At 40.0% G+C, this 72089-nt stretch overlaps 1 protein-coding gene across 1 annotated transcript; it reads right to left on the bottom strand.

Moving 5' to 3' along the window:
• Positions 24905 to 71150, bottom strand: PRRC1 (proline rich coiled-coil 1). The gene is made up of 9 exons (XM_018050703.1): positions 70996 to 71150; positions 61026 to 61146; positions 59553 to 59942; positions 56906 to 57066; positions 53988 to 54090; positions 51637 to 51800; positions 43774 to 43877; positions 38448 to 38550; positions 24905 to 28308 (listed from the first exon to the last, which is right to left on the bottom strand). Exons 2-9 carry the CDS (start codon positions 61126 to 61128, stop codon positions 28099 to 28101), a joined length of 1338 nt encoding a protein of 445 aa, XP_017906192.1. The 5' UTR covers positions 61129 to 61146; positions 70996 to 71150; the 3' UTR covers positions 24905 to 28098.

The raw sequence follows: 72089 nt of genomic DNA, 5'->3' as shown, positions 1-72089 counted from the left end.
ATCTCCTGACACTTACTCTAAAATGCACCAGGCTCATCTTGTATTTTTCCTGTCTCCACCCTGAAATCAGCCATTTCTCTGGGTAGTCCTGGTTTCTATTGTTAGCGTATGGTAATAAGAAACAAAAATCTGGATACAGTTTTGTCATGGAGACATTTTGGGAGAAGGAAGATATCTATGACTTATGTTTTTAAAGGATCAGTCTTATGGCTGGGCTCAAAATAGCTACGTGGAGGTGGTTGTTGCATTGATCCAGACTCCTTGACAGTCATCTAGAAAAGCTGTAGAGTGAAGTAATCCAGTCCCCCGGGCCCCTTCTATGATGCCACACACAGACCGCAGCTGTTCTTCATTTATGAAGCTTTTCTTGAGCCCCACTGTTCCCCAGGCATAGTGCATCATCTGTTGATGATACTGTGATGAGAAAGAGCGTTCCTTTTCCTTGGGGCATTCACAGTCTGGTACAGTAGGTGCAGCCCTATGATAAGTGGGAAAGTAAAGATCTGAAAAGGTGAAGTGTTAGCATGAAAGAGGGACTCCCATATTATCAGAAGAGAATCACAGAAAGCAGCACACAAGAAGAAAAGTGTGGCTCTGGAGTCAGATTTGCAAGGTTGGAATTGGGGTTCCCTGTTATTAGCTGTTGACTCTGAATCTTTGAGCCCCATCTTCCTTATGTGGAGGGGTTGACAGCACCCACTTGTGGAAGAGACCATGATGCATCCTTCATGCAGGTTCACCTTCACCCTGCATTTATTGGTTCCCCTGAAGTTAGGAGGGACCATATATCAGACTTGTGGATGATGGGGGAGGGGGAAGTGATCAGATACCACTCGGTGGCCTCCCTAAAACATTCTTGTGACCCTCCACATCCTCTCTGCCTTCCACTCTTAAGCTCCAGGATGGGGAAGGTGCATCATGAAAAGGGTGGAGAAGCTAGTGCTTGAAGCTTAAAGGTGAGCCCCAGGAGATGCTGCCAGTGAGGACACATGCTCCAAACTCTGCATGAAAGCAAGAAACAAACTCTTAGCACAATGCTGGGACTGCTTATTGCAACCACCGGCCTATCCTGATGAACACAGCTCCTCAGAGGTGGCTGGAACACCTACAGCAAGATAGAAAGCACACGATAAACCCTCAGTAACCGATAGCCATTACTAGTATTATGGTGGCTCAGGCAGTAAAGGATCTGCCTGCAATGCGGGAGACCCAGGTTCAATCCCTGGGTCGGGAAGATGCCCTAGAGAAGGAAATGGCTACCTACTCCAGTATTCCTGCCTGGGGAATTACGTGGACAGAGAAGCCTGGCAGGCTACAGTCCATGGGGTTGCAAAGAGAAGGACACGACTGAGCAACACACACACACACACACACACGTGTTATATGCTATAGAGAAGGGGTCACGCCATAGGAGGGATCTGCTAAGTGGACAGAAGATGACTGGAGTTGAGAGTTGAACAGAGGGTGAACACTGACAGGTCGAGAAAGGAAAGGGGGTCGGTGAGAGTATAAAAAAGGAGGGAGGGGGAAAAACTGACATGAGATGAAAGGAAGGGGGAACTGTCCAAACTGTGGGCAGAGCCGCTGCTGGGAGGTGCCCCGGCCCCCGGGTCCTGGCTCCCTCATGCACCGGGGAGGAGCCCACCCCCTGCGCCCACCCTGCTGACGGCTGCTGGAGCTCAGTGACATTTCCTCCCCAGCTGCTCCACATCCAGGTGGAGAGACCAGAGGCCTGGCTTTTCATTTGTCTCAACCTAATGACAAGATCCTTCCTGGACACTTGTTTTTACTATCTGAAGTGTGTTTCTTTTATCACCTTCCCGTCACAGGAAGAGTCCTAATGGAGTTCGAAAAGCAGAGGGAGCGGAGAGCTCCACAGAGGGCAGGCCAACCAAACAAAGGACAGAGGAGCCTTTGTCTCTCCGGGTTGTCAGGGAACAAAGAAAGGACAAATGTGCAGAATGGGGATAGAAACGCTGAGACGCTTTTCTTTAAGGTCCCCACTGAAAAAGGCGGACATTTCCCCAGGCTTAGGGGTGCAGCCTGTGGGCAAGCAAAATCCGTCGTCTGTGCAGCTTGTCTAGCCAACTTGGAGACAGCCTCCCTGGACCTTCCTGCACTGTGGTCAAAGCGGCCGAGTGGCCACCTAGCACAGGAGAGTCCTGATGCTCAAAAGGACCCTATTTTCCTCCCTGCTTAAACTTGCCAACATTCACTTATCCAAAAAACTCATTGTTCTGGGACCCCTGGAAATGTTGTTGAGCTTTGGGGATGGTTAAGTCAGAGCTTTCACTTATGACACCTGAAGGAACCATGCGGACAACTAGAAACTTGGCACCAAGCTGACAGGACCAGGTCGACTTCATCTTAATAGAAATCTTCAAAAGCAAAAAAACTACACAGCAGAAAAGATATAGCTGTTGGTATTTCCTGGTGAAAGGACCACCGTGCCTGACAAACAGGAAATAACTAAAAGGAAACCAGACTCAGAGAAAGAAAATTTGGATGCGTGTGAAATTTAGGAAACCTTTACAGTGAGCTGTTTAGGTTCCTGCCCACCAAATTCTTCCTCTGTCAGTCTTCCCCTCCCACCTCCTTGCCTCCATGTCTTTCCAAACTGACAGTCTACCAGGGAGCATTTGGAAGCAATGCTTCTTGCTGAAGGACCCACTTTAACCAAGCCTCAACTGCAGAACAGCCTTTTAAAAGAGCCCCGTGTGTATAAATTAAAGCATATTGGCCATTGTGCCCTTTTCCTGGAAAGGAAATCAGGTCTACTTATGTATATCTGTAAATCAAAACCTACTTGTCTGTGTCATACTAGTGACTATGCCAAAACAAAACCTAGGCTGGCCTGGCTTGGAGGAGGGCTGAGCACACAAAGAGATCTATTCACGCCTTTCGGACTTCAAGAGAATAATACAGTCCAGCTAAGGTCAACAAAATGATCATAGCCAGATTTCAAAGGTTAGATTTTAAAGGTACAGTTCACAACTGCTTCTAAGAAACAAAGAAAACTTTTTTTTCTTCTGTAAGAGAAACACACAGAGATAAGACACAAGCATAGGAGGAACCGTCTGATGGCTGGTGGTCATGTCTCTTTAAGAAGTGCCATTGGTGTTATATAGTGAACTGGCTGTAAGGTCTAATTTTTAAAGAGCACCCTATACTATGGTATTTACTCACAGGATGCACTGTAGGAAACTGCCTGAAATGTCCACAGATATCATCACTATTTAAAGACACAAATTTCTTCCATGTCTTGGCAGGTAGAATCTTCAGGGAAGGTTTTCTCCCTTTCTTTCTTAACTTCTCTCCTTCCTTCTCTCTTTCCTCTCTTTCCCTATTTTTTTCCTCCTTCCTACCTGCTTTCAAAAAGAAAAAAAAAATAGGAAGGAGAAAGATAGTAATATTTATTGAGCACTTCTTTGATACAAGTGTTTCCATGTATATTCAACAAACATCAAGATGCAATCACTTGGCTTAAACTGAAAAAACCTGTCTTGCTTCCCTTGAGTTCACTTCAGTGGACATTTTTTTTTTTTTGGAAAGCAATTTACTAAGTGCCGCATTTTAAGATGTCAAAATCTCATCAATGGCTTATGTCTAATCTTCGAAGTTGCTGCTCTCCCCTGTGATTTGCAGAGCGTACCTTTTCTGTTTTTGATGTAAAGACACACAACACAAATATACACAGATATGCACAGACACATGTTCCTTTGCTCTATTCTGTAATGTGTATGCTGTTTTCTTGGCTGTGGGTTCCCTCTCCCTCGTAGGACTTAATCAGCCTCTGGGAAGAACGTGTGGCGTAAGCAGCCTTGACAAAAGAAGCCTGTCCTTCTGAATAACATTCTCTGACTTTGCCCAGCCTTCCCTTCCTCTGCCCGTACCTTGCCTCACCCTCAGTCAGCTTTCCCTGGCTCAGCGCCTACAAGCCCACGTGCTCCATCTTACACGGGGTGGAGCCAAGCGTGGAAGGAAGGATCTCTGATCTTCTGTAATTTTCCAGAGAAATACCTATTATTCCTTCCGATTAGACATCTATGGAATGAGACAGCTACTCACATGGAAACAGGTTGTGTTTATTTAAAGGATTATGTGGAATCATGAGAGATGAATAGACAGTGTCCCTTGCAGGCACCCACGTTCACCTTGCCTCCCCGCCTGCACTCGGCTGTGCCACCGCACACCTTCCTGAGCTGCCTCCCTGCAGAGGAGGTCTGAGACCGCTTCTCAGACTCTCCGGCAAAGGGGAGAGAGTGGTCTGCAGCCTTTCCCAGGAGTTTCCTTCACTCTTCTCCAAACGTTTTTCCATTCCGTGAATTCTTTCCTTTACTGCCACTTCATCAGAATTTCTCTCTAGAAGGAATGAGATTAACCTTCAAATATTCTTTGGGCCAAATAAATGTTAAAATGAAGAACTTTTCCAGTTTCTCACAGTGGCATCTAAGCTGTACCTGGAGAAGTTCAGTTTCTCCTGGGTTGCATCAGAGCCTCGAGTTTGACAAGTGTGGTCCCTTGACCTTCTAATGATAACAACCCACACCTGTTGAGCTCTTTGCTTCCTTAATCTCCACAAAAAGTAGCAGGAAGAGACTATTTATTCCTCCTCTTTGCTTCCTTAATCTCCACAAAAAGTAGCAGGAAGAGATTATTTATTCCTCATCTTATGACACAGACACAGAGAGGCTGAGCAGACTGCCAGCCGTGACTGTCTGCTTGAAAATCCCAACCTTTCCCCAAGCACCTTTTCGCTTGTGTCAAGGGTGCCCTGGAGGATGGGCCCACACCTTTGATGAGACCCCCAGTGCATCTGCCATATGCTCCAGGAGCTTTGTTTCCAGTGGAGATGATGGTAGCAATAATCGCCCTGCTTATACAGAACTTGCTCTCTGTGCTCTTCTGTGTATTAGTTCATTCCACAGGGAGGAGGCTGAGGTTCAAGGGCATGTGGTTGAAGCACAGGGGCTTTGTGCAAATGAAAAGAACTTTCTTGTCCTCAAGAACATTTCTTCCATTTTCCCAGATCTCATGTGGTAGATGAGTTTAGGAGCCTCTGAGAAAGAAGGAAAGCATGTCGTATCCTAAGTATGTTGGCCATGGAACCCTTGGAATGGCCAGAAGCACAGGGCTGGATACCTGGGAGATGCTGGTCTTGGTGACCTGATTTTAATTATATTTCCAGGGCATGCATACAGATTCACTGATCAGGATTTTTTTTTTTAATTCTAGAACAAAGCAGTAAATCTGCACACATGGGTTAGCTGAGGATACCTGAAGAGTGATGACAGGGCTGAGAGAATCGGAAGGAGGTGAAGGTGGAGATACACGCAGGTAAGCGATTTAAGCTCTTGCAGCCTTGAGTTTCTCATCTACAAAATAGTTGTGATGCCTTTGTTGAAGTGTCTTAAGGGTCAGAGCAGAGAATGCCAATCGGTACGGGGTATGTATGTGGTCAATGGTGGCTGTTATTTATTCTCCTGTGACATCTTATAATGAGTACTGTCATCTTGGGTAAGTTTTTAAAATAAGTGTAAGCCCCATTTCTTCTTCTATAAGGCTGAAACAAATGTCATTAAGGCTGAACTGGTATAAGGCCTCAGTGGCTTCTCGGTATGTGACCGAACATGACCTCCAGCCAGCCCTGCCTTCACACAGGGTGACCCCCTACAACCCACTTGCCTCAGTCCTGGAGAATATGTAGATTTCCCAAGGGCATGGAAGCCTCTCGGTTCTTCACCTTTTTCCTACATTCTACTTGGTCTAATTCCTTTACCCTGGGTTCATTAAGCTCATCCATCAAGCCTCACAGTCTGGTGAGGATCTGATGGTTTAATTTCCATTTTTAGAGTGCACAGCACAAAGCACGCTGTGATTGAAGGTCCTGCCTGACAGCACTCAGAAAACGCATGGCAACTGCTGTCACAGGGCCCCTAATGCACTTGCTCCCACAGCCTGAGTTTCGTGACCTCTCACCAGGTGCCAATTATAGCTGACCTGATACTGGGTCTGCCTGGGGTAGGCAGAGTCCCTGTAGTTCTACTCAGTACAGAGTACCTGTCAACATGCCACAGAATCAAATAGCTCCGTGGTGAATACTCACTTTCCCTTTTTTTTGTTTGAAGCACAAGATTATGGATTAGGAAACACACAGCAGATAAGGGAGGATCAGCCCAGTTTTGTTTGTACAAACATCAGCCAGGTCTTGGCACAGGGGATCAGGCTTCTGAGCAAAGCAGTGGACACTGGACAGTTGGCACATTCTTTGTGGTTCTGTTTCTGTGCAATCCCATGCAGGGTTACAGCCTCTGAGCAGTTTATCTTAATTTTCAACAGAACATAAGAAGTAGGTCTTATGGAAAAACTATATGCTTCGGGGTATAATTTTATCTTGCAGTTATGCTGTCTGGGGTGGACATTCCGCCCATACCAACCATTTTCACCCCTTTGCAGAATCAAAAATTCAATCATGTGCAAAGTTCATATCAGGTTTTACACACAAACCAACACATGATACGAGCCAGAAAAGCGGCAGCAAAGATGATGCAGTCACGTGTCTCCAACTCACTGATCGATTCCGGAATCAAAGTGAGCGTGTTTGTTTTACTCAGTAGCAGAAATGGAGTTAATAAGGAGGAAGTAGTGGGGAAGTTACCTTATTGCAATCCATATCGGTGAGATTTTGCTATAAGTTTATGGGCGGTCATGTCTGGACATTTTACGTTCAACTGGTGCCCTCTAGTGACGGGGGAGCAGCCTCTGGCTATGTGTTGTCTCATTTGAAAGTCAAAGAATTCCACTCTTGGTAAGGTATCCTTAGCCAGATTTACAGGGAAGAGAGAAAGGAGAAGCTAGGAAGCAAGGTGCTTGGGAGGCAAGTCCCAGCAGCCATCTGTGGTTCACAAAATAGGGGTCTTACTTGCCTGGAGATAACACGATTCTTCCATAGGTGAGGACATTCTTTAATCAGGTATCTCTGAGAACTTCCCTAATATGGGACCTGAGTTTTTCCAGACTGCCTCAGATGATTCTGGTATGATCCCAAAATTACACAATTCCTCTTGGCTCTGAAACTGGAGTAATGAGGGCAGGACACAAATATTCCACAGTCCGTAGCCAGAACAGAACATGGACCTCTCGTGAGCTGAAATCCTTTAGAGCCAGTGAGGCCCATAAATACATCCTACATATGTATTCACTGCCAGAAGCCCTTCTTGCTGTCACAACAGATTCTTGGCCTGGAAAACCGTCTTCAGGGATGGTACTAACATAATCTGGAGGCAGACGATACTTTTTCTGAGCTGGCATTATCACCCAGCTGTGAGACATCTTGCTTTCATCTGTCCTGGACACCACTGCCTTAATCCAGGTCCTGATCTGTTCCCACTGAAACTGCTTTTATATCTTCCAACTTGGCTTCTCTCTCCCTTGCTAATTTATACGTATTTTACACTGCTACTAGCTGTTTCTGTAAAAATATACATATATATATATATGTATGTATTATACACATATGTTTATTATCTGGTGATCTTATGGGAAAATACAATAACATAAAACGACCACAGCCCACTTCTCCAGCCCCTTCTTCCATTTCCCCTGCCACAGGGCATGCTGTCCTTCACTCTACACACCACATGCTCATGTTCTTGCTTTGCCCTCTATGTAGAACACTCTACTCGCTGGCCATCCGTCCTGACCTGTGTCATCTCCCCTAGGAAGCCTCCCCCACATCTGCTTTGACAGAAGTGCTGCTCCTGGAGTCATGGTATCACTTGTTTATGCCTTTGTCTCTGCTTTGACCTCCCCCGGAACAAAACTCGAGGCTTATTCTTTTATTTCATTTTTTAAAATATTTTTTCTTTTATACTATATAGTACTCTACACAAAAATTTGCCAAGACTAGAGTGATAACCTACATGCATGTTTATATTTTTATTGGGATGTAATTGACAAATAGCACTAGTTTCCAATACATAACATAATGACTGGGTATTTGCATATCTTGCAAATTAATCAAAATAAGTCTAGTTAAATCTCTGTAAACAATTTTCACATATACAAGCACATGGTTATGTAATATATATATTGGGTTGGCCAAGAGTTTTGTTCAGGTTTTTCCTTAACACCTTACAGAAAAACCCAAACAAGTTTTTTTTGCCAACCCAGTATGTTACATATATATAAGTATACAATTAAGAACTACAGCAATCTGCTATACATTCTATTCTCAAGGCTTATTTTATAGCAGGAAGTTTGTACATTTTGATAACCTTGACCCATTTCATCCACTTCCCCACCGACCAATCTGTTCTCTGTATCTATGAATTCTTTTCTTCTTTTTAAAGATTCCACATATAAGTGAAATTATATGGTATTTGTCTTTCTCTGACTTATCACTTGGCATAATCAGGAGCCTTTATTTCATATGCCCCCACAGTTGCCTGGCATACAGCAGCATGCACACGAGACAGATCCAACTTTATACAACTTTGAAAGTCAGCCTCATTTTCTCTATATCTCTCTGGTTACAATGGAAAGAACATGAAATTCAGCCCCTACAGGACAGGGTTCAAGTTTTCCTGCCACCTCTTACTAGCTGTGTTGCCTTAGGCAAGTAATGAACCTCACTTACAGGATGGAGATAATCGTGCCTTCCATGCAAGTGAATGCTAAATTAGGTAATGCGTGTGCGCTTAGGAGACCTGGAAATAGGCACTCATCGGGCGAAACGTAACCTGTTACGCAGCATACATGTGTATATGACTAAGTGGACTTGTTCTTCCTGTGACAGCCGAAACTCAGAAAACCTACTTAACTGTCTCTCTGATTTCATACTGAACATTTCTATCCTTTCCACGGTGAGTCCATGCACATTTTCACTCGAACTTGAATTTGGCAGACTGTCTTTTTTTTTATAATATATACTAATGGAAGCTTGTTCAAGGGGACGTTATTACTTCATGGAAATACTCATCTACCGTTCCTTAGTCTCACACTAAGAAGCAGGGAAAGGTATGTTTTTACTACTAGGCAGTTTAATCATTTTTTTCTCTCTCTCACCTCCTATATATCCAGTAGGGCCAAGTCAGCTGAAAAAACAAAATCATATAAGCAAACCTCTACTTCATCATCTTGTCTCAGAAACTCCTGCTGGCAACACACATTTCACATACCCGAAGTGGGGTGTTCTGAAAGAGACAGACAGACTCCAGGTCCCTAATTTACTGCCCTCTTTTTCATAGCATCAGATTCCTAAAACCTTGCCTGGGTGGCTGGCTGTCTCACTGTCAGGAGGCTGAAGCAAGGAATGGGGGGCGTGCAGGAAGGAGACATTAATGCCAGGTACTAATGCCAGGTTCCTGCTGACAAGAACACTTGACGACACCCTTTTAAAGCATTAGAGAGAGGCAAAGAAACAGGGGAAAAACACCCGGCCTGCCAAAAGCCATTACGCAAACCTCAAAGTGTGGTACTGAGTTTTGCTTTATAAGTGTTCTTTCCATGACAAGCCAGGCTAATTGGTGCTTCAGCTTCAAAAGTATTTCAGGGTTTTTTTTTTTTTTTTATGTTACAGAAGAGATTTCAGAATCTAATTAGGTATGTTTGTTAGACACACTTGATTTTTTTTTCTCCCTTTTGTTTTCATATTAAATAAAGAAGTGAAGATAAAAAAAAATTGGAGGAAGAGTTTTAGGCTAATGCATTAGGTCCTAATTTTTCACAAAGGGTTGGGATTTATCCTGGATACGGCAACTCTGCAAAGGTGGGAAAGAAAGACTCTCATCTTGACACTGTTTGGAGGAAAGTGTGGATGAAACAGCCCAATAGAAGAGGATAGGTGATCTAAGTGAGAGATAACTGAATGTAACTCTGATCTCAATATCTATAATATGCATGTAGCATCTTGCGTTGCTCTAGCAAAAACCAGCTCTTGAGATCAGTTGGTACAAACCCACACTTTGGGGGCCCATCAGTCACACACCAGTCACAGAGCTCTCCCCATTTAAAACATCTCAGGGGAACTGACATGTAGATTTGTACAGTTAGATTCCAGCAGGTCACAACTGGGAGCCCAGAGACTGGATCTCAATCCTTTGTCATAAATTCTTTGGTCAGGGCTTTAAGAACTGGACAAATTCGTAAAAACGTCCTGACATCTGGATCCTTTTGGGGGGAAAAAGTCAAATCTTGCCACACCAAGCCCCATAGCTCCCCAGGGCAGCAATTATCTGAAGCTGAGAACTCCTGTCCCTGATGCGTGGGTTATGCGTCTGCCAGGGCAGCCCCTTCACATTTCCCACCTCTGTTGCCTCCCTGAGCCCTCCTGGCATTTGACTTTGCCTGAGACAGTTTTTTAAGTGCTTTTCAATATAGTGGTGATTCATGTCTCACAGTTCTTTGGGCTCGAAATTCAAGGGGCCAGCAGGGTATGCTGTCTTCTGAAGCCTCTCTCCTTGGCTTGGAAATGGCTTTCTTCACGCTGAGTCTTCACATGGTCTTTTCTCCACTGACCTGTATTCTAGTCCCTTCTTTTAAGGTCACCAGTCATACTGGCTTAGGACCCACCCTATAGGTCCAGTCTTACCTTAGTTACCTTTACAGATCTTATTTCCAATGCTTCTAAAATACCGGGTTTAGGAATTCAACGTAAGAATTTTGGAAGGGCACAATTAATTCAGCCCATAAAATTTCTAAAGATAACAAAGCAAATAACAAGTTTAGTCTATTCTGCTACAATCCACATTTCAGTAGCAATTAGCTTAAACAAAATGGTAACTGGGTAGATACTGTCTTTGTAAACTAGAAGTCGTATCGGTTTGTCCAACTTACCGATAGCAACAAAATGCAAAATCACAAATACAGATGAGAACAGCAATCTCTGGAGTATACCGCACTGGTTTCCAGTTCAGCAAATGTTTTTCTCTTCGACTTGAATGAGCCACCTGCTCTGCCTTGGAAGAGCTCATTGTAACATTCTCCTGACCATTCTGAGTTTTGTTCTTTATCCGGAACTCAGCCTCCTCAACTCTTCGTTAGTCCTCTCCCTGTCCGTAAAGCTATCTCCACCATTTTTTAAATTAGGATAAAATTGACATATATATAAAATATATAATTGACACTATAATAAACATTACATTGTTTCAAGAGTACAACATAATGATGTAGAACTTGTGTATACTGTGAAATGATTACCACAATAAGTCTAGTTAATATACATCACCACACAGTTAAATTTTTTCTTAGAGAACAAAAAAATCTGTTCTCTGCGTAATTTTAGCATATGCAATATAGTGTTAAGAACTAAGTCATATGACTAAGAACATAGTTGTCATGCTACATATTACTTACATAATAAAGGTGCCCATTAATTGCATATTTAATAACTGTAAGTTTTAATTTTTGAACATTACCCCTTATCATCTGCTTACCACATTCCAACACTGGAAACCACTAATAGGTTCTCTACAAGTTTGATTTTCTTAGCATTTTTCTTTTAATCAGATTCCACACGTAAATGAGATCTCAATATATTTGTCTTTCTATTTGTCTTCCACTTAGCATAATACCCTCAAGGTCCATTCATGTTGTTTTAAGAGAAAATATTTCATTTTTATGACTGAATAATACTCCATTATGTATATATACCACTTCTTCTTAGTCAGTGGGGCCTTAGTTTACTTCCATGTCTTGGCAATTTTAAATAATTAGGCAAAGACTATGAGGGTGCAGATAACTTTTTAAGTTAGTGTTTTTGTTTCCTTTGGATAAATGCCCAGAAGCAGAAGTGAGGGATCCATGAAATAGTTCAATTTTAAATTTTGAGGGGAACCTCCATACTGTTTGCCACAATGGCTACAGAAATTTGCATTCCTATCAACAGGAGACAAGTGTTCCCTTCTCTCCATGTCCTTGCCAACCCTTGATAATTATTTTCCAGTTGTACTGAGGTATAATTAACATACAACACTGTACACATTTAAGGTATAAACCATTACAATGGTTTGACTTATCTGTATTGTGAAATGAACAGTATGTTTAGTTAGCACTCCTCATATCACTAAGAAAACAATAAAAAGAGGAAGCCAGAGAGAAAAAAAAAAGCTCCTTTTTTTTTTTCTATAACTCTTAAGGATATACTTTCTTAACTTTTATGTGTATCATACATCAGTGTTAGTTATAGTCACCCTCCTGTACACTTTTTCCCTAGTACATATATCTTATAAGTAGAAGTTTGTCCCTTTTGACACTTGATTGAATTCCTCCTTTCCCCAATGCCCTGTCTTTGGTAACCACAAATCTGATCTCTATTTCTATGAGAAGTTTGGTGGTTACTATCGTTGTGGTGGTGATGGTGGTTTTGTGGCTCCATATATGGATGGTATTTGTCTTTCTCTGACTTTTATTATTTAGCTTAATGCCTTCAAGGTCCATGTTGTTGTAAATGGCAAGATTTTCCTTCTTTTTAAATGGAATAATATTCCATTGCATATATGCATCACATCTTCTTTATCCATTCATCCAGCAGTAGATGCTTAGATACTTCCATGTTTTGGCTATTATAAGTAATACTGCTATGAACATGGTGAGTGAGTGAAGTCGCTCAGTCGTGTCCAGCTTTTTGCGACCCCATGGGCTGTAGCCTACCAGGCTTCTCCATCCACGGGATTTTTCAGGCAAGAGTACTGGAGTGGGTTGCCATTGCCTTCTCCAGGGCATCTTCCCGACCCAGGGGGTCACACCTGGATCTCCCACACTGCAGCAGACGCTTTACCCTCTAATCCACCAGAGGGTACATGAACATGGTAGTGCTGCTATAAATGGAATCGTTTTCTTCTTTTTCAGATAGTCATCATTAATGTGTGGGTGCATTACTGATTTTTGTATGTTAATTTTTTGTCCTGCAACTTTACTCATGTGGATGGTTAGATCAAGATTTTTTTTTTTTGATTTTCCATATATAGAATAATGTCATCTGCAAATAGAGACAGTTGTCCTTCTTCTTTTCCAACTCTGAGGACTTTTATTTCTTCCTGTAGCCTGTATTATTTGGTAGGCCTTCCAATACTATGTTAAATACAAATACTGAGGGAGCATCCTTATCTTGTTCCTGATTTTAAAGGAACGCTTTCAGTCTTTCACCACCGAGTATCATGTTACATGTGGACTTGTTATGACCTTTAGTTGAGGTCTGTTCCTTCTATATTTAATTTATTCAGTCTTTACCTTGAGCAGATGTTGAATTTCATCAGTTTTTTAGATGTTCATATGTTCCTCCAACCCTACCATTCTATCAATGATATATATCACATTGATTTTTGTGTATGCTGAACCATCCTTGCATCCCAGGGATAAATCGCAATGGATCAAGGTGAATGATCCTTTTAATGTGGTGCCAAATTCAGTTAGCTAGTATTTAAGTAAGCATCTTTGCGTCTATATTCATCAGGGATATCAGCCTGTACGTTTCTGGTAGCATCCTTTTCTTGCTTTGGTGTCAGGGCAACAGAGTCTCACAACATGAGTTTAGTAGTGTTCCTTCTAAGAATTTTTGAAACAATTTGAGAATCAGGATTGAGTCTTCTTTAAATGTTAGCTAACATTCACCCATGAGGACATCTGGTCCTGGGTTTTTCTTCATTGGGAGGTTTTCAGGTGCTTAATTCAGCCTCCTTACAGGTCTTTACCAATGTTCTGTTCTTTCTGATTCCATCGTGGTATGTTGTATTTGTCTATGAACTTCTCCTCTTTAAGACTGCCAGCTTGTTGGCATATAGTGGCTGTTACCAATTGATAGTGGTATCAATTATGATGCCTCATTTCTCACTTATAATTTCATTGATTTGGATCCTCTTTTTTTTCTTGTTTAGTCTAGCTAAGGCTTATCAATTTTATCTTTTCAATGATCCAGCTCTTAGATTTATCTTTTCTATTGTTTTCTTGTTCTCTTATTATTTCACTTATTTCTGCCCTAGTCTTATTTCCTACCTTGTACCAATTTTGAATTCAGTTTGTACTACTTTTTATAGTCCCTTAATGCATTAAGTTAGGTTAGTTTTTTTTTAATAACTTTTGTGTTTAAAGTAGGCATATATTGCTATGGACTTCTCAGTTAGAACTGCTTTTGCTTTATCTCAGTTTTGGTATGCTGTTTCTATTTCCATTGTCTCTAGGAATTTCTTTATATCTCCTTTAATTTCTTCTTTGATCCATTGGTTGCTCGGAAGAGTCTTCATATCCGTGCATTTATGAATTTTCCCGTTTTTCTCCAGCTATTGATCTCTAGTTTCATGCCATGGTGGTCAGAGAGGATACCTCACCCTTCTTGAGTTTGCTAAGGCTTGTTTTGTGGCCTAACACATGATGTAGCCTAAAAAATGGCTCATGAGCACTGGAGAAGAATGTGTAAACTGATGGTGTCAGATAGAATGTTCTATACACGTCTCTTAGATTTCTTTGGTCTCTAGTGTTGTTCAAATCCTCTCTTTGTTTATGAATTCTCTGGATGACCTAAATATTATTGAGAATGGAGTATTAATGTCCCATTTATGATTATTTTTAATTGGCATATAGTTAATTTATAATGTGTGTTTCTGCTGCACAGGAAAGTGATTCAGTTCAGTTCAGTTCAGTCGCTCAGTCATGTCTGACTCTTTGCGACCCCATGAATTGCAGCATACCAGGCCTCCCTGTCCATCACCAACTCCTGGAGTTCACTCAAACTCACGTCCATCGAGTTGGTAATGCCCTCCAGCCATCTCATCCTCTGTCGTCCCCTTCTCCTCCTGCCCCCAATCCCTCCCAGCATCAGTCTTTTCCAATGAGTCAACTCTTCGCATGAGGTGGACAAAGTACTGGAGCTTCAGCTTTAGCATCATTCCTTCCAAAGAAATCACAGGGTTGATCTCCTTCAGAATGGACTTGTTGGATCTCCTTGCAGTCCAGGAGACTCTCAAGAGTCTTCTCCAACACCACAGTTCTAAAGCATCAATTCTTCGGCACTCAGCCTTCTTCACAGTCCAACTCTCACATCCATACTTGACCACTGGAAAAACCTTGACTAGACTTGTCTAGCCGTGTCTAGCCTTGACTAGACAGACCTTAGTCAGCAAAGTAATGTCTCTGCTTTTGAATATGCTATCTAGGTTGGTCATAACTTTTCTTCCAAGGAGTAAGCGTCTTTTAATTTCATGGCTGCAGTCACCATCTGCAGTGATTTTGGAGCCCCCCAAAATAAAGTCTGCCACTGTTTCCACTGTTTCCCCATTTATTTGCCATGAAGTGGTGGGACCAGATGCCATGATCTTCGTTTTCTGAATGTTGAGCTTTAAGCCAACTTTTTCACTCTCCTCTTTCACTTTCACCAAGAGGCTTTTTAGCTCCTCTTCACTTTCTGCCATAAGGGTGGTGTCATCTGCATATCTGCGGTTATTGATATTTCTCCCAGCAATCTTAATTCCAGCTTGTGTTTCTTCCAGTCTAGCGTTTCTCATGATGTACTCTGCAGAGAAGTTAAATAAGCAGGGTGACAATATACAGCCTTGACGTACTCCTTTTCCTATTTGAAACCAGTCTGTTGTTCCATGTCCAGTTCTAACGGTTGCTTCCTTATCTGCATACAAATTTCTCAAGAGGCAGGTCAGGTGGTCTGGTATTCCTATCTCTTTCAGAATTTTCCACAGTTTATTGTAATCCACACAGTCAAAGGCTTGGCATAGTCAAGAAAGCAGAAATAATATTTTTCTGGAACTCTCTTGCTTTTTCCATGATCCAGCGAATGTTGGCAACTGATCTCTGGTTCCTCTGCCTTTTCTAAAACCAGCTTGAACATCAGGAAGATCATGGTTCACATACTGCTGAAGCCTGGCTTGGAGAATTTTGAGCATTACTTTACTAGCATGTGAGATGAGTGCAATTGTGTGGTAGTTTGAGCATTCTTTGGCATTGCCTTTCTTTGGGATTGGAATGAAAACTGACCTTTTCCAGTCCTGTGGCCACTGCTGACTTTTCCAAATTTGCTGGCATATTGAGTGATTCAGTGATGCATATGTACACATTCTTTTTATATATTTTTCCATTATGCTTTATCACAGGATATTGAATGTAGCTCCCTGTTCCATACAGGAGGACCTTGTTGTTTATCCATTCTGTGTACAATAGTTGCATCTGCTAACCTCAAATTCCCATTCCATCTTTCCTCCCCCTGCTTCATTCATCACAAATCTGTTCTGTCTGTGAGTTTTTTTGTAGATAGGCTCATGTGTGGCATCATTCAGTGATGTCATATGGTGTTTGTCTTCTTTGACTTATTTCACTTAGTATGATCATCACTAAGTCCATCCTTGTTGCTCCAAATGTTATTATTTCAGGCTTTTATATTGCTGCATAGTATTTCATTATATATATGTACCACAGTTTCTTTAAAATAAATTTTTTTTCCGGCTGTGCTGGTCTTCATTGCTGCATGAGCTTTTCTCTAGCTGCGGTGAGCAGCAGCTACTCTTTAGCTGAGGTGTGCAGGCTTCTCATTTTGGTGGCTAGTCTTGTTGTGGAGCAAGGGCTCTAGGCACATGGACTTCAGCAGTTGTGATATGTGGGCTCAGCAGTTGCAATTCCCAGGCTTAGAGCACAGGTTCAGTAGTCATGGGGCCTGTGCCTAGTTGTTTCAAGGCATGTGGAATTTTCCCAAATCAGGGATTGAACCTGTGTCTCCTGCATTAGCAGATGGATTCTTCACCACTGAGCCACCAGGGAAACCCAGCACTACAACTTCTTTATCCGTTCGTCTGTCAAATCAAATGGACATGCAGGTTGCTCCCATGTCTTGGGTATTCTGAGCCAGGCTGCAATGAACATGAGGGTGCAGATAGCTTTTCAAGCTATTGTTGTTATTTACTTTGGATAAATGCCCAGAAGTAGAACTGAGGGATCCATGCAATAGTTCTATTTTTAACTTTGGGGGGAACCTCCATACTGTTTAATAGCAATTTGCATTCCCATCAACAGTGCACAAGTGTTCCCTTCTCTCCACATCCTTGCCGACACTTGTTAATTTTTTTTCCAGTTTTATTGAGGTATAACTGGCATACACCACTGTATACATTTAAGATATAAACCATTACAATGGTTTGACTTACTGTGAAATGAACCCTGCAGTAAGTTTACTAAGCATCCCTCATCTCACCAAGGAAACATTAAAAAGAGGAAGCCAAAAAGAAAATAAAAATTTTTTTTAATGATAGCTTTTTAGGATGTACTTTCTTTACAGCTTTTATATATATCATACTGCAGTATTAAGTACAGTCACTCTCTTATACAATATCCCTAGTACATCCTAGTCCCTAGTCCCTTTTGATCATCTTGATTCAGTTGTCCCTTCCCCCAACCCCGTCTCTGGTAACCGCAAATCTGATCTCTTTTTCTATGAGGAGTTCGTGGTTGCTATTATTGTGCTGGTGGTTGTTTTGTGGTAGCGACATCATTTAGTATTTGTCTTTCTGTGGCCTGTATTATTTAGCCTGATGCCCTCAAGGTCCATCCATGTTGTTGTAAATGGCAAGATTCTCCTTCTTTTTAAATGGAATAATATTCTATTTCCTATATGCATCACATCTATATTCATTCATGCATCAGGGATACTTAGGTAGTTCCACGTTTTGGCTATTATAAATAATGTTGCAAGGAATATGAGGGTACAGATAACTTTTTGAGTTAGTGTTTTCTTTCTGTCTTCTTTCATTTGGATAAATACCCAGAGTGGAACTGGTAGATCATGAAGTAATTCTATTTTTAATTTTGGGAGGAAATTCCATACTGCTCTCTGGTGGCCATGTGTGTGTCTTATTTGGAAAAATGTCTACTTAGGTCTTTTGCCTGTTTTGTTTATGGTTTCCTTTGCTGTACAGAAGCTTGTAAGTTTGACTAGCTCCCATTTTTTAATTTTTGTGTTTTTTCTACGCCCTTGGGAGACTGACCTAAGAATTGTTACAGCTGTTACAATGTCAATTGTTACAATTGACATAAATTGTTACAATCTATGTCAGAGAGTGTTTTACCTATTTTTTTTCCTAGAGATTTATGGTTTCATCTTATATTTGAATCTAAATGACTTTGATTTAATCTTTGTGTATGGTCTTAAGAGTGTGTTCTGTCTTCATTGATTTTCATGGGGCTCTCCAGCTTTTCCAACACCATTTGTTAAAAGAGATTGTCTTTTTCACATTGTCTATTCTTGCTATATTGGTCAAAGATAGATTCTAGGTGTTTGTGTTTATTTCAGGGCTCTCTATTCTGTTCCATTAATCCACATGCCTGTTTTTGTGCCAACACCATGCTAGTTTCCCTGGTGGCTCAGACGGTAAAGCATCTGCTTACAATGCAGGAGACCCAGGTTCAATCCCTGGGTCGGGAAGATCCTCTGGAGAAGGAAATGGCAACCCACTCCAGTACTCTTGCCTGGAAAATCCCATGGATGGAGAAGCACGGTAGGCTACAGTCCATGGGGTCACAAAGAGTCGGACACAACTGAGCGACTTCACTTCAGTTCACATGCTAGTTTGACTTTGCAGTATTGTCTGAAGTCTAGGAGCCTTTTGCCTTCCGCTTTGACTTTTTCCTTCTGTATTGCTTTGGCATTTCTGAGTCTTTCATGGTTCTATATATATTGGGGGGAGGGGGTGCTATTTGTTCTAATTCTATGAGTAAGTGCCATGGGTAATTTAATTGAAATCACATTAAATCTGTACATTGCTTTGGGGACTAGGGCCATTTTGTAAGAACACTAATCCTTCCAACCCATGAGAATAGGATGTATTTCCATTATTATTACATTGCTATTTATTTCTTTTTAACTCTGTTAGCAGTCTCTTTTAAAAAAAATCTCTTTTGGGCAGCAAATCATTGGATCTTATTTCTTAATGCACTCATTTAATGCCTTTTGATCAGAGAATTTAATCCATGTATGTCTGAAGTCATTGTTGATAGGTAAGGACTTACTTATTGTCATTTCCTTAATTTTTTATGGCTGTTGTGTAGAATCATTCCTGGTTTCTTATCCTGCTGACTTCATTTTGGTTTCTTTTGGTATCCATATGCTTGATCTCTTTATCGTGTGGTTTTGTGTAATTACTGTAGGTTTCTCCCTTTTGGTTACAGTGAGACTTACAAAAAATATTTTAAAATTATAACACCTTATTTGAAACTGATAACTTTTGACAGCATTCCTAAACTTGACCCCTTCTCCTTCCCTGCACACTTTAGATTACTGATGTTACCAATAACACCATTATTAGTGTTATTTTATTAATAATAAAATATTTTATGTTAATAGCCATTAATATTTTATATAAACAAATTATTATAGTAATCATTATTTGAGTTATGGTTACTTTCACTATTTTTTAAACTTTTATACTAGAATTTAAGTGCATTAAGCACCACCTTTTCCATATTACAAAATCTAACTCTGACAATATACTTACCATTACCAGTTAGTTTTACACTACCTCCTTATATTTTTTAAACATGTTAATTGGCATCTATACTTCCATTCAGAGAACTCCCTTTAGCATTTCTTGTAAGCAGGTCTAGTGGAGATGAACTCCCTTCCACTTATGTTTATTTGGGAAAGTCTTTTATCTTCTTCATTTCTGAAAAACAGTTTTATCAGATAAAGAATTTTAGGTTGACCAGGTGTTTTATTTCAGTATTTTGAACATAACATCCCATTCTGTCTTGGCCTGAAATTTTTCTGTTGAGAAATCTGCCTGTAACCTTATGGGGATTCCCTTGTATGTAACGTCTCTCTCTCGCTTACTGTTTTCAAAATTTCCTTCAACTTCTAACAATTTAATGATAATGTGTCACAGTCGAGCCCTACTCAGGTTCAACCTCTTTGGGGTCCTTTGTGGCTCACAGATTTGGATGTCCATTTCTCTCCCCAGGTTTGGGAAGTTTTCAACCATTGCAACTTTAAATGCAATTTCTGTCCTTTATCTTTTCCTTCTGAAATCGTCATAATGCAGATAGTTTCTTTTGATGGCATCCCATAATTCCTGAAGGTGTTTTCATTCCATTTCCGCCCTCTGACTCAATAATTTCAGTGCCCTGTCTTCTAGATCATTGATTACTCTGCACAGCCAAGTCTGCATTTGAGTTTCTGAATTTAAATCTTCAGTTTAGTTATTGTGCTTTTCTGTTCTAAGATTTCTGGATTATTTATTTTCAGTTCAGTTCAGTTCAGTTCAGTCGCTCAGTCGTGTCCGACTCTTTGCAACCCCATGAATCGCAGCACGCCAGGCCTCCCTGGTCATCACCATCTCCCGGAGTTCACTCAGACTCACATCCATCAAGTCTGTGATGCCATCCAGCCATCTCATCCTCGGTTGTCCCCTTCTCCTCCTGCCCCCAATCCCTCCCAGCATCAGAGTCTTTTCCAATGAGTCAACTCTTCACATGAGGTGGCCAAAGTACTGGAGTTTCAGCTTTAGCATCATTCCTTCCAAAGAAATCCCAGGGCTGATCTCCTTCAGAATGGACTGGTTGGATCTCCTTGCAGTCCAAGGGACTCTCAAGAGTCTTCTCCAACACCACAGTTCAAAAGCATCAGTTCTTCGGTGCTCATCCTTCTTCACAGTTCAACTCTCACATCCATACATGACCACAGGAAAAACCATAGCCTTGACTAGACGGACCTTAGTCGGCAAAGTAACGTCTCTGCTTTTGAATATGCTATCTAGGTTGGTCATAACTTTTCTTCCAAGGAGTAAGCATCTTTTAATTTCATGGCTGCAGTCACCATCTGCAGTGATTCTGGAGCCCCCAAAAATAAAGTCTAACACCGTTTCCACTGTTTCCCCATCTATTTGCCATGAAGTGGTGGGACCAGATGCCATGATCTTCGTTTTCTGAATGTTGAGCTTTAAGCCAACTTTTTCACTCTCCTCTTTCACTTTCATCAAGAGGCTTTTTAGCTCCTCTTCACTTTCTGCCATAAGGGTGGTGTCATCTGCATATCTGAGGTTATTGATATTTATCCCAGCAATCTTGATTCCAGCTTATTTATTTTAGTGATTTCCATTTTTTTGAACTTCTCATTTGTTCAAGCTTTGTTTTCCTAACTTGGTTTAGTTGTCATTGTTTCTACAGTTCACTGAACTTCTTCGAGGATTATTCGTAATTATGTCTGATGGTTCATAATCTCCATTTCTTTATGGTTACCATTTAGGTATGTATGTTTCCTTTGGTGGTGTTATGTTTACCTCCATTTATGTGATCCTTGATTCCTTGCATTGGAATCTGTGCCTTTGAGTAAGCCGTCTTCTTTTCCAGAATTTACAGGTCCACATTGGCAGAGAAAGTTAATCACTGGTCAGCTCATTTGAGTGTCTGGCCATGTCTGCTGGTAACATCCTTGGGCAGGCGGTACTTGCTATCAAGGTATATTTTGGGGTGAAGTCACTGCCAAGTTGTAAGGCTCACTATGAGGGTGCCACTGGCTGAAAACAGTTGGATAAAACTTCTGGCTTGATATTCTGTCCAAGTGAGGCTACAGGATGGGCTCTGCAGCTATCTGGATTCTCTGGTCAGGCTTACTAGGCAGTCAGGGTTGGATATATACTCAGCAAAGATGGAGCAATGAGTTAGCTTCCTTGCTATGGCAGGACAGCAGAACAGATCCCAGGGCCTGTACAGCTTGTTTTCTGGAGACCCAAATCAAGCAAGACTAACTGAATTCCCTGGTCAGGTGGGGCCAGTGCCTTTGCTTGCAGATGGGGAAAACCATGGGCTGTGTTCTGTGTGTCAAGTTGCACTGTAAGCATGGCTGTTGGATGGACTACACAGCTTCCTGTGTGTTCTGGTTAGGGTCCCTTTGAGTAGGCTGATGGTTGTATCCAGGAATTGGCGGTGCTTCAAATTTGTTTCCCTGTCGGGACACAGTGGGAAACCAAACCTCAAGGCCAGTAAGGCTCTTAGTTTGTGATCATGACTCAGGTCGTCCTGTGCCCAAAATCCTCTGGCTGAACAGAACCACTTGGCTTGCTCTACACTCTAAACTCTGCCGGCCAATCCTCTGCTCAAGTATTGCTGGGCTGTTCAGTTTCTAGGCATTCATGCCAGCCTTTCTGGTCAGGCAGGCCTTGTCTCCTGGCCTGTGGCTAAACCCCTTTGTCTGGACTGGGGCAGAGCAGGTTCCACGACTGATTGGGCTTTTCATGTGAGGACCTGAATTGCACTTGTGGGCTCCCTGGTCAGATTGCTCCACTGACTTGGTTCTGTAGATAAGCAAAGCTGCTCTTACCACTTGAGTACTTTAGGTATGAACTCGGTCTCCCAAGATCTAAGATCTGGTTCTTGCTTCTCCCTTCTCCATCACAGTCAGATTCCCAGTGGGTCACGCCCTTAAGATTCTCCTGCACCCTCCAGTGGAGACCAGAGTAGCAGCTTCCACAAAACCACCCACAATACTGGGTGTCACTCCTAGGCGTTTTTCCTACCACCGGCCCACAGCATGGTGCTGTTCCAGCCTAGGAGAGAAGCAGTGCAGTTGGTGTGTAGCCATTCCTTTTTACCATCTAATGTGGTGTTTTGGTCTCTGTGGCACTGGGAAGTGTTCAAGCCTCATCTCCATGACTTGGGATTCTCTTAATGGTAGCTTGTCCATGAATAATTCTTAGCTGGTCTTCTTGTGAGAGGAGGCAAAGTCAAAAACAACCTGTGTTGCCATCTTGGTGACATGGCTCTCTGAAATATCTTAGTAAATGCAGAATGAGTCAGGATTTATACTATAGCAGTGATTCTCAAAAAGATATTTCTAAAGCACCTGTAAGTCTTTTTATAATGTTTAATAATATATGTGGTCATTATCTTTCTTGAAAACTAGTTTAACAATGACATTTCTGGCATTTATCCTAAAAATGATACTCAAAGGTAAACCTAGTTTACGGTTTCCTAATTTGGGGAGTTAGAATAATCAGACATCAGAAATATATTTTCCTACCAGCAGCAAAGCCCAAAATAGCCCTCTCAAACGAAAAATAAAGGCATAGTTTTCCTTAAACATAATATTGTAAAATTAAAAGTACACTACCACTCCCTGGTGGCTCAGAGGTTAAAGCATCTGCCTGGAATGCGGAAGACCCAGGTTTGATCCCTGGGTCAGGAAGATCCCCTGAAGAAGGAAATGGCAACCCACTCCAGTACTGTTGCCTGGAGAATCCCATGGAGGGAGGAGCCTGGTAGGCTCCAGTCCCTGGGGTCGCAAAGAGTCAGACACGACTGAACGACTTCACTTTATCACTTTACTTTATCAAAAGTACACTAGGGCAAAGTCCTCATGCCACTATTTGAATTCAGTTAGATTCAACAAGTAATTGTAAGTGATTTACCCATTAATTTCCTGAAGCAAATATTCAGGCTGTCTTGGAAGAAAATGTTTTAGCAAGTCCATTTGACTCCTCCATTTGACTTCTATCTTTGTAACTTGTTTATTGTGATGATACTGGAAAAGCAGCTTAGTATGATTCAGTTATGTCATCTATACAAGTTAAGTGTCTACTCCATTGTCTAACTGTAGGTACTTATCTCGTAAACGTTAGCTCCTCTTTCCTTTCTGACTGCTTTAAATCCTTAAAATGAGTTGACTTTATGGATTGTTCCAAAGATTTCCTTCATCCTTAAATTATTAAATTTCCTTAATAATGACTTTGCCAATTTTGTTTCTGCTGCCAAATATTTTTTCCCCCTCTTCCAGTTCCAAAGTATGAATTTAACAGGGCTTTTCCTGGGCTCCAAACTGCTTTTTTCTTGTCTACTGAAAACAATACTTTGTTGTTATTCAGTCCCTAAGTGCGTTGGAACTCTGCCACCCCATGACTGTAGCACACCAGGCTGCACCGGAGTTTGAAAGTGAAAATTGCTCAGTTGTGTCTGACTCTTTGCAACCCCATGGACTATACAGTCCATGGAATTCTCCATGCCAGAATGCTGGAGTGTGTAGCCATTCCCTTCTCCAGGAGATCTTCCCACCCCAGGGATTGAACCCAAGTCTCCCACACTGCAGGTGGATTCTTTACCAGCTGAGCCTCCAGGGAAGCCCAGGAATACTGGAGTGGGTAGCTGTTCCCTTCTCCAGGGGATCTTCCTGACCCAGGAATTGAACTGGGGTCTCCTGCACTGCAGGCAGATTCTTTACCAGCTGAGCTACCAGGGAAGCCCCGGAGTTTGCCTTTTGGCAAATAAACAAAGCCCTCAAATCAATATCCTATTGTGTTTGGCATGTATCCCCTCCCCACCAAAACAAAAGAAAAATCTCTTATCTTGGGATCACAGACTCAGAATAGCAAACAGAGTAAGAAATAAACTTTTTTTTTTTTTTTTTAAGGAGGATACTCCTGGAGGTCACGGGTAAATTAAACTCATGACCAGAGAGGGTTCCTCATGAAAACAGCCTTAACTTCTTGCCTTCTACCTCCAATGTATCCTTTTCCCCCAAATATCCTGATTTCTTTAACCTTGAAGTTAGAAACTCTGGCACACAGTTGTCCCTTGAACAACATGGGTTTGCACTGTGCAGGTCCACTTATACACAGTTTTTTCAATAAATATGCAGAACAGTACTACACAATCAGTGGTTGGTTGATCTCTGATGTGGAATTATGGCTATGGAGAGCTAACTATAAAGTATGTGGACTTGATGTGGACTTGTATGTTTAGGGGTCAGCTCCCCAAAGCCTTCATTGTTCAAGGGTCAGCTGTATTTGAATGTTACCGTTCCACTTGAAAGATGGGCAAAGTTGCTATTCCGTAATTCTTGGCAGCCAGTAGCAAGTCGAGACAAAAAGGAAAATGGGCCCTTCTAATATAACATGAATATGATTAACATTTGAAAAATCACTTGGGATATAAGTTGAGGTATTATTTATTTATGACATATTTACATATGTACAAAATTGGCTTTATCCAATACATTATCCTGCATCAGTTCAGTTCAGTCGCTCAGTCATGTCTGACTCTTTGTGACCTCATGGACTGCAGCATGCCAGGCTTCCCTGTCCATTACCAACTCCCAGAGCTTATTCTCCATATTCTGGGAGTAAAAATCCAAGTTTCTTAATTTATGTATAACCCAACATCTTTTAGAACATAGAATGTTACCAGTTTGGCTTCACAGAACACAAATTCCTGTTTAAAAATTTTTCTAGCCAAGGAACAAAGTAAATTTCAACAGCATCTTAAACTAATTTAGCTGGCCCTGAGTGTATTAGTAACTTGCATGATTTTGAATTAATGTATACAATACACTTTCATCTGTTATCTACTTATATTTACTATCATACTACCATTTTGTCTATATCCATTCATCTCAATTTTCTACCTCATTAATCTTTGAGAGAAAGCACATAGAAAGGGGAAGTAATAATCAGAGACTCAGAGGAGAAAACTACTGATTCTGGCTCAATCTTTTCTACTCAGAATCTGGGGCCCAGCTCTAGGTTACCCAATATACTTAGTAACAAGATGCTATTAATATGAGTAATCTGAGTACCTTCTGTCAATTGAGGTTGATGTAAAATTACTCGTCCTGCATTTTTTTCCTATTCTCTTTCACACTTCTTAACTAAAAAGTATACAAACTTCCCAAATTCAGTAAGTAGTTCTGGGAGCACTTCAAAAGAAAAAAACAAAACACACACACACAAACATGACCAAAACAGTAGTGGCAAAGAACTGTGTTAAAGATAAGTAGTCCCAACGTGCTTGAGGGTAAAATGAAAGAAATAGTCTCAGCTCAACTCACCCTGAAAAATGCTACTGGGGGACTTATGAGGAAGCAAGCAGGAACAGAACAGGATGGCTGGATAACTGGTGAAGGGATCTGGGGCCTTAGGCTGATGAGCAGCATGTCTTGTGCCATTATCAACAGTAAAAGACTGCCTGGGCCAGGATGCCGTGGTGTGTGAGAGATTACTTTTCTTGTACCTTGTACGACAAGGAAATCCAAACGTGAAAAAATAAACAAGAAGCTGGGAAAGTTGACTGTGTGGAATCAGTCATGAGCATCAGCCTTTCAAAGGTAACTCTGGGCCAAAAAAGGAATAAGTGGCCAGAATGAGATTATGTATTCATCTTTTCCATCTGTCCTTCCCTAGTCCTTACCCACTCACAAAGAGCAGAAGGTGCGAATTACCATCTACCGGGAAATCAGCTGCACCCAAACCACAGGATAACTCGCATTGCTATCTGATGACCTGAAGACTCTCCTCTAATGGGATGTCAATGTTAGTTATTTTATGAAAACAATCCCCAAAAACATCAATTAAGATAGCTGACATTTGGTAAAATCAAAGGAAAACTCGGATTATTTTTAGGATCTGTAAAATTTCCCTATAATAGAAGGGAAAAAAGCAGAAATATGAAGTATAGGCATATGTTCCTTCATGCCTAACAGTGATGTGTCATTAGTCTGACACCACGATTAAGGGCAGCTTCTTAAAATAAATATTAGAGAAAGGCTTCCCTTAATCATGGAAGATGGAGAAAACACAGATGAAGTGTTCCATAAATACCAGTAAAAAGGGAAACTAAGTATTCTGTTCCTGTTATGCTATAGCAACTGGCCACATCTTTCTTCTCTCTCTCTCATTAATTTTAGTGACATAGATATCTGAATTGCACTCAACAGTCATTATACAGGGCATGGAAATTAACACATAACATAGGTGGGAAATTAATATGTAATCTTATCACCCTCAGGTTAAAAAAAAACAGAAGTCAAATAAGTACTTGAAATGATATTAAAACAAAGCAAACATGACACATAACGACAGTACAGGATAACAGCTTCAACACCTTAAAAGATTTTATAAGATTGTGCTAATTTTTTTACCTCTAAAGAATTATATAGAAGAGTAAATAAAATTTAAATTACATTTATATAAGAAACAATCTTCAAAAGTTATTTAAACTTTCATATATAGAGTTCAAAAGTATATGACAAAGTATTTATTTTTGATTTGTATAAATCCAAAATTGGTAAAATATATTATTTGGGGGGAAAAAAGCTTTCATTAAATACAAACATAATACACTGAATAAACCAGGTTCACTATAAAATCGTTTCTTTGAAAACTTGCATAAAAAGTAAAGGCAGAAGGGCACAAAGTTAGAAAAGCAGTGTTTAAGGCAAACTAAATAAGAAGTATCCTTAAAGTAAGTCGTATAATCTCATAAACAATAACTTCCTCTCAAAAATTTATCCATTACAGCTGGAGAAATAAGTTAAAGCAGAAATAATGGCTGCTGTCAAGAGTTTACTTGGAAGTGCTGAAGAGTATTATGCAAAAAATACCCAATGCTTCTAATTTAAATAGACTGGAATCCTTTGCCACTTAGTTGTCACAGATCAATGAAAAAATCAAATGTATCATCCCAATGTTTAGCATATAGTATGAATGTGAAATGCTGAAACTTACTTGAAAAAAAAAAAAGAATTTTTCAGACCATATGTGTATAGTATGATAACCAAAAAGAAAATATCAATTCTGCTATTGTGGCCCATGTTAAAAATATGCATAGAAAAGCGCACCATCTCCCTACAAGTAGGTGTCATACAGTCTGTTGGTGAGCCCACAGCTTATCAGACCTGATCACATGCACACACGAAAAGCTTCAAAGACTGGCAGGGAAGATATTAATCATGAGTTAAAAGAAACAATGCCTTTAAACAATATGCAGTAAACATGTTCTTTAGTCAACTATTTCTTAAAAAACAAAATAATAATCAAGTATGCATCATTAAGTTAAATACCTCAGCACATGAATTTGCACCTTATAAATCTGGTATATCAAACTGTCCTATAAAAATATTTATGCATTTTTTGAGAACTATGGTACGTGAAATTATATAATCATAAAAAGGACCTGTTTCTTTGCATCTACTGGAATGATACCACACCTTTCTAGAAAAGAAAAACTGCAGCCTACAGGAAATGATCAGAACAGCTGGACTGATTAAAGTTGTCCAGTTTAAGGGTCTGTCCCTTCTCTACCAGTAGCTCCAAGTAAGCAAGTGTCAGTAGCCCGGGGCCAGGCTTCTCACACGGTCCTGGGGGGCAGGCGCTGTTTATACATGCCCGCTATCGCTCTGGCCGCGCCGTAGATCATCTGCCGACGAGACATGCCCGTGAAAGCCATGTGCCAATCAGTCCGGCTGACGTTGAGTAAACTCTTCTCCAGGACTTCACCCACTGTCACCAAAAGGCCAGACCACCTCAGACTGTAGTCCTGGGGAGTCAGACTTTGAGCCTCAAGAAAAAAGAAATTGAGATTTTGTTAAGACATTAAAAATAAAATCACTGGAACTAGCTCTAAGTGACATTTCAAAGTCCCTGAAGTTACTTTTAGTAGAGATTATGACAAACCATGAGAAACACAGCTATGCTGCCAAATGTATGAAACTATAAGGCAGCAAAAAAAAAAAAAAAAAAAAAAAAAAAAATTGCACGCATGTACTTGATTTAAAATGCCCACACTAACAAACTAAACTCGTGGTTAAAATACAATCTAAATCTTTTAAAAATTTTTAAAGATGTTTCTTTGGGGCTGTGCTGGGCCTTCACTGGTGCGGAGGCTTTTCTGTAGTTGCATGTGCAGGCTTCTCTTTGCAGTGACTTCTCTTGCTGTGGAACATGGGCTCCAGGGTACGCGGGCTTCAGCAGCCATGGCACATTTGCAGTTCCCGGGCTCTAGAGCACAGGCTCAACAGTTGTGGTGCCTGTTGGCCATCTGTACGTCTTCTTTGGAGAAATGTCTATTTAGGTCTTCTGTCCCTTTTTGATTGGGTTGTTTTCTTTGATACTGAGCTTCAAAAGCTGTTTGTTTATTTTGGAGATTAATCCCTTGTCAGTTTGTCATTTGTAAATATTTTCTCCTATTCTGAGGATTGTTTTTTCATCCTATTTATGATTTCCTTTGCAGTGCAAAAGCTTTTAAGTTTCATTAGGTTCCATTTGTTTATTTTCATTACTCTAGAAGGTGGATCCAAAAAGATACTGCTGCAATTTATGTCAAAGACTCTTCTGCCTATGTTTTCCTCTAAGAGTTTTATAGTGTCCAGTCTCACATTTAGGTCTTTAATCCATTTTGAGCTGACTTTTGTGTAAGGTGTTAGGGCATATTCTAACTTCGTTCTTTCACATGCCGTTGTCCAGTTTTCCCACCACCACTTACTGAAGAGACTGTCCTTTCTCCATTTTATATTCTTGCCTCCTTTGTCATAGCTTAGGTAACCATAGGTGTGTGTGTGTATCTCTGGACTGTCTATCCTGTTCCACTGACCTGTGTGTCTGTTTTTGTGCCAATACCATACTGTTTTGATTACTATGAAGTCAGGGAGCCCAATTCCTCCAGTTGATTTTATTTTCTCAAGATTGCTTTGGTTATTTGTGGTCTTTTGTGTTTCCATACAAATTGTAAAATTCTTTGTTCTAATTCTGTGAAAAATGCCATTGATAATCTGATATGTATTGCACTGAATCTGTAGACTGTTTTGGGTACTACAGCCGTTTTCACAACATTGATTCTTCCGATCTAAGAACGTGGTATATCTCTGCATCTGTTTGTGTTGTCTTTGAGAACTGTAAGATATTGATTGAAGAACAGAGTATAAGTCTCTGTCTCCTTAGGCAGGTTTACTCCTAGGTATTCTTTTTGATTCGATGGTAACTGGGATTGTTTCCTTGATTTCTCTGATATTTCATTGCTAATGTATAGGAATGCAACAGATTTCTATGTATTAATTTTGTATCCTATATTTTGACTGAATTCATGGATAAGCTCTAGTAGTTTTCTGATAGCATCTTTAGGATATTCTATATATAGTATCATGTCATCTGCAAACTGTGACAGTTTTACTCTTTTCCAATTTGGATTTATTTCTTTTATCTTCTCTGGTTTCAGTGGCTAGGAATTCCAAAATGTAGTTGACTAAAAGTGCTGAGTGGACATACTTGTCTCGTTCCTGACTTTAGAGGAAATGCTTTCCATTTTTTACCACTGAGAATGACTGCCGTGGGTTTATCATATATAGCCTTCATTATGTTGGGGTAGGTGCTCTCTGTGCTCACTTTCTGGAGAGTTTCTATCATAAATGGGTATTGAACTTTGTCAAAAGCTTTTTCTGCATCTACTGATATGATCGTATGGTTTTTATTCTTCAATTTGTTAATATAGTGTATCACACTGGTTAGTTTGCAGATATTGAACAATTCTTGCATCCCTGGGATAAATCCCATTTGATCATGGTCTATGATCCTGTTAAGGTATTGCTGGATTCAGTTTGCTAGTATTTTGTCAAGGAGTTTTGTGTGTATGTTCATCAGTGATACTGGTTTGTAATTTTCTTTTTTTGTGATATTTTTGTCTGGTTTTGGTATCAGGGTAATGGTAGCCTCACAGAACATGCCTGAGTGTTCCTTCCCCTGGGATTTTTTGGAAGATTTTAAGAAAGATGAGTGATAACTCTTCTCTAAATGTTTGATAGAATTTGCCTGTGAAGCCATCCAGTTGTGAAGTTGTTTAATTATTATTATTGGAAGATTTAAAATCATAGTTTCAGTTTTAGTACTTGTGACTGAACTGGTCGTATCTTCTACTTCTTCCTGGTTCAGTCTATAAAGGTTGTACCTTTCTAAGAATTTGCCTGCTTCTTCTGGGTTATCCATTTTATTGGCATACAGTGGCTTATAGCAGTCTTTCATGATCTTTTTATTTCTGCTGTGTCAGTTGTAAACTTCCCCTTTTTCATTTATAATTTGATGGATTTGAGTCCTTTTTCTTGACGGCTAAAGCTTTGTCAATTTTGTTTAGTTTTTCAAAGAACTGGCTTATGGCTTCATTGATCTTTCCTATTGCTTTCTTTGTCTCTATTTCTGCTCTGATCTTTATGATTTCTTTTGTCTGCTAACTTTGTGTTTTTTTCTCCTTCTTTATCTAGTCCCTTTAGGTGTAAGGTTAGGTTGTTTATTTGAGGTTTTTCTTATTTCTTGAGGTAAGACTGTATTTCTATAAACTTCTCAGAACTGTTTTTGCTGAATCCCACAGGCTTTGGATTGTGGTTTTGCTGTCATTTCTCTAGTCCTTTTTAATTTCCTCAGTGATACACTGGTTATTTAGTAACACTGTAACACTGTTAATCCTTCTGTGTTTGTGCTTTTTTATATAGTTTTTAACCCCTTAACTAATTTCTAACCTCATAGTGTTGTGATTATAAAAGATGTCTGCTATGGTTTCAATTTCCTTAAATTTACAGATGCTTGATTTGTGACCCAAGATGTGACCCATCCTGGAGAAATGTCCCGTTTGCACTTTGAGAGGAAAGTATATTCTGCTACTTTCAGATGGAATGTCCTATAAATATCAATTAAGTTTATCTGGTCTAATGGGTCAATTAAGGCATGTGTTTATTAATTTTCTATCTGGATGATCTAACCAGCAGTGGGTTGTTAAAAATCCCCCCTACTATTGTTATCTTTTTCAATTTCTCTTTCTATGGCTGTTAATATTTACACTATATATCGAGGTGCTCCTATGCTATGTGTATACATGTTTACAACTCTTGTATCTTTTTCTTGGACTGATCCCTTGACCATTATATAGCATCCCTCCTTGTCTCTTGTAACAGGTTCTATTTTAAAGTCTCTTGTGTCTGATAGGAGTACTGCTACTCCAGCTTTCTTTGGTTTCCAAGCATGGCTGTTACCTCTAGCAAATTCCAACTACTGAAATCCTTTTTCTCCCTTAATCTGTTCATATATTCACCCCCATAAATTGATTCACTGGCATTTGAGCCAATTGGCCAATTTGGGACAAATCCTTGGTCAGAATATAATGTTTGGAATTCTGTGACTTATAATTTAAGAAATGCATATTTGGTCTTTGTCCCCAGTTTCTGACAACAAGCTGCCTTGGACTTTCTAAGCAATAAAGGCCATACAAAGGTTATCTTTTGTTGTGTTGAGGGGATATTTGAAAAGCTCTCAGGTAACCTAAGGACAGAAGTTTGTAGCCAAGGGAACCAACCCTGTGACAAGAGTTGGAACTTTCATTCCTGTTCACAACCTGCATCCCACCCAACCTCTGGGGAGGGGACAGAGGCTTGAGGTTCAATCAGTCATAAAGCCTCCATAAAAACTCAAAAGCAGAGGATTTGCTGATTCTAGGTTGCTGAACATGTGAAGATTTGAAAAGAATGGGGGTCAGAGACGGCTAAGAAACTGTATGTCTTTATCCCATACCTTGTCCTGTCCATCTCTTCCATCTGGCTGCTCCTGAGTTATATTCTTTTGAAGAAATTGGTGATTTAGTGAGTAAATGGACTTCCTAAGGAGGAGGTTGGAGAAGGAAATGGCAACCCACTCTAGTGTTCTTGCCTGTAGAATCCCAGGGATGGGGAGCCTGGTGGGCTGCCGTCTATGGGGTTGCACAGAGTCGAAGACAACTGAAGTGACTTAGCAAGGAGGAGGTAACTGCAACCCTCAGTCTATATATAGTATGCCAGTGAGAATTCCAGGTGATAGCCTAGGCTTGCTACTGGCATCTGGGAACTGGGGACAGTCTTATGAGACAGAACCCTCGGCTTCTGGTGCTATCTCTTGGTAGACAATGTCAATACTGAACTATAGTACACTTAGCTATATCCTAGAATGGCTTGGTAGTGTGGGGGATAAAATCCTCCCAAACATTAGAATTGGATTTAAAACCTACATAACTGCTATCAGAAGTAGTACTTTCAAGAATGATCCTGGCTCACAGAACTGTGTGGTTTGAGAAGAAAGGATGAAAGACTGGGGGATGAGGAACCTGATTTCTGGGTGGTATGGAGCAGCAGCTGTGCAGCAATCAATTATTCAAGGTAAAAAAGTTGATAATGGCGTGTAGAGATGCATCCAACTCCTGGGGAGCAGGCTCACTGAATGCATAAAGAAATGAGAACTAATTTTTTAAAAAAGGTAACTATTCAATCCTTGGTTACTATTATGTACAACAGCAAAACTAAAAGAAAAAAATGCTGGTTTGGGCCTTGGAAAACAGACCAAGCTCAGATTTTGATTAGTCTGAGCTTTGGTCACTTGTCTAAAAGTCATCTCCTCCCCAGGGAAAAGTTGCCCAGGGACAACAGAAAGATCTCTAAGACCTCTGGTCACTAAACAGATAGTCACTAGGGAGGGGAGTCAAAATCAGGAAACTCATGAAACCAGGGGTACATAACCTTTGCTAAAATAGATCATGAAAATAACTAATTTAGGGGCTAGTCTTTGGTTTTTAATGCTGCAGAACAGAATAGCATGTTTGCATTGACGCAGGACCCACAGTTTGTTGAAGAACCATTAGAGACAATTATATATAATCCAGACACACAGGATACTACTTCTGAAGGAAAAGCCAGTCTGGTCAACTAGATAAAAGCACTGTAACGTTTATTTACCCTGAGAGAGGTCTGTCCATCATGCCATTATAAAAGTCAAGCGGAACACCCAGATGAAGCAGCCAGTATACCTCCTATGCAGGCCATGTGCGACCAGCTTTGTGATGACCGAGCTATTCACCTGCTCAATATGCCTGTTACTCAGGTCATGGTGGCACATCCCTGGTGGCAAAGATGGTAAAGAATCTGCTTGCAATGCAGGAGACCTGGATTCGATAATCCCTGTGTCAGGAATGGCAACCACTCCAGTATTCTTGCCCGGAGAATTTCATGGACAGAGGAGCCTGGTGGGCTACAGTCACTGGGGTTGCAAAGAGTCAGACACAATTGAGTGACTAACACTTTCACTTTCATAATGTGCTTATACGTGAAAGAGCTAAATTGTGCAGGATAACTAAGTAGGAAATCAGTATGTACAAGAGCGGAGAACATAAGTTTCCAGGACTTGACACGGGAGTCCCTTGAGTTGTGTTACCAAAGTCCACTGGTGAAGGTCTGAAATGTGCTACAGTTAGACTGAAGATAAAAATGTAATTGTTGACGTGATTATGAAGTTGAATATTTAAGCAGGTATAACAAAGTTGGGTCTCTTTTACACAGCTGGACGGATATCATGTCTGGCTGGGGAACATGTCCCCTATCTAGTATTACAAAACCAAACCTGTTGATGAAGTCTCAGTGGTCAGTGCAGTGAGGAACATAATAATGATGGAATCACAATATGTGTAAGTTTGTAGAATTGGTGTTTGAGCAGGTTTTGTTAAGTGACTGTGTTTTGTCTCTTTTTAACCTGATTGTACTTTGAGGATGGAGACTCTCTCTCATTGGAGATTGGTTCCTCTCTAGCTATTGTTGTAAAACAGAAGGGATGGAAAGCCATGCTTCAAGCATTTTTAACTGAACATGCTATTCGGAACCAGTGATGCTGTCTGAGCCCGCAGCGTAGAATAGAAGCTGCAGTGCTGGTAGGGACAAAATTCTCTGTGCCATAGTCCTATGTGAAGGGCAGACTGAGGCTTATGGCAAAAATCTGAGTGCCTCCCAGCAAAGACGTCTTGGACTTCAAACGAGAGAGTTTCTACTTAAAGGGTGTTTACTGCTAGTCTAGGATATTATTAATTAAAGCCACTCATAAACTAAAGGACATAAAGTGATCTTGAAACCTGAAATACCCATAACATCCGGGATGATGGAGAAACACCCAAATAGGGAAGGCAGTGCCTAGAAGTGTTCCGTAATAACATGGAAATGGTTTATAAAGAATCATGCTCTCTGGGGAATATTAGGAGGAAACACTCACAGCTCCAGTATTGCTGTTCCTCAAGGACAGACTTTGGAATCAACAGAGGACCTGCTGGAACCAACTGCCAGGCAGACAGCACACTATGAACAGCTCTAAAGTGAACAACCAAGAGCTGCTGGGATTACGGATGGCAGCTCCAGGGTGAATAGATGACATCCTATTTGGAAGTCCACCACTCTGACTGGGGAAGTTAAAAACAGATCAGTTGGATCAGTAAGGTTGAAATGCATGCTGTTTTCCCAGCAGTGATGAAAGAACTGAATGGTGATAAACATCCCTTATCTTTGACTTTTACTGACTCATGGGCAGTGGCCAATGGCCTGGCCATATGGTCAGACAGGAGGGCAGTGTCAACCTGGCCTATAAAAGGGATGTCCATACGGGACACACAGCCCTGTGGAAATCTGTGGGAATTAGAGGGATGCATTAAAGTAGGACATGTTGATGCCCATCAGAAGAACTCCTTTCCAGGCTTGGAAGGTGAATGGAATCACAGGCAGATATCCCCCTGTGCTCTCCTGAGACAGCCACCTGCATCCAAGAAGTAAGTGGATACGGGGTTAGTGCAGCAATGTGAGACTGGCTTAACCTAGACACACTCTTCTTGTACACTCTGATGCACAAAATGCCAAGAAGAACTGTTCTGTCTGCCAGCAAAAAAAGGACAGAGGCTGCAGATGGCTGTGTGGCAGCTTCCTGGGAACATATTCCCAGATACGTTCCCAGCCCTGAACATATCTGGCAAGTTATCGGGTAGCCCTGGGTGACTTTGCTGACTCCAGGCCAGGCTTTTCTCACCCAGTGGTAGAGGCAAGTGTTCAGAGTGTTGTAAGAGAACTGGAACAGAAGACAGTGCACCAATTTAGATGGCTGAGCTCCATTTCTTCAGAATAAGGAGAACACTTGTACAGCCCATAATGTCCAGTGGGTAAAGGCAGCCCCTGAGAGAGAGTCTGATAGAGAACTGAACAGGTAACCGAAACCCTGGTCGTCTAAATGGGGAGAGAAAGGTGTGAGAGGCTGGCCTGCAGGACAAGAAGAGCTAGACGAGGGTCTGCACGGGGTAGAGTGCAGCGCTGTTCTGGGAGGGAGGAGGTGGCGGAGGGTGCTAGTGTGATCAGGCACTTCTTACCAAGGGCAGAGGACACTGCGATAAGAACTTTTTTTTCTTTCTCAGATCACCTCAACCTTTTTCTCCCTCTGAGGTAGCAGTGAGATGACCAAAGTGGCAAGTGCAAGAAACAGAGGTGATTTCTAAGCCAGAAACTGTAAATATGTGTCTTAATCTTTGTTACAGTTCCTAAGGGCCTGGATGAACCTTCACTCCATCGAGCAAAACCAGGGCTGACAGTGATTGCCACTATATGGCCTGGTGGTAAAGACAGCCCACCCACTCTGCACCCCTGTAACTTTACCTTGTTTGAGAAGTGGATGAGGGGGAGGCACTTGCCAGACTAAGTACTGCTGTCTGTAATCTAGACTGGCCCAGAGGCTGAACCTAAGTCACTTCGAAAGGTAGAAAAATTTGAGTACGAATGAAGGAAAAAAGGGGGGCGGAAAAAAAAGACTCAGAGCATTATACCATATGTTTGAAAGGGTGAAGCCATATCTTACTTCTGAAAGCACTCCTGCTTGTTTTCTAATTGAGGCATTGTTGATTTATAATGTTGTATTAGTTTCAGGTATACAGCGAAGTAGTCCAATTATATGTACATATGTATATATGTTATTTTCTAGATTCATTTTCACTATAGGTTACTACAAGACACTGAGTAGTTTCCTGTACAGTCTATATTGTTATCTATTTTATACACAGTAGTGTACAGCTACTAACCCCAAACTCCTAGTTTATCCCTGCCCCCAACTCCTTCCCTTTTGGCAACCATAAATTTATTTTTCATGTCTGTGAGTCTATTTCTGTTTTCTAAATAAGTTCATTTGTATCTTTCTCTTTTTTTAACATGTACATGAGATCATATGCTACCACTTATGAGATCTGGACTTGTACTGACCCCTTAATCTGTGGGATCCAACACTCTTTATAGGTAGACAGTGTCAGAATTGGGTTGGATTATAGGATATCCAGCAGGTGTTGGATAACAGCTTGGTGGTGTGGGAAGAACTACCTCACCTCCTCACACACACAGAGGAACTGGTTTCAAAACCCTTTTTACTGTTCTGTTTCTAAATTTTATTAATTTTACCAATTAGTTCTTAAGTGATATTGTATTACTGTTTTTGGTTAGGTTACAAGCCAGACTCACAGAATAAACTGGAAAACTTCTACCTCTGTGCATTAGATGCATCAGTCATCTATTCTTTGAATATCTTTTATACCTCACTTATAACACCACTGTGTGTGTGTGTGTGTGTGCTAAATTGCTTCAGTTGTGTCCGACTCTGTGCAATGCCATAAACCGTAGCCTGCTAGGCTAATCTTACAACTCAATTTTGGGGGAGCTAGGTGAAATTCTTGCATTAAAAGGCTTCACTAAGATAGTCAACTTAAATCACATCAAACTGCCAACATGTAGCTGTTAACTTCAAAAAGCAATTTTGTACGGTTCAACCTAATAGTTATAAACTGCCATTGTTAATTCAAGAATATTTTCCTAGAAAATCAACAACAGTATGTAATTTTTCTAAATTATTGGTATAGCAGTAGGCATAGCATTTGTTTACAATATTTTAATGACCCTCATATTGGAGTGAATTTAACATTACCGTGTATATAAAAATGCTTTCTTCAACTTCTGAAGAGAAATTCTGGTAAAAATTATGGTATCAGTGGTATGGTATTATGGAAACAAAACTTTATAAGCATCAATTCTTATTTCCCATCTAAAATGTAAAGCCCTAAGAAGGTCACAGGTTGCTTTAAGGGGCTCCATAAACACATAAGCCAAATTTATATGTGAGTGCATACATCATACATACTTTCTCTTGGGGGAGAATCCCAGAATTCTCAAAAACCTAAGGTCCCAAATAACTTTTGAGAGTTTTGAAATGACATTTATGAGTATAAAGAGTCCAATGTAAATAAACTCTTATATTCCATTTTGTTCAAGAAAGGATTAAAAGTAACAAAAATGTAGAAGGAATGAAACTCATTATAGCTTAATGCTTACATTCTTCTGGAAACTATGTGGATAAGTAAACATTTTTCAGCAGACTGGAAAGACATTTGCCTTTCATCCAAGGTTTGTAAACTTGCTTCTAAATATGTTTCCACATGTCTTTAACGATGAACAAATTAAAGACGAAGATAAGGACAAAGAAAAAGGAACTAGAGTAACCAGGAAAAAGGACAATGTGAGACAAATGAGACAATATATGAAGGGTTAACCTAAAATCAGAATAGGTAAATTTTTTTCTAACCCAAAGGTAATGAACACAATCATAAAAACAAACAAGCAAAACAATGAAGAAAAGCGCAACTAACCATGTAATAGATTTACCTTTGCAAAGACCGCTGGAAAATAAAAGTAGGGAGGTACTGAAACAACGTGAAAGGGACAGAAAATTGAAAAAGAGAAAAGATTAAAAGGAAAAAGAGGGAAGAAAAATCAAGAATATACCATATTTTCAATAAAAATCTTATTTTGAGGACAATATTTCAAGCTTTTCTGGAGCATAATGAAAAAGGATAAAACCAACCTGTTGCACGAACTCCAAGGGTACTGGTGTGGCTTGTGTAAATGCTTCCAGATGAATGCCATGCACAGGGTCTTCAACGATCAGGCAGCCAATGTCAAACCACCTGCAACAGAATGTATGCGTTTCAAGCTGTTTATGTGCTAAGTAAGTTCTATGAACTGGTAAAGTACTGTCCTTTGGATAAAACACTAGCAGACTGATTAAAAGATAAATCATAAAAGCAACATATAAAATTGCCCTGTTGGCTTAATTTCAAGAGGAGGGGGAAAAATGGGGAAGAACAACAAAAATAATTGAAAACCATGCATCATGGAACATTCCTTTTCTTGCTAAGATTTAGGGAGAAGAATGTCAATTAGAGGTGCTCAAATATGCAACATATAAATTTATTCATCTGAAAATGCAAATAGCTTATCATAATTAAAAACATCATTTGCTAATATATGGGAAATTTTATACTACCAACTCTATGATTCGTATATACCCAAGCTGCAGAGTTACTAGCTGACTTAAAAAATAAGCTCATTCAGGAAATAACAAATCCTCTCCTCATTCCTGGTAAATTTTTCTAATCACAATTTCTGGATTGTTCACAATGAATCAGACTTTGAGGACAGCTTCATGAAATCAAGAAAAATTTCTTCCATTTTAAGATACACATTAAAAAGTGAAAAATTTTAAAACTGACTTAGGTGAGGTTATCAGTACATCATCAGCATTTTAATTAACCAGAAGCAGGAAATCATGGTTTTAGATGAGAAGATACAGAGCAAGAAAATTTTAAAATATGCAGATTAAAGTGCAATGAAACATAATGCAGATTAGGGAACTTTTTCTAACATATTCAAAGAAACAGCAGAACAGTAAACAGAAGAGCAACTCTGCCTGAGTGGTAAAGCGGCAGTTCATTATGTCTGCAGCATTCATAGCCCAAAACTGCTTCACATCGAGAGCCTTCAGTAATTGTCTTATATGAGTCATTATTTTAAGTATCTGGGATATGAATCATTATTTTATTTGCGATATGACTCAGTATTTGATTGTACACAGGTGTGTATCGTGCAGACAGCAGAGGACTGCAGTGACTCAGCCCCCAGGCACGGCACGGACTTCCTGGAAAGCAGCGCCCCTGAAGGTGCAAGCAGTCTTTGCACGATGCCTGTGAGCACACTCCCCGTCTCCACACTGCTCTCGTGCCCCGTGTGTCTACCTGAGCATCCCATTCTGCTCCAACTCAAATCTAAAGTGCCAGCACTGTCATGGTCAGAGACCTCTTCAGCACCTCTCCCTGGTGCTGCTGGCCGAGGAACTCTACCTTCTCCCTCCGCCCTCCTGTCCTTCTACCCAACCTCCACTCTCCACCCAGAGGAGGAAGAGCGGCGGTCTCCCCTGTTCATGCTCAAGGACAGCCACCAAGGAACTCTCTCCTCCTCCTCACCCTCTCCTTGTGGCTGGTGAAATAAGGCAGACTTCGCCAAATCCTATAAGGAAGTCACCTGGACTTAAGCAGAATGGTAGTTCCAAGACTCTGGATTTTATGTAACAGAAAAAAATCGAAAGAGAACCTGAGGAGCTGATACAGGTATGCCAGTTTGTATTTTACCAAAGAAAGACTATCCACTATCACCGGTTACTTCCCAAAAGGACGTTTTAATCCATTTCACACATAACCCAAATATTTTTAAACTTGATAGGTTAATTTCAGAATAAGGACAGTTCATGCTTACATAGGTATTTTTCCATTTTGGTACACAAGATGCTCATTTTCCCCATGGAGCATGAACTGATGCAAAGGCCATCACAGATAGCTAGATCTTTACTCTGTTAGGCTCTGCACTGTTAGGGGCCAAACAACACTGGTCTTTTCTTGCCTTTGTTATAAGCATGCATTTCTCTATCTTCTGTGCATTTATTTCCTATGGGAACATCACAAAGATTAGTAGTCAAAGCAAACTATCAAGTGTTGTGGGTTGCGGGTTTGCTCTCATGCACTACTTATTTGCTCCTCTTCTGCCCAAAAAAGCATTAATATTTGGCAGGAAAAATACCATGTCTAGATATGATGGTGCAGTTGATGGTGGACCAATGAAAAGCTGGATGAGGTTATAAACTATAACCAAAGGTATCCGAGAGCTGCAGGAGCAAGGAAGACAAAATGGAGTAACGTTCTCGACAGAGACAACTTTATAAACGTACCCTTTAAGACCTTCAGCTGATGCTGAGCACTACCCAGCCTGGACTCAGGTCAGTCGTGACTGCAGTGCACCAAACCACCCTTCACACACCTCACTACTGTTTACTACAGCAAACAGTGAACCTTCTCAGGATTACCTGAAGACTCGAGTTGCTTAATACCCGGCTCTAAAAGACTGAGAGGAGGCATCGACAAAGACAGTGCCGCATCGTTACACCAAAGGGAGGCTAAATGAGGCCCATACACTGGACTCAGGAGGCAAGGATCTTTACTGACTCACACTACAGAAAACAGAGGGAAAGGCAGTCACAACAGAAGAAGAGATATATTCAACAGGTAAACTGACTCTATTAAAAAAGTGTACAGGCTACACAGCAGCAGACAGGTAAATGGAAGATCCTCAGCTGAAGAATAGAGAGGAAAACTAGAGTGAGCAAGTAGAGGGAAGTGGGGACTGACCACCTGAGAAAAGTAGGGCACAGTCAGAAGGTGAACAATGTGTCACTGGAGTCCGAGAAAGAGAAAATGGGCCAGAAGCCAATGCTGATGTAAAATGGCTAAGAACTTTCCAAAACGGACAAAAGACATAAGTCTAGTGAAAGAAAGAATCAAGCTCGGTGAATCCACAGAGGTTTAAAACATAAGCAAACACAGCACACCTATACATACCATAGTAAAACTGCAAAAACATAGTGACGAAAAGAATCGTAAATGCAGGAAAACAACACACTCTCGTCACAGAAACAACAAGCTGGACAGCTGATGCAGCAGAAACGATGGAAGCCAGCAACAGTACAATGGCAACTTTAAAGTATTACATAAGAAGAATCTGCCCATCTTTTCCAGAGAAAACACCCTACGGAAACAAGGGTACGTAAAGGTATTTTCGGACAAAAGCTAAGAGAACTCGTGGCTAAAGTCTAATGTAGTACAAAGAATGGTTTTAAGCACCGTGAGAATGATCCCAGACTTAAAACCAAAAATGAAGGACGGTCTTCAAAGCATAAATGTAAGTGAACAGAATGCACAGAATACTAACAATATCTTGAGTTTAAAATACATGCATAATTAAGATAACTTACAATACTGCACAAGACGTAGGGGGTAAATCATATTATCAACAGTCATAATTTGTATGGTAATGTAACACATGGAAAAGGCATGATGGAATCTCTAAGGTAACCCTTACATCAATATTAAAAGGTTAATAGAGGGGGAAAAAATGAAATAATAATGATCAGTGGATTGTTTCTTGGTGCTTACACAGAAAGTTCAAACTTCCCAACCGAACAGTCAAAGCTCTTTAATCTGTCCCCAAACTACTCCTGACTTTCTGTCCAACAATGTTCAGCCAACCTGATATAATCCCTGACACCCAAATGTATCTTAATCATCTTTACACTCTTCCTCCACATAGCATGTCCTACCTATTCTTTTTCACTTATCCAAATTTTAACTACTCTTCAAACTTCAGTTCAAGTACCAATCATTCATGACTCTTATCTGACACTATTTCACATCAAATTATTTCCAGTGAAAATGTATGTAACATTTCCTATAAGTAAAGATTTACACACCTACAGAGTCATTTAAAACTGTTTATCTGTGTATATATTTTCTCTTCCACCTGGTCTATAATAGACCCTCAAAGTTGCAGTACATTTTTGTATACTATAGCTACAAAGTACTAAGCACAGTGTTACTCAATACTAAAACAAAAATTAAATGTGTCAAAGTCAAAGTCACTCAGTCATGTCCAGCTCTTTGCGACCCCCTGGACTGCACAGTCCATGAATTCTCCAGGCCAAAGTACTGGAGTGGATAGCCCTTCCCTTCTCCAGGGGCTCTTCCCAACCCAGGGATACAACCCAGGTCTTATGCATTGCAGGCTGATTCTTTACCAGCTGAGCCACAGGGGAAGCCCCAAAGCAACAAAATCACACGGTAAATAGGAAGAAGGTAGCTCTCAACGGTTGGGAAGTTATTTTAATATAAGGCAATTCTGCAAATTAAAAAAAATTCTCCGATCAAAAAATCCATCTATTAAAAGTTTAATGCCCTCAAAAACAATGGCAAATTATGCTGTTAGAGGTTTTTTCCCAGCCTACATAGATGAGAGGTAGTGCTCAACAGAACTCTAACCTGGTGACTGCCTCTAGGCCATCTTGCCAGACCTCCCATTACCCTGACAGCTATGCAAGATGACTGTGTTTGTTACAGAAGTCAGCATTCAAGTCAAAGCTACACCACTGTATCTTATTTAATTGATAATTAACACAGTCTTAGAATTCAGGCAACACAATGTAAATTTTATAATTAAAAAGGAGAAAACAAGAGTAGAAATGTGAGCTAGGCTACACAGGTCACATAATGAGATGATACAGCTAGACCATAACATATTTTCTGTCTAGTTCTAAAATAAGATACATTTTTTACTAGACATTCAGTGTGAGCAATTCTATTTTTGCTCCTAAGAGAAATATAATAAGCCACTCACTGAACCCATTATACACCAACAAACTGGACAACCTAGAAGAAATGCATAAATTCCTAAAAACACACACAATCTACTAAGACCGAAGCATTGCAGCATTATTTTCAACAACCGAGGCATGGCAGCAACCTAAGTGTTTGTCCATGAAAAACAAAATGTGATTTACATATATACATTCAAACACACACACATATACATACATGTGGTGTGGTATATATATTTATATGCATGTGCATATAAAATAGGATCTTATTCCATTAAAAAGGAAGGAAAACCTTGCCATTTGCAATAATATGGATGGAATTAAGGTAATTAAAGTAAGTCAGAGAAAGATAAATACCATATGCTCTCCCTTACCTGTGGAGGGGGTTGGGGGGGAGTAAATTCACAGATACAAAGGACAGATTGGTGGATGTAGAGGCAGGAGTGGGAGACAGGGTAAATGGATAAAGGGGATTAAAAGGTACAAACTTCCAGTTATAAAATAAGTCATGAAGATGTAATGTACAGCGTGGGGTTAATAATGAATTTTGCATATTTGAAAGTTGCTAAGAGAAAAGATGACAAGGTCCTGTCATGAAAGTTCTCTTTATAAGAAAAAAACACTTATAACTATGCTTTTTTTTTTTTTTACTTACTTGTCAGGAAGCAATTCTGCAATGAAGTTTTCCACTGACACAGCAGTCTGTTTTTCATGAATCACTCCAGTCCGACGCAAGCTATCTATCCGTTCCTGGGCACCCTGAATAGGAACAGCGTATATTAGAAACTATTTCAAGTTAATCAGTATTAAATATGCTAATTGATGATTATATAAGTAATATGTGTATACATTTATACCCAAATACATGTATACTCATTATAAACATGAAAATATACAGAACAGAGACTAAATAGTGAAGAAGCTCGCTCATATTCCCCTTAGTATTGATAGTCTGCAACACATCCTCCAAGTTATTCTTATACGCATTATTTTGGTTGCTATTGTGAAATGAATAATTTTATATTCCATGTTCTAATTGGTTATTACTAATGTAAGAAATCTATGTGCTTTTTAATGTTTATCTGGCAAGAGGCCATCTTAAATGTTTCAATCCTAGTAGTTCTTTGGTTGATTCCCTCAAATTTTTCTAGGTAAGCAGTCTTATCAATAGTAAATATGTTTTTTTCTCTTCTGAGTCCTTTTATATATACGACCATGGATGGAGTAACGTGGTAGGCTACAGTCCATGGGGTTGCAAAGAGTCGGACACGAGTGAGCGACTTCACTTTTAAAATATGCACCAAAATGACAGTCTTTTTAACTGCAGTATATTCATTACACCAAAGCTTATTCAAGAAAATAATTGCCATTTATGAAATAAAACTGAGGGGCTGAGAATACTATACAGATAACTCAAAAATGATGAATGAAATATATATCTATAGTAGGAAACTAAAAGCTGGATTAACGAGGACAAGGCTGCCATTCACTACTTTCATTTTAATCACTTCAATCACTTCATACAAGTACTCATGAATGATGTTGTGAGAATGAGTTCAAAAAGCTAGATAAAACACTTCTGAGTAAAACTAGTCATGGATAATACACCTATTTTTATCATGAACAGCAGGACTAAGCAGTGAATGAGATTATGAGGTCAAGTCTTCAAAAACAAGAATTAAGAAAGCCAAGGCACTTTTAGAAACAACAGAATCTACTTCAGAGACAAATAAAAAAAAAGAAGTGACAACTGTGTGAGAACATGCAAACCAACTTGTCATTAGTTGCTAAACATGAAAGATGAAAGATGTGACTTAAACTACAACGGAATCCAGCTGTATTACTGCTTACTCTTATATCTCGGCTACCTAGCACAGCATCTAACTTAACAGGTACTCAGTAAGAACTTACAGCGTGAAAAAGTGAACAAGAGAAACATCAAGGGCTTCTCAAGGCCTACAGAGCTAACATTAGGAATCTAAGTATGTAAATATGGCATCACCAAACTGAATAAGGACATCACTACTGAATTTGGAAGAAAATACAACAGCTAAGATGAACTTAATTCTTTGTATGGGATAAAGTAAATCTGCCTAATTCACTCCTCCCAAAAGGTAGTTATGGCTAATTTTTATTATAAAAATGTTTAAATAAATGTTAATTCAGTAAAAACTATTAGGGGATTAATGGGCTGTTTAATTCATTTGCAACTTTTTAAAGATGGTATCTCAACTATGTACCATAAAAATATAGTCCTAAATTTCATGCTCCCAGGAAACAGAAACTCAGTCAGTTCATTTTTAACTACTCTATAGCACAAGGCTTATACTGCATAAGGTTCACAAAATATTTACCTGAAATGAACTAGCACCTATGAAAGACAGGATAGTGAATTTACTTCTTGTTTCTATTCATGGAATCCAGAAAACGCAGAGTGGGTAAATCAGCCTCTCTCCTCCTCTGACCATAGCATTTACTTAAATGCACATCTTTTAGAATCACAAGTAGAGACACTTTAATATTCATCCCATCTTTTGAGAAGGGAATTTTAACTTTATTTTTCAGCAGTGAAAGTGAAGTCGCTCAGTCATGTCCGACTCTTTGTGAGCCCATGGACTGTAGCCTACCAGGCTCCTCCATCCATGGGATTTTCCAGGCAAGAGTACTGGGGTGGGTTGCCATTTCCTTCTCCAGAGGATCTTCCTGACCCAGGGATTGAACCTGGTCTCCCACACTGTAGGCAGACGCTTTACTGTCTGAGCTACCAGGGAACTTAGCAGTGAAGAGGAATAAAAAACTAGGTAGTTTAAAGGCCTGGATGATTTGAAGTAATTATCTCAGAACTAAAATAAGATGCAGAAAGGCTTCTAGAGCTTACACTGTGCTCTGAGAGCTTAAACTAAGCAACTTGGTCCAAATAACCAAAATTCCACACTTTTTCATAATTTCTAATGGATAGTAACAACATGTCTATTGAATATAACCTAAAAGACAGTGGTCATAAATATACCTGGTTTTTCAGTAAAAGTTAATACTTAGCATTAGAGAAGTCTCGGGAGCTTCCTAACTTTAATTATGGCTGATTGATTTCCTTACATTGAGAAAGGAGGAGAGTTCCAGAACAACATCTACTTCTGCTTTACTGACTATGCCACAGCCTTAGACTGTGTGGATCACAATAAACTGTGGAAAATTCTTCAAGAGATGGGAATACCAGACCACCTGATCTGCCTCCTGAGAAATCTGTATGCAGGTCAGGAAGCAACAGTTAGAACTGGACATGGAACAACAGACTGGTTCCAAATAGGAAAAGGAGTACGTCAAGGCTGTATGTTGTCACCCTGCTTATTTAACTTATATGCAGAGTATATCATGCAAAATGCCAGGCTGGATGAACAACAAGCTAGAATCAAGATTCCAAGGAGAAATATCAATAACCTCAGATATGCAGATGACACCATACTTATGGCAGAAAGCAAAGAAGAACTAAAGAGCCTCTTGATGAAAGTGAAAGAGGAGAGTCAAAAAGTTGGCTAAAAACTCAGCATTCAGAAAATTAAGATCATGGCATCTGGTCCCATCACTTCATGGTAAATAGATGGGGAAACAATAGAAATCGTGTCAGACTTTATTTTGGGGGGCTCCAAAATCACTGCAGATGGTGACTCCAGCCATGAAATTTAAAGACGCTTACTCCTTGGAAGAAAAGTTATGACCGACCTAGACAACATATTAAAAAGCAGAGACATTACTTTGCCAACAAAGGTCCATCTAGTCAAAGCTACGGTCTATCCAGCAGTCATCTATAGATGTGAGAGTTGGACTATAAAAAGCTGAGTGCCAAAGAATTGATGCTTTTGAACTGTGGTGTTGGAGAAGACTCTTGAGAGTCCCTTGGACAGCAAGAAGATCTAACTGGACCATCCTAAAGGAAATCAGTCCTGAATATTCACTGGAAGGACTGATGCTGAAGCTGAAATACCAATATTTTGGCCATCTGATGCAAACTGACTCATTTGAAAAGACCCTGATGATGGCAAGGATTGAAGGCGGGAGGAGAAAGGGACGACAGAGGATGAGATGGTTGGATGGCATCATCTACTCAATGGACATGAGTTTGAGCAGGCTCTGGGAGTTGGTGATGGACAGGCAGGCCTGGCATGCTGCAGTCCATGGGGTCGCGAAGAGTCAGACACGACTGAGCAACTGAACTAAACTGAAACAATCTCATATGAGTAAAGGAAAACTTAGGTTTAGTTCAAAAAACCACTCACTTCAAATAAAAGCAGATGGATAGAAAAAAAAAAATCTGGTTTGAAATTTTAATATTCTGCTTTATTTTCTTCTCATTAGCTCCCTCTAGTGTATCCAAAATAAACAACAGATAAAATTACAAATCAGTTTGATATTTGTATTAGTTTCAATGAATTTGAAGCTTGTATTAAAGACTGTGGAAAAGGAAACCATGTCTAAATCTGAAGGGCAAATACCAATACTAAAACAAATCTGTCAAATAATAACAAAACCACAACATAAACTAAACTATGTTCATAAAATAAGGTTTTTACAGAAAAAAATCTCCCATCAGCCTTTCAAGTTATCTACTCATCTGAAGTATCTTTGATGTAATGATATTTAGCACAACAAAATATTGAAGACTCGAGCCTTAAAAACCATTAAATTCTGAGTTATATTCCAAAAATCATGCAGTGATCTATCATTAGAAAGTATTAATGACGTATCAGCTGACAACTTTATCTGGTCCTTTTTCTGTTTGTTTTTTTTTTCCCAGGACAATCAGAAACCACATGACTTGCCAGAAGATTTTACTGAGTCACTGTGTCATTTGCGTCCATAACACCCAAAACGTTATTTGGAGTTGTCCCTTTGGATGACGCTCAGGAGGATTTCACATTCTGAGGTAATCTGGGGACATGAGGTATGTCTTTATTTTCTACTGGGAGAGGGCAGAGCTTATAAAGAGGAGATGAGAAAGGAGATTCCATTACAAGCATGTATTCAGTCAGAACGTTTTAGGAAAGAATGCATGTGGAAATTGAGGGAGGAGAAGCAGAGTTCCTAAAAACTCTGTGGCTCTCCCTCGACCTTGCACCGTCTTCGTGTCTCACCAGAAGCGCAGAGACAAGTGTGAAGACAGCGCGCTGTCTGATGGCACAGGCACTATCCCAGTATGGCAGCCGATGGGCAGCTAGAGCTCTCTTAAGGAAAAGATCTCTGCTGGTAAGGTTTGTTCACCCCAAACTTTGAAACAGCTCCCAGAGTGAAAACGTCTTTTGCATTAGACTGTTTAGTTGAGAAAATTACTTTGAAAAGTTTACCCTAGCACTTTGAATTGTAGTGTTTGTGGTTTAATACCAAATTACCTCAATAAGGCTGCTAGACATTCATTCAAAAAAAAAAAGACACTATTCCAAGAGTTCATCTCTGTAAGCAAAACAAAGATCTATGCTCCTGTAGAACAAATTCTAGTGGGAAAAAAAGCATTAAAAATAAAAATAATATAGTAGATCAGAAAATGCTGAATGCTATAGGAGAAAAAAAAAGGAGGGTTAGAGGGATCAGGAGTGCAGGATCAGTGGGTGCAGCCTGCAGTACTAAACCAGGCAGTGAGGACAGGCCTCGCTGCCCAGGGAAGACTCGAGGACTTGAAGGAGGTTAGGGAGTCAACCAAGTAGCTATGTGAGAAAAGTGTCTCACAGAGAGCTAGTGCAAACACTGTAAGAGAGCAGCCGGATAGACAAGGATGAAGACCTGCAAGGAGGCCAGTACAGCTGGCATGGAGCGAGCAAGGAGAAGACTAGAGGAGACGAAGCTAGAGGAAAAACAGAAGGCCACTGGTGTTGCCGCTGTGGAGAACAGTATGGAGGTTTCCTAAAAAACTACAAACAGCATTACAACATGATTCAGCAACCCCACTCCTGGGCATGTATCTAGAAAAGACAAAAACTCTGTCTTGAAAAGATACATACACCCCGATGTTCATCAATAGATGAATGGATAAATAAGATGTGGAATGGCCATTTGCAGCAAAATGATGGACTAAAAGATTATCACATTAAGTGAAGTAAATCAGAGAAATACAAACATGATGTTGCTTATGTGAAATTTTAAAAAAAAAGTACAAATGAATTTATTTACAAAACAGAAACAGATTCGCAGACACAGAAAACAAACTTACGGTTACCAAAGAAAAAAGGGGATGTGGAATAAATTAGGAGTTTGGGATTAGGCTTCCCTGGTGGCTCAGATGGTAAAGTGTCTATATGCAATGCAGGAGACCCAGGTTCAATCCCTAGGTTGGGAAGATCCTCTGGAGAAAGAAATGGCAGCCCACTCCAGTACTCTTGCCTGGAAAATCCCATGGACTGAGGAGCCTGGTAGGCTATAGGCCATGGGGCGGCAAAGAGCCAGACACAACTGAGTGGCTTCACTTTCACTTTCATTTTGGGATTAGCAGATACACACTACTATATATACAAAACAAACAAACAATAAAAACCTACTGTATAGCACAGGGAACTATACTCAGTATCTTCTAATAACCTATAATGGAAAAGAATCTAAAAAAGAACACACACACACATATATATGGTATAACTGAATTATTTTGCTATACACCTGGAACATTGAAAATCAACTATACTTCAATTGAAAAAAAAAAAAAAAAAGGCCAGTTCAGACAGGTCATATGGTGCTATGGAAACCATGATAAGAAATTTGGACTTTTACACTAAGGGAAACAAAGTTCTGAAAAGAACAGTGACATGGGCTGACGTAGTGTGCTGAAAGAATTATCCTGGCTCCTCTGTTGAAGACAACCTACAGGGCTACACGGGTAGAAAGTGATGACCTGTTAGAAGGTGAATGCAAGATTTCAGCAAGACCTTGTGATGGCTTCACCCAGGGTGGGGGCAATGAAGACACCAACAAGCAGTCGGATGCTGGATGTACTCTGAACGTACAGAGAACAAGATTTCTTGATGAGTTGGACATGGGTAATGAGAGAAATCAGGGATGACTCCAGGTTTCTCACCTGAGAAAATGGAAGGACACAGATATCGTCGACTGAGATGGAGAAATCTTGGGGAAACAGATCAGAAGGAAAGAAAAGTAGTTGAGGACTAGACATATTGAGACATTCAGGTGAAGGTGTCAAAAAGGCAACTTTTATATAAACCTAGTTTACATGAGAGGTCTGTGCTGGAGATATAAACTCAAATCTGTGAGCACACAGCGGCTATTCAAAGCCATGGGGCTGGATGAGATCACCAGCACAGTGAACACAGATGAAGGGACAGAGATCATCAAGAGGCTGGGGAGAAAAGGAGGCGCCAAGAAAGCATAAAGGAACGAGAGAGGCAGGGAAGAAACCGAGTGTGGCGCCCGTGAGCACAGAAGCCATTCGAGAGGAGACTTAAAACCCCCGCTAGAGCAAAGGAGACAGAGCTGCACTCACGACCGTGAGCGCATCCTCAGTGGAGTGGCGGCAGGTGGCCCCCTGACTGAGGTGAGTGTTAGGACAGCATGAAGACAAGAACTAGAGATAAAAGGGTTGGCAACTCTGGAGGTTTTGCTGCAAAATGAAGCAAAAAGCTAAGGTAGGAGGTGATGGTGAAAGAGGGGTAAAAAAACTAAGGTTTTCTTTGGTTTTTCTTTTTAAGGTGGGAGCAGTGTTTGTATGCTGATGAACTGTTCGTTTGTTCTTGCATGTCTGTATACTGATGGTGACGATGAAACATGTATGAGAGGGAAGGCAGAACTCTTAGAACTTAGCACCTGCAAGGCTAGAGGGGACTATGTCTAGTATGGTAATAGGATTGGTTTGGATAACTGACAGTTTTTTGTTTGTTTGTTTTTAATGATTATAGGCCAGAAGACAAAGTATGTGAGATTCAAGTGGAGGTGTGAGTATGCAAGTGTATGAAATCTGTCTTCAAAATAAGCCATTCTATCATCTGCCACTGTTATGTAAGGATTATAGACACCTACAGATGCAATCACAAGGTTGTCTTCCTTTACCAAAAAGTTCAGCAGTGTCTTACTTTTGGTGAGTGCATTATAAGATTTATTAGGTTTCTACATGCTGGTGAGATCCTGGCAAACTCTGGTTATACACAGGTATTGTGCCTATAACTTGCAAGGTAGTTGGGTCTCTAAGGTAAATTAGTTAAAAGGACAAGGAAAGAGAAGACTCAAAGTAAGCAAGCTAAGAAAGATTTTTCAGTGAGTGGCTGAGTCCCTTTACCAAATACAAGAGAAAAGGGGGAATCGCCAGGTAAATTTAAAACCCTGCTCCCAATAATCAGAACATATTTTTAGGTTTCTTTAAAATTCCACTGTATCGTCGTAACACTAGAGAGTTGTCCAATTAAAATCCAAATCAGTATTTCAGCATGTAAAAACCCAAAAGCTCCACAGAGACCATCAAATTATCATCAAAATTATGAAAAAATAAACCAGCAGTTTCTATATCCTAAAAAGATGTTCTATTACTCACTTTTAATCCTGCTGCATAGCCCACTGGTTGTGGGGCAATGTTGGACTGTCCAGCTTCCCCTATAACCACAGCTAGGCCAAAGACCTCTTGGAAGGCGTCTCGGACGGCAGCAACTTTTACTTCTTTATTCGAGGTCACTACAATATCCAGTTCACCTCCAGATTCTAAAAAGACCAGAAGAAAAATTCAAATTAATGAAATTCTCATATTTACTACATGCACTAACATTTTATGACATCATTAGTACCAACCTGGCACAACGACACAAGATGTAGATTAACCTTTTAATTGGCTGAGGAAACTGAGGCCAACAAGGTCTTGCCCAAGGTAACACAGCTACTTAGCAGTGATATCAGGACTCAACCCTAGGCCTGTACATTTTGACTCTACCATGTGAGGTAAGCACACACACTTCACCCTGTCATCTAACATCTTGTTCTGAAATTTCTCAGAAAAGCTGTGAAACATTTGCTCTTGAAACAACACTATGCTGTTCCTTAGTAACTGTCTTCTGGAGCAGTTGAAAGTATTTTCCAAATATCTGAGCTTTTTATTATGAACTTTTTCCTGATTGAAATAATGTTCCACAGATCCCATCTTTATTGGAATTTCTTAAGTCATCAAAACCTAAAAGCAATGGGTTACATAGGAAAGAAAAAGAATATGTCTTTTTTTCCCCTCCATGTGGGACGTAGCTCTTGACCCAAGCAAAGTACTGTTCCATTAGGCTTCAGCTCAAAAAGCTGTTCAGTTTGTGATGACTCATGTCACTTTTAATGATTATAAAGACAGCTCATCAAAAAAAATGTAGAAACTTAAACTGTGTTAAAATCCATTTCTAATAGTTCCCATGCTTTCTTGATACACCTGAAATTGTTATAGTGATTTTCTAAAATATTTGTATAAAAATATGGTTAAGTTCTGCTAGAGTTCTGTTAGATCCAAATGGTCTAGTTTTTGTTGTCAGTAGCTTTTTCACACTCAAGTCTTACTGCTTTTTATCTGCTAATAATAGAAATTTCATTTTGTATCTTTCTCTCCTTTTTTTTTCCCTTTTTCTAGATGTCATACAGAGTACTAGCCTGAGGAAAGTCTTGGGTTTGAGTCCAAGTTTTATCATTTACTAGCTCCATTACCTTGGGGAAGTCACGGAGCTTGTTTCCTTATAGAAAAATTCCTGCCACCTCAGAGAGCTTGCTCTAAGGATTAATAAGGTAAATGTTTCAAATAGGTAATGGGTCTAACACAATACCCATTCAAACAACAAGAGCTCCAAAAATACTAATTCTCTTTTTCTCATTAAAAATAAGATCCTGTAAAAAGAATATATATACTACAAACTATATCAAACTTGATTACTATGAATATATAAAATCAATATACCTGGTAGGGTCCAATTCTAAATAGTGACAATTAGAAACACAGAGACCAATTCAACTGAATTAATTCTTTGATTCAATTTTCTACTTAAAGGGAAGCAAAGTGGCTGTTAGCTCCACCAAGTTGTATGACAGAAAATAATAATAAATTTCTCTGAACACAAGTTCCTCATCTAAAACTTGGGAAAAATAACACCTAGCTTGCAGATCTCTTATGAGAATTAGTATCTGGCAGATCATAAATGGTACTTACCATTAGTAGGTCTTATCTTTTGACATTTACTAGACAGTCAATTATCAAGAGACTCAAGACTTGAGAAAGTTATTAACTTTTTATTGCTACTGAAAATCTCTGTTCAAGCACCTGGTGCATAACTTTGGCCACTAATTATTATCTTCAATAGATTTACTAATAATTGGTCATAAATCCTGCTGAGAGATTATGTTATTTCACTTATTGGATATGTATATTAACCATCTGGAGAATTCTCGGTAATGAGGGTTCCAAGGTGGTTAAAATTAAAATAGCTTTCCTAGCAAACCCAGTAATAAGATATTATTAGTAAACAGGCTAACAGCCTCTAAAAATTTTATTCCTGAGTTACACATAAACACATGTAATTAAAATAGATAACTGGAGAAATGTCAAAAGCCAAATATGAACAAAGCAACACTTCAAATGTCAATAGTGATAGTAAAATTCATATAAAGCAACACACTAACCATATTTATAATTAAAATCAGCAAGTATACCAATAATTCAAATAATTTTTACTCCTGCAAAGTTCGTGCTATGACGTTTTCAAAAATTTTAATGATGACTAAGGAAAACATGAATTAAAAGCACCAAGACTAACAATCAACATAAGAACATAGGATTGCCACTGATTACAAGACCTGTAGGATTACACTCAGTGGCTGACATGAGCACATACTTTACATGGCAGATGGTGCTCTAGTTTAAGTACATACTGATATACGGAGCCATGCCAGGGTCCAGCGTTGTAATCATGCTTTCTACTGAATGTTTTGTTTTATCAAGCACGGATTTCACCATAGGGTTCCCAGCCACACCCTGCACAGAACAAATTCACATGTGAATACTCATTCTAAGCAAAAATCACTGTGATGGTGAAAAAAATTTTAAGTTTCCAATGCACTGCAGACCTATGCTTCTCTAAAGTGTAAGAAAAATAAGGCTATGGCAAAGTCAAATTGCTATGAAATTTCAAATGCTTCCTCTCAACTTCTCTTTATCTCATTGTGGATTGACAGCAACCTACAGACCCCATTTCAAGCAGCACTGACCTGGAAAGTATGTTTATTGTATATATGCATATGTGTATGCATATATGTTAATTTCATTTCTATGTATATACATATATTTTTACTTCACTTCATTATTAGTTATCTATTTAAAAGACTAGGCAAAACTTGTCCATTAGGGTCCCAAATAAAGACTGTAATCAAGTGTTTCTCCAAAGACTCATATTTTGTTCCCTAATAGTAAAAACAATTTATCTTTACTTCCCAGAAAAATTACTTATTACTTTAATATTTAATACTTTATATTCTATGAAAGTTTTCTTTTTTCCTACTTCCTATTTGTTTTGTTCCCAAACTCTCACTTTTAAAAAAGTCAGACCTATCCCTCTGAATTCTTAAAACCACACTATTAGATAGAAAGAACCAGATCTGAGGAGTTCCTTCCATGTATGCTTCTCCCACAGTCGAAGAGACTTAGAAGAAGCAATGCCTCCCGAGATGGCATCTGGCTAACAGGCCATGATTCCATCTGTCTCAACCTACTATTAAACTAAGGTGATTCAAAACTAAAAATGACTTCATAACATTGATATTTAAGACTGTCAACCCATCTTATGCTGAATATTAGAAGTTATTTACAAAATCTGTACAGCTGAACTATTACAACTGGTAATTGACATGCTAACACAGGCTCTTAACAAGAAGAAGAAGTGATAGTTCCTACATAAAGAAAACTTTTAAAAAGCACAAAGTGATAAAAAGAAGCAAGCTTAGAAAAAAATGCCACCTAATACATAAAGCTCAAGTGCTGTAAATCAGTTTAACTACCTAACAATTAAAAAATATGTTTAACATATAATCAAATTGCAACCAAACCCTCAGAATACTGAAGAGAACTTGACAAAGTGACTTTGGAATCATTTAAGAAAGTGGTTAAGAAAAATAAATGGAAAATACCAGTAGAGAAAAATTTTGAAGGAAAAAACAGAAAACTTATACAACCAACTGCTGATCTGTCTTTAAGAATGCAAAGACTGCAAACTTACCTTTCTATCTGACTCAACAGATATTCCGATCCCCACCTCAGCAGAGTAGGCTCTCAATAAATATTAGTGTAACAAACAGTTACAATTATTAAAACAGTGTGGTACTGCTGCAAGGACAGGCAGAGCAGGGAATAAAATACAGAGCCCACTAACTGATATTATCACACAATTTAGTAACTAAGATGAAGGTGACATCAAATCACTGGGATATGATTGTAGAATACTCGATTAAGCGGTTGGAAAAAAAGTAAGTTTACTATGTTATGGAGGCAGACATCAAAGTATCAGCTATATCAAATGGTATGGTAAAAAAAATACTGCCGTAAGAAAATTAAAAGAAATCATAAACAATTATCACAATGTAGTAGGTAAAGTTCATTTTTATCATTTAAAAAAAAACTCCCAGAAATGACTCCCAAAAATTTAGAAGATTTTGTCAATAAAGCATAATAAAGTTGAAATGTAAGATAAAAATGGAGAATATGGCAATGTATGACAGCATAAAATAAAATATTAAGAGTTCTTATGAAGTCACTAAAGAAAGTAATCCCAATTCAAAACTGGGCAAAGAATACGAATATAGACTTCACAAAAGAAAAATACAAATGGTCAAAAATCACAGTTTAAAAAAAACTCAAATTCAGTAACAAAGTAATGTAAATTTAAACAAGGTATTATTTTCTTTGCCTATCAAATTAGAAAATACTATATTTCAATTAATAATCACTTCTCACAAGTGAAAGATCTTACAGCGGGGTGTTCTGGTATAATTTACCTGGAGAGCAATATATATCTGTAGTTTTTAAAATGTTCACACTGACATTTATTAGGAATTAACTCTGATAAAGCAAAGGTACACAAAGATTTGCCTACAAGAGGCTCATCATAATTTTATTAATAAGAATTACAACCAGAAAATGCCAATAACGGGTTAGTGAAATACAACATGGGAAATTAATGAATAACATGTTGGGCAAAGTATACTGAAGAATATGTTATGGCTGGGAAGATGTTCATGATCGCTAAGTAAAGATAACCGAAAGACAAAACTGTGTCCACATGTCACTACTCCACTCTGCTTTTAATTAGAGAGATGTATCTACCTAGAGATGCACATCCAGAAGACTAAGAGGAACTATAGGGAAAGTACAGTGAAAGTGAAAGGCACTCAGTCATGTTCGACTCTTTGCCAAAGTATTGGACTCCAGGCCAAAGTATTGGAGTGGGTAGCCTTTCCCTTCTCCAGGCGATCTTCCCAACCCAGGGATTGAACCCAGGTCTCCCACATGGCAGGTGGAATCTTTACCAGCTGAGCCACAAGGGAAGCCTAAGAATACTGGAGTGGGTAGCCCATCCCTTCTCTAGCGGATCTTCTGGACCCAGGAATCAAACCGGGGTTTCCTGCATGGCAGGCAGATTCTTTACCAACTGAGCTATCAGAGAAGCCCAGAAGTGTAATAAGACTAAAAAGATATTTTACAATGATTTTTCCTTATACTATTCTTTTTTATTTTCAAAATTCTCTTAAGTTTTATAATTAAAAACTTACACACAGTTTTTAAAGTAAATATCCCTTACCTTAATAAAACCCCAGAGTCCACCAGCTGAAGCTTCATCCTGACTTCTACCAATTCTAGGGTCTTCCTGCTCCTCTGGGAAAGTGATGGCTGATGTGGTTCCAGTTCCCTGTGCCGCAGATGTCAAACCAGCTTGCTGAGTAATAGGAGTTGGCAAAATACCTAGTTAATGGCAAAAATGTTAACATATGTAATTTATTCCATAAAATATCTCCTATAAAAAAAGATGATACAATATACAAAATGAATAGTTCAAAACAGCTTTAATCATGTTACTATATACTCAAGCATTTCAACACTGAGATATGAATTCAAAGAATCACCTAAATTATACAAACTCCAAAAAAGAAATTTCTTTCCCTCTTCTTAGGCTTATTATCTAGTGCCCTGAAAATGGACCCAAAAAACACCCAAAAGTACTTCATGTTTGCCCAATGTAGCACATGGACGCAAACAGCTATAGCCTGATTCTCCTTAAAGCATAAAAATAGCTGATTTAAGCACTCAAGCTCATCATACAAAATGCAAATAAAAATTAGTAAACATATCCATATACAATATTCTAACTCAAAAAGAAAATCCACATATACATAAACATGGGTGTCATTACCTGCACTCTGCAAAAATTTTTGTTAAAGTAGATAATCCAAACTGGATTAAAAAAAAAAATCACAACAAAGGTGTTTCTTTTCCTAAAATTAGAGAAACAATAGGAAGAATATGACAGGATACAGTTTTAATACTGATTTCCAACAACCATTCCAGGGAAGCCAAAAAAAGTATATGTTCTTGACCTAGAAAATAAAATAGTCCGATACCACCAATTTACGGTACATACACTTACTTGATTTTGATCTTTTACATGGCTAAATAAAACTACTCCCTGGATCGTTGAGTCCTGATAATTTTTAAGTAAAGCTATACTCAGACTTCACCTTGGTATTTCTCTATAACTGCACAAAATGTTAGGACAAAATTTTGTAATTTTGTCTTACATTTCCCTTCCTTCGTGGCTCAGCTGGTAAAGAATCTGCCTGCAATGCAGGAGACCTGGGTTAGATCCCTGCGCTGGGAAGATTCCCCTGGAGAAGGGAAAGGCTACCCACTTCAGTATTCTGCCCTGGAGAATTCCATGGACTGTACAGTCCATGGGGTCACAGAGTCAGACATGACTGAGCAACTTTTGCTTTCACATACTAACCGTGTTCTAAGTTTTACATCATATAAAAATCATATTAAGTAATATCAGTTTTATTTCAATACTTTAAATGAAAATAGGAAGCTCTGAAAATCAAGGAAAAGGGAACAAAACATTCATGCAGAGTAATAAGAACCCTCCTTTACTGCTGCTAAGAAAGTAAAATGAATGGTGCAGCTGGTTTGGACAATAGTCTGATAGCTGTACTAAATTCAGCAATTCTGACATGCACCCCAACAGCAGCACTATTTACAGGAGCCAAGACATGGAAGCAGCCTAAATGTCTATCAACAGGTGATTCAATAGATGTGGTGTATGTATACACAACAGGATATTACTCAGCCATAAAGAAAGAATGAGATAACACCATTTGCAGCAACATGGATGGACCTAGAAATTATCATACTAAGTGAAGTAAATTAGACAAAGACAAATATCACATTATTACTTACATGTGGAATTTAAAAACATGATGCAAATGAACTTATTCACAACACAAACTCACAGACATACCAAAAAAAAATTTTTTTAATTGATGGTTATCAAAGGCGAAGAGGAGGGGATAAATTAGGAGTTTGGGAGTAACAGAAAAACATTGCTATATATATGTATAACAGATAAATAACAAGGACCTACTGTATAGCACAGGGAACTCTACTCAATATCTTGTAATAACCTATAATGGAAAAGAATCTGAAAAAGAATAGATATAGATATATGTATAACTGAGTAACTATGCTGTATACCTGAAACTAACACAATGTTATAAAGCAACTTTACTTCAATTTATTTAGAAAAAAAATAAAAATGAAGCCCTTCAGGGAAAAAAAAAAAAAAAAAACCTCAGCAATTGTGAACCTAGGTACATACTCAAGAGAAATGAAAACATTTCCACTTAAAACTTGCACACCAAGGTTCATAAAATCAGTACTCACCATAGCCAAAAAGTGGAAACAACCCAACAGTTTATCAACTGATGAATAAATAAAACATGGTATAACCATACAATGGAATATAATTCAGTCCTAGAAAGGAAGAACGCTCTGACACCTGTTACAACATGGATGAATCTTGAAAACATCACACTAAGTGAAAGTGGCCTGTCACAAAAGACTACATATTAATACAAGTCTATTTATATGAAATGTCCAAACCAAGCAAATCTACAGAGACAGAAAGTAGATTAGTGGTTCTGAGAACCATGAGGACTGGGAGAAGTATGGAGTGACTGCTAACAGGTATGCAGTTTCTTTAGGGGTGATTAAAAGCTTCTAAAATTGACTGTGGTGATGGCTGCACAACTTGGTAAATATAGTAAATACTATCAAACGGTACATGTGAAAGTGAATTGTATGGGAATTACACCTCGATAAAGCTGTTTAAAAAAACAAAACAGATAAAACATTCCCTATATATAGCCACCTGTTTCAAAGTGTCAACGAGAGAATACCTGTCACCGGAGGTGCAGAAAACGACGGCATCAGGGGTGTCTGTGGAGCTCTTCCTGCATGTCCCCTCGTAATGTCGTAAGCTGAGCCAACAGAGAATCCCGAAGTGGGAGGACCCGAAGGGGGTGCAGGTAAGAGAGTGCTGGGGGCAGAGGTGGAAGGCGGGAAGTGGGACAAAGGAGGATGACTGAAGGCAGCACCAGTCGGTGGAGAAACAGGAGGTGGCAGAGAGGTAACAAGTGGAGGAACCGAAGGAACTGGTGAAGATGGCACAAAGGGCAAGGGTGCCGCAGGCTGCACAGGAGGCAGGGACGGCTGGGGGGTGGAGAACACCTGTGGCGGCAGGCTCTGCACAGAGGACCCGCTTGGAGAAGAGAAGGTGCTGGCTGCGGCTAGGAAAGAGGGGAGGAAAAATCACGCTTCAGTGACACGCTTTTCACTTAGTTTTCAAAGTATCTCATTATCATCTTGGAAAATTTTTAAATTTAACAGATCCTATTCCCAAGAGTTATCTTTAAATACATAATTTAAAATACATGAGTATGACTGAGTGCAAATGACTTTAAATTCCCATCAGTAAAAACAGCAGGTATATAAAACTAGGTTATGGTATTGCAGATCTTTGTGTTTCCGTTTGTTTTGTTGTGCTTTTAATAAAATAGACCTGCTTTCCATCTCTGCTAATACGAGCATAAAACCTCACAATTTAGGGCTCAAAAACTTTGGTCAGAAGGTTAATCTCCATGAAGTCACAGAACATCAGACAAAGCTAACGTGCTTTTTAGGATATTTCTGTCATAATAAAGATGATTTCTAGTTAATATGAAAACAAAAAATAAAAATTAAAGCAAACAAATGTTTTCTGCCTTTGGGCTTAAATAAAAAAGGCTATTTACCTTCATCCTGGCAAAGATTACAAAAGTTTTAATATATAGGCACACCTCAATTTATTTTGCTTCATTTTACAAACTGAAGGTCTGTGGCAACCCTTATGTCAAGCAAGTCTATCAGTGCCGTTTCACCCGGCAGCGTTTGTTCTTCATGTCTCTGTGTGCCATTCTGGTACCTCTCAAGCTATTTCAAACTTTACATTATTGTTGTATTTGTTATGGTGATGCATGATCACTGATCTCTGGCACTGCAAAAAGACTGCAACTCGCTGAAGGCCCAGATGATAGTCAGCATTTTAAAGCAATGCTTTGGCAAAGTATTTAATTGAAGTGGGTACATTGTTTTTTTTTAGACATAGACATAATCTATTACACACTTAACAGACTACAGTATAGTGCAACCGTAATTTCTATATGCACGAGGAAATAAAAAAATCCACGTGACTTGCTTTATTGCAGTGGTCTGGAACTGAACTCACAGTATCTCTGAGGTATGTCTCTAGGCTTTTGTTAAATGACTCTGAGAAAAGATGACAGTACCCTGACTCTCCTCAAAACCCACTGATGCTAGACAACTGCACGTACCTAAAGGAGCCGGGGAGGAGGACAGTGCAGCAGAAGCAAGGCCCCCGGGATTCGGTGGAGGGGTCCCAGGTGGCGTTGTCTCTATTCCACTTTCTTCCATCATTTTTCAATTTCAGTAAAACTGTAAAAATATTAAAATGTAATAAAGATTACACAGTAATAAAAAGTATACTTTTAAACCTTGTTATCAGTTCAGTTCAGTCGCTCAGTCGTGTCCAACTCTTTGCGACCCCATGAATCATAGCACACCAGGCCTCCCTGTCCATCACTAATTCCCGGAGTTCACTCAGACTCATGTCCATCGAGTCCGTGATGCCATCCAGCCATCTCACCCTTGGCTGTCCCCTTCTCCTCCTGCCCCCAATCCCTCCCAGCATTAGAGTCTTTTCCAATGAGTCAACTCTTCGCATGAGGTGGCCAAAGTACTGGAGTTTCAGCTTTAGCTTGTATAGTTAGCAAATAAAGCATTTAGAGAAGAGCTAACACCTATCCTTCTCAAACTTTTCAAAAAAAAAAAAAACTGTCGAGGGAGGAACACTCCCAAACTCATTCTATGAGGCCACCATCACTGATACCAAAACCAAAGATATCACACAAAAAGGAAAATCACGGGCCAATATCACCGATGAACATGGACACGAAAATCCTCAGCAGAATACTTGCAAACAGAATCCAACCACACATTAAAAGGATCACGCACCATGATCGAGTGGGGTTTAATCCCAGGGATGCAAGAATTCTTCAATATATGCAAATCAATCCATGTGACACACAATATTAACAAACGAAGGGGTGAATCATAGGAAAATCTCAATAGATGTAGAAAAAGCTTCCAACAAATTCCAACACCTGTTTATTACAAAAACGCTTCAGAAAACGGGCACAGAGCAAACCTACCTTAACACAGTAAATGCCATATATGACAAATCCACAGCAAACACTTCTCAGTAGTGAAAACTGAAAGCGTTTCCTCTAGAACAAGACAAGGGTGCCCCCTGTGGCCAATAGTATTCAACATAGCTAGTTCTAGATATCCTAGCCACAGAAATCAGAAAAGAAAAAGAAATAAAAGGAATACAAATTGGAAAAGAAGAAATAAAGCTCACTGTGGATGGCATGGTAGTATACATAGAATATCCTAAAGATGCCACCAGGAAACTACTAGAGCTAACCAATAAAGTTGCAGGGTACAAAATCAATACACAGAAATCTCCTGCATTTCCACTCACTAACAATGAAAGATCAGAAAGAGAAATTAAGAAAACAATCCCATTTACCACTGTAACAAAAAGAATAAAATAACTAGGAATAAACCTACCTGCAGAGACAGAAGACCTGTATGCAGAAAACTGTAAGACCCTGATGAAAGAAATCAAAGACGACACAAACACGCAGAGCTATACTAAGTTCTTCGTCTGAATAATCAATATTGTGAAAATGACTGCATTATCCAAAGCAATCTACAGATTCAGTGCAATCCCTCTTAAATTACCAATGCCATTTTTCACAAAACTAGAAGAAAAAATTTTTACAATTTGTATGAAAACACAGAAGACTCCGAACAGCCACAGCAATCTCGAGACAGAAAGAGCTAGAGTAATCAGGCTCCCTGATTTCAGACTGTACTACAAAGCTGCACTAATCAAGACAATACAGTACTGGCACAAAAACAGAAACACAGTTCAATGTCTAGAGAGAACCTGAGGCACCAATGGGCACCTAATCTTTGACAAAGAGGCAAGACGATACAATGGAGAAAAACAGCCTCTTCAATGAGAGGTGCTGGGAAAACTGGACAGCTACATGTAAAAATGAAATTAGAACATTTCCTAACATCACAAAAATGAACTCAAAATAGATTAAAAATCTAAATGCAAGTCTAGACATTATAAAATTCTTAAGAGGAAAACAGAAAACACTCTGACATAAAATGCAGCTGGATCCTTTCTGACCCACCTCCTAGAGTAACAAAAATTAAAACAAAAATAAACAAATGGGTCCTAATAAAACTTAAAAAGCTTTTACAAAGCAAAGGAAACCATAAACAAGAAGCCATTCCTTAGAATGGGAGAAACTATTTGCAAATGAAACAACTGACAAGGGATTAATCTCCAAAATATACAAGCAAATCATGTAGATCAAAAAAATTAACAGCCCAATCAAAAAATGGATGGAAGACCTAAATAGACACTTCTTCAAAGAAGACATACAAATGGCTAATAAACACATGAAAAAGTGTTCAACATCATTTATTACTAGAGAAATGCAAATCAAAACTACAAAGAGATATTACCTCACACTGATTAGAACAGCCATCATCAAAAATCTACCAACAATAAATGCTGGAGAGGGTGTGGAGAAAAGGGAACCTTCGTACACTGTGAGACTGTGAACTGATACAGCTACTAGGAGAACAGTGTAGAGGTTCCTTAGAAAACTAAAAAAAGAACTAACATATGATCCAGCAATCCCACCATTTGAGCACATACTCTGAGAAAACCATAATTCAAAATACACACGCACCTCAATGCTCACTGCACCATTCACAACACCCAGGCCAAGGAAGCAGCCTAGATGGCCATCAACAGATGAATAGATAAAGAAGATGTAGGGGTATGTATACACAATGGAACATTACTCAGTCATAAAAAGGAACAAGACTGGGTCAGGGATAGACCCAAGTCTGTCATACAGAGTAAAGTAAGTTAGAAAGAGAAAAATATTCTGTATTAACACATGTGCATGAAAGCTAGAAAGATGGTACAGACGAGTCTGTTTGCAGGGTAGGAACAGGGGTGCAGACACAGAGAAGAGACATGTGGGCGTGGTGGTGGGGTGGGGAGAGGGCAAGGGCGAGATAAGCGGCAGAGCAGGACTGACTATACATGCCACCACGTGTAGGACAGACAGGGAGGGGAAGTGTGAAACAGTGTAACAGGGAGCTCAGCTCCGGGCTCTGTGATGACCTACGGGGGAGGGACCGGGGTGGTAGGGTGGGAAGGAGGGTTAAGGGGGAGGGGATATATGTATTCATGTAGCTGATCCATTCTGTTGTCCAGCAGAAACTAACACAACATTGTAAAGCAACTATATGCCAATAAAATAAAATAAAAATTACATAGCTCAAATGTAAATAAATAACCAACAGATAGATGTCCGTTTTTACTGTATACAATGCCACTTATTTCCAGGTGAAGGATTTGTCAAAATTTCTAAAAAAGTAGTCTGTGAGACTATTTAATGTGCAAACAATCTGAGACATTGTCATATACCTACTTCATAATTGAGAAATAATTTTATGTTAGCTATGTAATTACCCAATATATTTCAAACAGTAAATTACTAATTTCTGCCACAGAAATGCATGTTAGATTTATATCTAGATTCCAGTCACTATTACTTCAAAAATAAATTATGTAAAGTATTTTTGAAACACTTCCTCCCTCCTCACTAAGCAGTGTACATGGGCTACTCCTGTTAACAGGCTACTCCACTTCCCAGGTGGCTCAGAGAAAAGAACCTACGTGCCGATGCAGAAGATGTGGGTTCGAACCCCATATGTGGGTTGGGAAGATCCCCTAGAGAAGGAAAAGGCAACCCACTCCAGTATTCTTCCCTAGTCCCAGTTTTTATTTGTTTACATTCTAAAACGTACCCCCATAATGGTTAACCCACCTGCCAAGCCAAGAGAAACGGGTTGGGTCAGGAAGATCTCCTAGAGAAGGAAATGGCAAACCACTCCAATATTCTTGCCTAGGAAATCCCATGGACAGGAGAGCCTGGCAGGCTAGTCTACGGGGTTGCAAGAGTCAGACATGACTTAGCAACTAAACAACAACATAATGGCTAAATGATTAGGTCTCAGCTTTTAGAAAAGGCAGGTTTTAGCAAAAGTGCCACAAGCATTTTTCCTAACAGACAAAAATGGATTACAAAATGTTAGAAAATGTCCTTCAATTACAAAACTTTCAAGCCTGCTTCAAGTATAAAATCAGAACTTCTAAACACATCAGATACGTTTTTAAAGTCTTTATTCATTTTACAAATATTCCGCAAAGGTCAACCACTTGCCAAGCACTACACTGGTGCCTCTGGAAATAAGAGTGTAAGCAAAAACAAACATGACACTTAGAGTCCAGCCCAGGAGACAATCAATAACACCAACATACAGTGAACTACAGCCTGAATGATGTGCTCTGAGGATAAGAACAATTCTGTTTGTTAGAAAATGATTTTGACTTGGGGTCAGAAAGGGATGATCAGGATTTAATTAGGAAAGGGAAAGAAGACAAGGAGGGTACATGCCAGGAAAAGTGACTGTATAGAAAGTCAGAAAGGAACAGGAATGAGGATTGGGGACCTGGATGGGAGCCCAGACTGTACTGAGATTTACAAGCCATGTTAAAGAGTGGAATCTTCTAAGAACAGAAAGTCATTGTGGGGGCACTCAAACTAGGGATGATGTATTTGCCTTTTAACTTCTTTGAAGGAATGTTAGGCTCACAAGAAGAAGATGCCAATGAAGAGCAGAGTTCATCAGTACCCTAACCCAGCTCCTTCCAATGACAGCATCCTATATAACTAGGGTTCAACCATAAAGTCTAGGAAATTAACTCTGGCACAATATGAGTAACTGGAAGTATAAACCTTCTTTGGATTTCACCCGTTTATTTACATGTGTGAGTCTGTATGCAGTTCTATGACATTTCATCATATGCACTGACTCACGGAGCCACCACCACAATCAGGACACAGAACTGTTTCATCTCCACAAACGAACTCCCACATGCTATTCCTTGGTTACACCCTCTCATTTGCCATACACCCTGACAAACAACTGTTCTCTATTTTCTTATTTCATGAATGTTACAAAAATAAAACCACACTGCATATAGCCTTCTGAAATTGGCTTTTTTCATGCAAAAGAGTGCTCTCAAGATCCATCCAAGCTGTTGGATGGATCAGTGGTTGGTTCTTTTTCATTGCTGAAAACTATTCCATTTTATAGATGTACCAGTTTGATTATCCATTTATTTGCTGAAGGACATTTAGGCTGCTTTAGGCAATTCATATTTGTGTTTTGAAAACATTCCTCTGACCAAAGAATGCAGACCGTGCCATAGGGCATCTACCCAGAACAGACGCAGGGAGACCCTTAAGAAGGATACACAAGTATTTCAAATAACATTCTAGACTAGTGATTCTCAACAGGGAGTGAAGAAAGGTGATTTGCCCCTCCAGGGTCATTTGGCAGTGTCTGAAGCTGGAAGAAGCACAAGCTGGAATCAAAATTGCCAGGAGAAATATCAAGAACCTCAGATGCAGATGATACCACCCTTATGGCAGAAAGTGAAGAGAAACTAAAAAGCCTCTTGATGAAAGTGAAAGAGGAGAGTGAAAAAGTTGGCTTAAAGCTCAACATTCAGAAAACGAAGATCCTGGCATCTGGTCCCATCACTTTGTGGTAAATAGATGGGGAAACAGTGGAAACAGTGTCAGACTTTATTTTGGGGGGCTCCAAAATCACTGCAGATGGTGACTGCAGCCATGAAATTAAAAGACGCTTACTCCTTGGAAGAAAAGTTATGACCAACCTAGATAGCATATTCAAAAGCAGAGACATTACTGTGCCGACTAAGGTCCATCTAGTCAAGGCTATGGTTTTTCCAGTGGTCAAGTATGGATGTGAGAGTTGGACTGTGAAGAAAGCTGAGCACCAAAGAATTGATGCTTTTGAACTGAGGTGTTGGAGAAGACTCTTGAGAGCCCCTTGGACTGCAAGGAGATCCAACCAGTCCATTCTGAAGGAGATCAGCCCTGGGATTTCTTTGGAAGGAATGATGCTAAAGCTGAAACTCCAGTACTTTGGCCACCTCATGCGAAGAGTTGACTCACTGGAAGACTCTGACGTTGGGAGGGTTTGGGGGCAGGAGAAGGGGACGACAGAGGATGAGATGGCTGGATGGCATCACTGACTCGATGGACATGATTTTGAGTGAACTCCGGGAGTTGGTGATGGACAGGGAGGCCTGGTGTGCTGCAATTCATGGGGCCGCAAAGAGTTGGACACAACTGAGCGACTGAACTGAACTGAAGACATTTTTGTGGTCCAGTGGTTAAGAATTTGCCTTCCAGCGCAGGGGTCATGGGTTCGAACCCTGGTTGGAGAACTAAGATCCCCACATGCTGCAGGGCAACCAAGCGTGCACGCTCCAACTGCTGAGCCCGCAAGTTACAACTAGAGAAACCCATTCACTGAAAAGAACAATCTTGCATGCCACAGCTAAGACCCAGTGTAGCCAAATAAATATTAAAAAAAAAAAAAAAAAAACTAGAGAGTATTAGGGGAGTATCTAGTAGGTAAAAGCTGGGGATACAGCTAAAAATTCTACAATGCACAGGACAGTCACCACAAGAATTTTCTAGCCCCAAACATCAATAATGCCAAGGCTGAAAAACTTTGGTTTAGCCTAAAGTGATGACAGTGGAGATGGAGAAGAGTGGATAGACTCAGGAGGTGTTTAAGTGGTAAGAGCCAACAATAGACTGGATATGCGGTCCAGAAAAGAGAGAGGCGTGACTTGTACACCTGGACAGATGGTTGTGCCATTCTATAAGATAAGGAACGCTGGAGGAGGTCAAAGTGTGTGTCTGATGTTTTGGGAAAGAAGGGATTACACAGTATTTAATATTGGACATGCTAAGTGCAAACTCCTTTAAATAACCAAGTACAGCTGACTTGGTTTGCAGCTCAGAAACCACATAAATGTGGGCTTCGTCAGTTCACTGATAGTCTCTAAAGTCATGTGCTGAAAAGAGATAATCTGCGAAGACTAAGTGAAAAAAGGAAGACAGCTCAACGAATCCTTGAAGAATAGCCGAGGAGGGGAAAAAAACACCTGCAGAGAAGAATAAGAGACCACAAAAACAGGAAAGAAACCAGAAGGCAGCAGTGTCCAAAAACCAGAGCTGAGTGTTTCAAGGCAACGGTATCAAATGCTGCAGAGAAGCCAAACAGGATGATATATGAAAAAGTCAATAGATTTGCCAAACTGTAGTTAAAACTTAGTGAGAGCTATTTCCAAAATGGAGTGAGGACAGAAGCCAGTTTCAACTGGACTGAGGTAGGAAGTAAAGCGAATATGTACAACACTTTTAAAAGTTTTGCTGTGAGTGTAGATGAACGATCTACGGGCAGGAAGTAGAAAGCAGATATCCAGACAGGCAAAATCCTTTCATTCAACAACATCTACTTCTGCTTCATTGACTATGTTAAAGCCTTTGACTGTGTGGATCACAATAAACTGTGGAAAATTCTTAGAGATAGAAATACCAGACCACCTTACCTGCCTCCTTAAAAATCTGTATATAGGTCAAGAAGCAACAGTTAGAAGAGGATATGGAACAATGGAATGGTTCAAAATTGGGAAAGGAGTACGTCAAGGCTGTATACTGTCACCCTGTTTATTAAACTTATAAGCAGAGTACATCATGTGAAAGGCCAGGCTGGATGAAGCAGAATTTGGAACTGAGATTGCTGAGAGAAATATCAACAACCTGAGATGTATAGATGAGACCACCCTCAAGGCAGAAAGTGAAAAGGAACTAAAGAGACTCTTGATGAGGGTGAAAGAGGAGGGCGAAAACGCTGGCTTAAAACTCAACATTCAAAAAACTAAGATCATAGCATCTGGTCCCACCACTTCATGGCAAATAGATGGGGGAAAGGTGAAAACAGTGGCAAATTTTATTTTCTTCAACTCCAAAATCACTGTGGCATAGTGACTGCAGCCATGAAATTAAAAGACATTTGCTCCTTGGAAGAAAACCTAGACAGTGTATTAAAAAACAGAGACATCACTTTGCCAACAAAAGTCCGATAGTCAAAGCTATGATTTTTCCAGTAGTCATGTACAGATGTGAGAGATGGACCATAAAGAAGGCTGAATGCTGAAGAATTGATGCTTTTGAACCATGGTACCAGAGAAGACTCTTGAGAGTCCCTTGGACAGCAAGGAGATCTAAACAGTCAACTCTAAAGGAAGTCAACCCTGAATATCCATTGGAAAGACGGATGCTGAAGCTAAAGCTCCAATACTTTGGCCACCTGATGCAAACAGATGGCTCACTGGAAAAGACCCTGAGGCTAGGAAAGATTGAAGGCAGCAGAAAGGGGTGAGCACAGAGAATGAGATGGTTGGATGGCATTACTGATTCAATGGACATAGGTGTGAGTAAGCTCTGGGAGACAGTGAAGGACAGGGAGGCCTGGCATGCTGCAGTCCATGGGATTGAAAAGAATTAGACAGGACTCAGTGAGTTAACAACAGATCAAAGATAGATAATATGGGACAGAACCACCTTCTGGGGACTTTATCACTCCCCAACAAAGCTATTTCATCTCATTTTTCCACTGGTTATTCATCTTCCTACTACAAATACTACCAATCCTCAAAGTGATTAGTGGGAGTCAAATTTAAAGATAAACATTACTGAATGCACTTGCAAACAAACTTGTACAATGAATACAACCCATAAAATGGAATATTGGTCAATCTCTGTATGTCTTTAAAAGCTAGACTGTTTGAGAACTAGCTTAATGACAATATTGGGTAAATCTTGGATTCATAAACAATGTGCTCAATCGTGTCTGACTCTTTGTGACCCTTGGACTGTAGCCTACCAGGCTCCTCTGTCCATGGAATTCTGCAGGCCAGAATACTGGAGTGGCTAGTCATTTCCTCCTCCAGGGGATCTTGCCCACCCAAGGATCGAACCCAAGTCTTCTGCACTGTATGAAGATTCTTAACCGCTGAGCCAGCAGGGAATATAATAGCATCTACAAAAGAAAAGTTACTGTGATAAAAGTAACAGGGAAATGTCAGAGTTGGGAGAGGTTCTAATGCTTAGTCTCAACACAAAAAATATATTAATGTATCAGCACTGAAGAAAAAGTGATGGAAATGGGTTGGAAAACTGGGTCCATTTCTGGATGCACTCTGCTCTTCCAATTTGCTTGTGCCTTGGATTCTCTCTTAAAAGTAGGTGGCTACTTATAAAGATGCAAGAGATGGAATAATGAACCTCTGATAAAATCTTATTAAAAATGATTACTACTGTTGATGTACTACCGGTTCAAAAGATGCTCTCTACTACCCTTTAGCCAGCACTGCTGCAGGAAGGTCTGAGTTTTGTCTCTGCATTCCCAGTTCTGATCCCAAAAATAACTTCTATAAATGTTCACTGACCAAATAGCGGCTGTAAAGGAAAAAGACTGGAATGTCAAAATGTGTCATGTTCGCAGAAACATACAGGCTGTCTCTCAAGAACTACTTCCAACGACACTCTTAAACTGGACAAATTCTGCCAATCTAGGACACAGGCTATCCCGCAAATTTGCTCGAAGCAGGCCCCAGAAATGAACAAAGAGACAGAAGAGTGCCAAAGCCCTCCAGAGCGGCACTGGGCATCTATGGGGGAACCCACTGTTACAGAAGCTACTTTTTAGTGCCCACCCCCATTTGTTGACCCGGGAGTCTCCTAGGCGGGAGCGGCCTCCCCCCAGGCTCTGCCACGTCTCCAGGCGGGCTGGGCCGGGCCAAGGTCGCCTGCCTCCGGTCTCTCCCCTCTGGCCAGCGCGGTAGAAGGTGGAGCCAAACAGCCCGGGGCGCCGGTGTGGGTCCGAGGACTGGACCCTAGAACCGGCCAAGACCCCCGGGCCGCACTCTCCGCAAAATCCACAGCGGGAATGCTTGCTTCATGAAGCCTACCGGTGCCTGGGCTGAAGCCTGGACGCTCCAACAGCGGGAGCCTGGACTGTACCACTGAGGAGCTCTCGAGCGACCCTCGCCTCCCGGCTCGGCCGGCCCGCCCACCTCTCAGGCAAGGCGCCTCTGGGCGCCGGTTTGGGCGCCTGAGCCCCATCCCGTCACCCACATGCACCCGGCACTGCTGCCGGACTAACGCTTACCTGCAGGCTCGAGATAGTGTCTGCGCGGCAGTGAAAAGTGGAGGCTAGACAGGCTCGGTGTAAGACTACGGCTGTGAGAAGACGAGCAAGACGCAGGTAAGACCCTGCAGCGCGCGCGCCCGCCTCCAAGATGGCCACCGGAGGCGCCCGTCCCTGAGGCTGCCACGTCCCCGGCGCGCCGCCCCGCCCCGCGCTGAGTCCCGCCCACGCCCCGCCCCACGCCCCGCCCCGCTCCCCAGAGCCCCGCCCCCCAGAGCCCGGCCCAGAAGCCGCCAGTCAAACCTGCTGGAGCACCTGGGTCCAAAGATCTTCGTGCCACCAGGCCGGGTGCTGCCCGCTCCAGAAACACGACTGCCCTCCTTTCCACTACGCAACCTCAGCATGCGAGAATAGAACCCTTGTTATTGGGTGTAGCTCACTTACTCTGCGCCATGGCCGCCCCCAGGGAAGGTGATTACCTCCCCCCAACCCTAGGGCATGCCGCCTGCAGGCAACTTCGCTCCCAAAACAGAAGTATCCTATGTACTTTCAAAGATTTCCAGATAAGAGCGGTTGCCTCAGGAAAGAGAGAGAGCAGGGTAGCAGATACTATACTGGTTTTCCCCAAGTTCATGTATTACACTTATTTTTAATGGAAAATCGAAAATTATCCATTTTCTTAACCTTATGTGCTGCACTTAAAACAGGTCCTGAAAGTCGGTGCTCAATAATGTACCCTAAATAAATCAATCAATACAGTGCAATGGAGGAATATAAAGATTTGCGATCAGAAGTCCTGGGTTGAGTCCCGACGGCCCTAGTTGCTTGTGCTGTCATGTTACCTTATACAGATCGCTTATTCTCCTTGAGTCTCCGTATTTCTATTTGTAAGATAAGGATACTTGCCATCTCTAATCAAGCAGGTAAGAGAATAAAAATAAAACACACAAAAGCACTTTTAAAACTGCTGAGTGTTAAATACATGAATAACTGTTGTTTACCGTATTTCCAAATTCTTTCAGGAACACATCTGTAGAATTAGCATTAATGTATTTCTCAGACTTGACAGCTAAAAGCATTTTAAAATACCTCACTAAAGAGTTAATACTGTTTAA

Source organism: Capra hircus, chromosome 7 (genome assembly GCF_001704415.2).
Source record: "Capra hircus breed San Clemente chromosome 7, ASM170441v1, whole genome shotgun sequence".
NCBI classification, from domain to species: Eukaryota; Metazoa; Chordata; class Mammalia; order Artiodactyla; family Bovidae; genus Capra; species Capra hircus.
The sequence above is the reverse complement of the archived record's forward strand: the minus strand, read 5'-3'. Positions and strand labels throughout refer to the sequence as shown.

Excerpts from the sequence above, each read along its gene's own strand:
- PRRC1 (XM_018050703.1), bottom strand. The coding sequence starts at position 61,128 with ATGATGGAAGAAAGTGGAATAGAGACAACGCCACCTGGGACCCCTCCA. Across the intron at positions 51,801-53,987 it reads TGGCATGGCTCCGTATATCA|AATCTGGAGGTGAACTGGAT; the intron begins GTATGTACTTAA and ends TGGTCTTTTTAG. Across the intron at positions 43,878-51,636 it reads GCTATGCAGCAGGATTAAAA|GGTGCCCAGGAACGGATAGA; the intron begins GTGAGTAATAGA and ends GTTCCTATTCAG.